This window comes from Sminthopsis crassicaudata, chromosome 5 (genome assembly GCF_048593235.1).
Source record: "Sminthopsis crassicaudata isolate SCR6 chromosome 5, ASM4859323v1, whole genome shotgun sequence".
Classification (NCBI taxonomy): domain Eukaryota; kingdom Metazoa; phylum Chordata; class Mammalia; order Dasyuromorphia; family Dasyuridae; genus Sminthopsis; species Sminthopsis crassicaudata.
Window position 1 is genome coordinate 266,438,486 of NC_133621.1, and position 72,089 is coordinate 266,510,574.

A 72,089-nucleotide genomic window follows, 5' to 3' on the forward strand; every position below is an offset into this window, starting at 1 on the left:
GTACAGGGTCTTATTTTTATTTGCCTTCTCTTATCTACACTACATCATTGTCTCAATTGAGAAGAATACTTTTTATTTGTTGGTATTTTTTATTCAATGGCTCATAGTATTAACCATGATGACATAGAGAAAGATAAAATGACACAATTAAAATTGTGGTTGTGCACAAAAGAAAACTGAGTATATGTTTTCAGAGAGCAGAGAAAGAAAAAAAACTTCTGGAATTAAATTTTATGGACAAATTGTGACTTTTCCACTATAACCCGGAATTAAAATATCAAAATTACCAGTAGAAATAACTAATTTGTCAAAGTACCAGAAAACTAATAAATTTAGGATTTTGGACAAAACTGGGGTTGTTCACAATTAAGATCTACAAAAGATTGCAAAAATAAAAAAGCAAGATGTAAGTTCCTAGTATGTTAAAGAGGACTTCTAGGCTCTTGGACCAGAGCTCTAGCACATTCATTCTTCATAAGACGACTATGGTTCACTTTGAAAATATAATTTATTGGAAAACTTATTTGCAAAATATTATCCATTAGTAAAATTCAAGGGGGAAAAAGTTCTTCACATTATTAGTCTAAATTTTGCACCAAAACAATAAAGATTTAAGATTTATGGTGACAGATCAGTCCCTCCAGTTCAAAAGAACTGAGAGATCACTAATTTTGCTATTACTACTACACTTGCCTAACAAATCATGAATTTTAACAATTCTTGATAACAGAAAATAAGGTGGAACAAATAAATGGTAGAGGATGAACATTTGAGGGAAAGCAAATACATTTTATACTAGCAAATCAGTATACTTAACTCTTCTTATTTGTATGTCTACTTATTTTAACCTTTTAGTAGTCTAACATTAATACATTTATGCATAAACTAAGATTTTGCTTTGTTTTTATTAGTTACTTTATAATCACATAATAAATATCTGTATTTTGATATCTTTCTTAAACATATTTATTGACAGTTCTATTACTAATAAGACATACTTTTCTATTGTACTTATAATAAATTCTGTTATAGATTTTATTTTTTTCTTCATTGATTTCTTCACAGATACCCTCTTTTTAAAAAGTGTATAAATTTGTATATATAGTTAACATGATAAAATATAATTCTAGATTTTTAATGAATAGAACTTAACTTTTTCCCCTTAAATGCTTGTCATAACTATTTCATGTATGTAGCTAGAGATCTACTATTTTACAAAATAATAAAACAGGGAAAAGTGAGGATCAATTTTCACCTGACTGCTGATAGGAATTTAAAATATTTTATTGGAAAATAATATTTCTAGGCAGTAGTAAGATGTATTTAAAATTAAACACTGCTTTTTATGCTATTGTGAATTCTCATTTCTTCTATATGGAAAGGATTACATAGTTAAAAATGTTTGATCACTCTTTCAAATAAGAAAGTTATCTGAGATTTGTGCTTTCATCACCAAGTAGGAATCACCAGAATATCCATACTATCTTTCTCACATGATAATGAATAAATTGATCTGGAAAAAATCTTATAAATGTGAGATGAATTTATGATTGTAAGTCTATATCATTAATTTTTAAATGGCCCAGCTAGCAGGATAAAGTTCCAGAAAATGCTCTCTCTTCTAGAGTTTAACTGCCTTAATCAGAAAGTTGTAAAGTTTTCCAAGGGTCAAATTGGAAGTAGGTGGGCAAGTATGAAATTATCTGCAGAAAATCTAGGAGGATATACATTACCTTTCAATCCTGTGCCTCTGTTTCCTGGTCCCCTTAATTCTTATGACTTTTTCATTTTCATTAGTTTGTGTTAAGGAAAAGCTTTATGACCATTGGAAAAATTTGAAAACATTTAAAATGCATTTCCAAAGCTTGGATAAGCAATTTGCAGAGTTCCCAAAAAATGTTGTTCTGCTGTTTGATCTTTCTTTCTTTCTATATTCCATCATAAATAATATGCCTTATTTATTTTCACCACATTTAAGAATAAGAAACATTAAATATTGCTAAATATCTTTAAAGTATTAAAGAATTTTCATATAGTTGGGCTAAATATATTTAGAATAATATAGAAATCAGAAAATTAAGAATGTAGCCTATCTAATTTTTTTTATAACGCAGATAATAACACAAACACTGTTTTTCCAGTTTCACGGTGGTAGACCTACAAGGTTAATTATTTAAATAATTTACCACAAATAAATCAGTTCCTATCCCTTTAAAATATAAAATGGAAATAGAAAAAAATAGAGAAAATAAGAATTTTTATGAATTTTAAGATTGTTGCTCATTTTTAAAATTATTTATTTGGATTGGTCAGTTCTACCTTTTTTGTTCAGAGAAGATGCTTTCAAAACAAATCCAGGAACAACAGTAGTTTTCTTTGAACAGCTGATTTGGGATGTACAGGGTTTATTACGTTCCATATGTTTTTCAATTTGTTTGACATAAGCATGTCTAAAATAGAAAATAAAATATAATAAGTCTATATCAATCAAGATAAAAATTATATGCAAGAAATTTTGTGTATCTAAATCTTTAGTAGATTATCACCAATTTTTTTTTTATTGTTTTGATGGTCTGTAGAAAAATACCTAATCATTCAATCTAGATGTAATACACTTATCTTCATAATCACAGTATTATACAATTGTAGTATTGGGTCATTAATTCTATTCTCTCTATTTTATCAATTAAATAACTGCATTCCACAAAGGTTACACTTGTCCAAGGTCACACAGAGGGTGAGAGGCATGATCTCTCCCGAGATCTCCTGACTCCAAATTGAGCATCCTTCCCCCTGTAAGCTGTCTCTCTGTGAATTCTAATATTAAACATTTAACATTTATGATTTTTAGTTAGCACTTATGTGAAGGCATCCAAGACATAATGTCCCTAAAACTAATTTCAGGTCTCTTACAATTGAGAGGGGTCAGCAAGAGATTAAAATGGAAACAGAAAAAGAACAAAAAATCTACTGTCTCTATAAATGTGCAATAATATTATTAATAAATCATATAATTTTTGTGATGATAATAAAATCAATATAAAACAATGAACAATCTTAAGAAAACTACAAAAATGGCAGATATTTTCATTATTACTTCTGAAAATTCTAATCTCAGATTATGTGACTACCTTGTATCCTTTCTCTTATTTATTTCCTACTGAATTTAGATAACCTAAATTTGCCATTTGATCAATTTCTTCTTAGTACCCTTAAGTATGAAACAGGTAGAGGTCTGTCTGCTAGAGGCTGCCCTTTTTCCTGGGGCTATGCTGAAGCATGGGGCAGTTCTCAAGAGCTGGAGTTCGCCAGGGTGTTTTCCAGACTATTATGATATGCAACTATGAAAGCCAGATCTACTCTCTATTTTATGGAGGAAAAATTATTAGAATTATGATAGCACTTACAGAGGATAATTATAGGTCCTAGCATAAGCCTCAGCTGTCCGTCCAAGTTGATCTTCCATAGTGTGATCAACATTATATTCAAGAAGAAGACTGACCATTTCTGTGAATTGCATACTGACAGCAATCATAAGGGTTGTTCTAGAATAACAAAGAAACATTTTTTCTTTAAAATTAAATATTGAATCATATTTTTCTGGATATGTTTCAACACAGCAAGACATCTCATATTCTTTAGAAGTAATACATATGTGGAACACAAACACAAGTAATGGACAGTCCACAGCAATGGACAATTGATTATTCAAGAAGCATTGAAAACCAAAAAGAAATGTAGAAAATAAGAGCTTTTCTTGTCTCCTCCTTTCAATTTTAGTAAGGATTGTAAAATTGAAGGGTATGTAAGAGAAAAAAAGAGTATGTCAATGTTTCTTGTATGAAACAGTTAAGGATTTTCAACTGGCTTACTGACCTTAAAAATAAAGGTCTTTTGAAAATTATTAGAAATAATCTTAGCAACCCCATTCAATTCCTACTCTAATGCTCTATTACACTGTAGAAGTGACCATTGGTTGCCTAAAGCAAAACCAGAACAAGCTATTTTATGTCTTAACAAACTTTTGAAAGTCTCCAAACATGAACTTTCTTGCTTAAATACTTACTTTCTTGTTTAAATACAAAATACTGTGAGTTAAGAAAAAGTAATCATCAAAAAGCAAGCTAGCACTAGTTGATTTGAAGAAGCAACATTAACTCACAGAGGCAGTTTAGGACTCAGATTGGTTAGGAGCTGCATAAGTAGAAGGAATACCCATATCGATGAAAAAACAAATCTTCTGAAGGACTGAGCTTATTGTATGCTGGATGATGCGTGGGCTTTTTGTCTCAGGTAGTATGGAAGCAATATCAGTAATATCATTAGTGATAAGTTATAAACAACTTGATTTTTTTTTTAATTTTTTTTATTATATATATATATATATATATTTTATAATATTATCCCTTGTATTCATTTTTCCAAATTACCCCCCCTCCCTTATTCCCTCCCCCCGACGACAGGCAATACCATACATTTTACATGTGTTACAATATAGTCTAAGTACAATACATGTGTGTGAATATCATTTTCTTGTTGCACAATAAACATTAGAATCCGAAGGTACATGCAACCTGGGCAGACAGATATTAGTGCTAACAATTTACATTCCCCTCCCAGTGTTTCTTCTCTGGGTGTATCTACCTCTGTCCATCATTGATCAACTGGAAGTGAGTTGGATCTTCTTTATGTTGAAGATTTCCACTTCCATCAGAATACATCCTCATACAGTATCGTTGTTGAAGTATACAGTGATCTTCTGGTTCTGCTCATTTCACTCAGCATCAGTTGATTTAAGTCTCTCCAACCCTCTCTGTATTCCTCCTGCTGGTCATTTCTTACAGAGCAATAATATTCCATAACTTTCATATACCACAATTTACCCAACCATTCTCCAACTGATGGACATCCATTCATCTTCCAGTTTCTAGCTACAACAAAAAGAGCTGCCACAAACATTTTGGCACATATATGTCTCTTTCCGCTCTTTAGTATTTCTTTGGGATATAATCCCAGTAGTAGCGCTGCTGGGTCAAAGGGTATGCACAGTTTGATAACTTTTTGGGCATAATTCCAGATTGCTCTCCAGAATGGCTGGATTCTTTCACAACTCCACCAGCAATGTATTAGTGTCCCAATTTCCCCACATCCCCTCCAACATTTGTCATTATTTGTTCCTGTCATCTTAGCCAATCTGACAGGTGTGTAGTGGTATCTCAGAGTGGTCTTAATTTGCTTTTCTCTGATCAGTAGTGATTTGGAACACTCTTTCATGTGAGTGGATATAGTTTCAATTTCTTCCTCTGAGAATTGTCTGTTCATATCCTTTGACCATTTATCAATTGGAGAATGGTTTGGTTTCTTATAAATTATGGTCAGTTCTCTATATATTTTGGAAATGAGACCTTTGTCAGAACCTTTGTTTTTAAAAATATTTTCCCAATTTGTTACTTCCCTTCTAATCTTGTTTGCATTAGTATTATTTGTACAGAAACTTTTTAGTTTGATGTAATCAAAATCTTCTATTTTGTGATCAATAATGATCTCTAGTTCTCCTCTGGTCATAAATTCCTTCCTCCTCCACAAGTCTGAGAGGTAGATTATCCTCTGTTCCTCTAATCTATTTATTATCTCCCTCTTTATGCCTAAATCATGGACCCATTTTGATCTTATCTTGGTATATGGTGTTAAGTGTGGATCCATATCTAATTTCTGCCATACTAATTTCCAGTTTTCCCAACAGTTTTTTCCGAATAATGAATTTTTATCCCTAATGTTGGAATCTTTGGGTTTGTCAAAGATTAGATTGCTATAGATGTACCCTTTTTTGTCCTTTGTATCTAATCTGTTCCACTGATCTACCGGTCTATTTCTTAGCCAATACCAAATGGTTTTGGTGACTGCTGCTATATAATATAGCTTTAGATCAGGTACACTTAGACCCCCTTCCTCTGAGTTTTTTTTCATTAGTTCCCTTGCAATTCTTGACCTTTTATTCTTCCATATGAATTTTGTTGTTATTTTTTCTAGGTCATTAAAATAGTTTCTTGGGAGTCTGATTGGTATAGCACTAAATAAATAGATTAGTTTGGGGAGTATTGTCATCTTTATTATATTCGCTCGGCCTATCCAAGAGCACTGAATGTCTTTCCAATTATTTAAATCTGATTTTATTTTTGTGGCAAGTGTTTTGTAATTTTTCTCATATAATTCCTGACTTTTCTTTGGTAGATGGATTCCCAAATATTTTATACTATCAACATTTGTTTGGAATGGAATTTCTCTTTGTATCTCTTGCTGTTGCATTTTGTTAGTGATATATAAAAATGCCGAGGATTTATGTGGATTTATTTTGTATCCTGCCACTTTGCTGAAATTTTGAATTATTTCTAGTAGCTTTTTAGCAGAGTCTTTGGGGTTCTCTAACTATACCATCATGTCATCTGCAAAAAGTGATAGTTTAATTTCCTCATTTCCTACTCTAATTCCTTGAATCTCTTTCTCGGCTCTTATTGCCGAGGCTAGCGTTTCTAGTACTATATTGAATAGTAATGGTGATAGTGGGCAACCTTGTTTCACTCCTGATCTTACTGGGAAAGGTTGCAGTTTATTTCTATTGCATATTATGCTTACTGACGGTCTTAAATATATACTCCTGATTATTCTAAGGAATAATCCATTTATTCCTATACTCTCAAGAGTTTTTAGTAGGAATGGATGTTGGATTTTGTCAAATGCTTTTTCTGCATCTATTGAGATGATCATATGGTTCTTATTAATTTGATTATTAATATGGTCAATTATATTAATAGTTTTCCTAATATTAAACCAGCCCTGCATTCCTGGAATAAATCCTACTTGATCATAGTGTATTATCTTGGAGATGATTTTCTGAAGTCTTTTTGCTAATATCTTATTTAAGATTTTAGCATCAATATTCATTAAGGAGATTGGTCTATAATTTTCTTTCTCAGTTTTCGATCTACCAGGTTTAGGTATCAGTACCATGTCTGTGTCATAAAAGGAATTTGGTAGGATTCCTTCATCCCCTATTTTTTCAAATAATTTATATAACATTGGGGCTAATTGTTCTTTAAATGTTTGGTAGAATTCACATGTGAATCCATCTGGCCTTGGGGATTTTTTCCTGGGGAGTTGATTAATAGCTTGTTCTATTTCTTTTTCTGAAATGGGACTATTTAAGCAATTTATCTCCTCCTCTGTTAATCTAAGGAGCCTATATTTTTGGAGGAAGTCATCCATTTCGCTTAAGTTATCAAATTTATTGGCATAAAGTTGGGCAAAGTAACTCATTATTTCTCTAATTTCCTCTTCATTGGTGGAAAGATCCCCCTTTTCATTTGTAAGACTATCAATTTGATTTTCCTCTTTCTTTTTTTTGATCAAATTTACCAAAGGTTTATCTATTTTATTGGCTTTTTCATAAAACCAACTCTTGGTTTTATTTATTAATTCAATAGTTTTTTTACTTTCAATTTTATTGATTTCTCCTTTTAATTTTTGCATTTCGAGTTTAATTTTTGGTTGGGGGTTTATAATTTGGTCTTTTTCTAGCCTTTTAAGTTGTAAGCCCAATTCGTTAATCTTCTCTTTCTCAATTTTCTTCAAATAAGCCTCTAAAGATATAAAATTTCCCCTTATTACCGCTTTAGCTGCATCCCAAAGATTTTGATATGATGTCTCATCATTATCATTATCTTGGGTGAAATTGTTAATTGTTTCTATAATTTGCTCTTTCACCCAGTCATTCTTTAAGATGAGATTATTCAGTTTCCAATTACTTTTTGGTCTATTTACCCCTAACTTTTTACTGAATGTAGCTTTTATTGCATTGTGATCTGAGAAGAAGGCATTTATTATTTCTGCCTTCCTACATTTAATTTTGAGATCTTTATGTCCTAGTATATGGTCAATTTTTGTATAGGATCCATGAACTGCTGAGAAGAAAGTATATTCCTTCCTATTGCCATTCAGTTTTCTCCAAAGGTCTATCATACCTAGTTTTTCTAATGTTCTATTTACTTTTTTAATTTCTTTCTTGTTTGTTTTGTGGTTTGATTTGTCTAAATCTGAGAGTGCAAGGTTGAGATCTCCCACTATTATAGTTTTACTGTCTATTTCTTCTTGCAGTTCTCTTAACTTTTCCTTTAGAAAGTTAGATGCTATACCACTTGGTGCATATATGTTTAGTATTGATATGGCTTCATTATTTATGCTACCTTTCAGCAGGATATAGTTTCCTTCCTTATCTTTTTTAACGAGATCTACTTCTGCTTTTGCTTGATCTGAGATAAGGATAGCTACCCCTGCTTTTTTGGCTTTACCTGAAGCATAATAGGCTCTGTTCCAACCTTTTACCTTTACTCTGTATGTATCTCCCTGCTTTAAGTGTGTTTCCTGTAGGCAACATATTGTAGGGTTCTGCTTTTTGATCCAATCTCCTATCCGTCTCCGTTTGATGGGATCGTTCATCCCATTTACATTTACAGTTAAAATTACTAATTCTGTATTTCCTGCCATCATATTATCCCCAGATTATGCTTTTTTCCCTTGACCCCCCTGATCCCCCTCCCCGATATTTAATTTACAGACCCCCCTTGTGACGCGCAACCCTCCCTCTTTTTTTTTTTTTTTTTTTAGGATCCCTCCCCCCTCCCTCCAAGTCCCTTCACTTATTCCCCTTTTCCTTTTCCCTTTTCCTCTCCCCCCTTTTAATGAGGTGAGAGAAAATTCTCTGAAAAACAAATATGTTAATTATTTACTCTTTGAGCCTCTTCTGATGAGAGTAAGATTCACACAATGATTCTCCCCCTCACTAAGTTCCCTCAGATATGGTGTATTTTCTATGTCTCTTCCTGGGATGTAGTTTCCCTCTTTTTATCACTCCTTCCCCTTTTTCTGAACCGACCTCCTTCCCTTTACTACACCCCCCTTTTTTTCTTTTATATCAGTAAAATCAAATTATCCTTGAGTATTTTTTATATACCCACAACAGAGTTACAGTTCTCAAGGGTTCTGTGTACCTTTTTCTGTTTCTCTTCAGTCTTGTGGATGTAGATCAAATTTTTTGTTTAAGTCTGGTTTTTTTCTTAGAAACATATAGAATTCCTCTGTTTCATTGAATGACCATCTTCTTCCGTGGAAAAAGATGCTAAACTTAGCTGGGTAGTTCATTCTTGGTTGCAGTCCTTGATCTTTTGCCTTTCGGAATATCAGGTTCCAGGCCCTTCTATCTTTTAATGTGGAGGCAGCCAGATCTTGGGTGACCCTTATTGTGGCACCTTGGTATTTAAATTGTTTTTTTCTAGCTGCTTGCAGGATTTTCTCCTTTGTGTGGTAATTCTGCAGCTTAGCCACAATATTCCGTGGTGTTCTTTTTTTAGGGTCTATTTCAGAAGGAGTTCGATGAATTCTTTCCACATCTACTTTCCCTTCTGTTTCTATTATCTCTGGACAGTTCTCTTTGATAATTTCCTGTAAAATAGAATCTAGGCTCTTTTTTTGGTCATAGTTTTCTGGAAGTCCAATAATCCGCAGATTATCTCTCCAAATCTATTTTCCAGGTCTATAGATTTTCCCAGTAAGTATTTGACGTTGTTCTCCAGCTTCTCATTTTTTTTGTTTTGTTTGACTGATTCTTGGGTTCTCTGTGAATCATTCATTTTTATTTGTTCCATCCTGACTTTTAAGGAGTTATTTTCTTCTTTCACAGTTTTTAGTTCTTTTTGTAAATGCCCAATTTCGTTTTTAAATGAATTATTTTGCTCTATTGAATTTTTTTCCATTTCCCTAATTTTTTTTTTTTGAGAATTTTCTTTTTCCAATTCAGAAATTCTATTTTCTTGAGACTTTTTTATCTTTTCCAATTCAGAAATCCTACTTTCCTGTGTTTTTTTAACCTTTTCTAATTCACTAATTTTGTTTCCCTGCATCTCCTGTGAATTCTTTATTTTTTCCAACTCCAATTTCAGGACGTTGTTATTCTCTATCATAACTTCCCTTTCCTTGCCCCATTTTTCTTCGATCTCCCTCAATTTCTTAAGAGCTTCTTCTAGGAGAGAGTTATGTGATGGGGGGCAGGAATCGTTCCCCTTTAGGTTGTTATCTTCTGAATCTTTGCTGTTAACTTCCTCGGGGTTGGGTACCCGCTCTTTCTCTGTATAGAAGGAATCTATAGTTTTTCTAGCTTTTTTGCTCATACTTAAAAAATGTTTTGGGGTCTGTCTCTGGGGTAGGAAATTATTTACTTCTTTACCAGCTTCCTCCCAGACGGGATGGATGCAGCGGCTCCTGAGCCTGAGCTAAGAGAGAGCTCTGGGAGAGAGTTCCCCACCCCCTCCCTGGGAGTGCCTCAGAGATGATTAGCACTGCTGTGCTTCAAGGGCGTAGAATAGTGAAGACTGCAGGAAGCCCAGGCTATGTGTCCGGGTGGGGAGTGGATGTCTGCAGCAGGTGACGTGAGAAGCCCCTGCGCTCAAACTGGAAGTGTCTGCCAGAAACTGCGGTCCCTAGTTCAAAGGTTCCGCTTCTCTGGGACTTCCTGGAGCTGAGTTCCACTCCCTCCAGCTAAGCTAGGCCGTGTGTGTTGCCTTGGGCCGTATCCACCCACTTGTCAGTCTCTTAACTATTCTCAGGAGGTAGCTGAGGCCACACCCCCTGGTGCCGAGTCTGCCGAGTCACCCCCAGGGTGGGGGGGGGGGGGAAATCTAATCTGAGTTTTAAAATATTTTGGCTTTTTCTTCTGAACTGCTAAATAATTAGCAGAGAAGAGCTAACAGCCTGTGCCAGATTCCTTTACCTCAGTGGCTTCTCTGATCCCAGAGCCCCTCCCAGCGCAATAGGCGCAGTGTGCCCCTACCCCACCGTCTGTGCTGGTCTTTCTTATTCCTCCCCTGAGAACTGACCTTTCCTGTTGAAACTCCAGATTCTCTTCAGCTGGTAAGTCGTGCTTCCAGTCCTTGTGGTATCTATCAGTCCTGAGCTAATTTTGAGACTTAATTTATCTAATTGGTTGTGAGGGAGTGAGGACGTTCACTGAGTAGTGTGTTTCTTCTCCGCCATCTTCTAAACAACTTGATTCTGTTGAAAATTCATTTGGTGTAAGGAGAATCCTCACTGGAGAAATCAGATTGTTTTTAAGATATTTTGAAGTATTAACAGGCTCTTTCTAGCAGGAAGAAATGTTTAATCTCTTTAAACCTTTTTTCTCTGATCCTAACTCTCCAATATTAGATTTAAGAGACAACCAAAATGAACTATATAGTATGTTTTGATGGGAATTAGGAAATTATGAGACATATTGAAATTGATGGAATCATAAACTCTGTTATCAGTAGTAAATGTTGCCATATCTAAAAAAGGTTAGGGTTTCTTTCTTTTTTTTTTTTTTTTTTTTCATAAATTAACATTCAGTCCAGGCAATCAAGATAGTGAAGTAAACAATCACTTTAACTCTCCCACATTCACTGTCACACAACATAATACAATACAACTCCTATAATAGTAGAAACATCAATCTGTAAGACCAAGAATACTGGGAAGATTGGCAGGAAAAGTCTCACTTGAATAAAAGGGAAGTGCAGTCCAGAACAGGAAGCATCCCAGCAAACCAGCAGCTAGCCCCACTTTAGCAAACTAGCAGTAGATGTTGAGTACCAGCTCAGAGGTCCAACCAGCTCAGAGATTCCCCATAAATTTTGGCATAGTCAGGGGAACAGGCACATTCCAGCTCTGAGAACTGCCACATGCTTCAGCATAGCCCCAGGAAAATTGGCAACCTCCAGAAGCAAGATCTCCATGTGCTTCAGTGTAGCCCTGGGCAAGCAGGTAGACTCCAAACCTATAAAACCTATAGGTACCTAAGCAAACAGGCAGCCACCAGTGGTCTCTGGGCACTATAAATTAATGCGCATCCTCTGACCTAACAATACCACTACTAGCTATGAATGCAAAGAGAGATGTTTTTTTTTTTCTTTTCTTTTCTTTTCTTTTTTTTAAATAAAAGGACATATAAGTACAAAATTATTTGTAAGACTTCTCTTGTCAGGAGAAAAAATGGAAATCAAGGAGAAGCCTGCCAATTGGGGAATGGATGAATAAAATATGGTATGTGATTGTCATGGAATATTATTCTTTGTAAAATATTGGGCTCAAGAAAAAAAAAACTGGAAAGCCCCCCATGAATTCAAGCAAAGTGATCTGAAGTGTATACAAATTAATAGCAATATTTTGAGATGACCTATTTTAAATGACTTTTCTATTCTCAGCAGTATTTCTCTTTTTCTCCCTCTTCCTCTCCATCTCTCTGCCTCACTCCCTCCCTGCTTGCTCTCTTCTTCCCTCCATCTCTCTCTGCCTTTCTCTCTCACATTCCCTCTGTCCCTCCCTATTTTTCTCTTACTTTTTATCCATCCTTCCCTGTCTTTTTTCTCTTTTTAATTTTATTTTTCTTGAAGGTTTTTTTTCTTTTTTATGATGGAAGATCTATGTTTTCTTTCTCAACATGACTTTTATGAAAATGCATTGCATAACTTCACATGTGATTTCTTAAAGGGAGCTGTGAGTAGACACCAAGGAGAGAATCTGTAACTCAAAACTTTTTTTAAAAAACATGTAAAAATGTTTGAAATGTAATTGGTGAATAATTATAAATAACTGAAATTTTTGAAAAAGATGTTATAGGAACTTATCATTAGGATAATACAAAATGGCCAAGTGGTATCTATATCAGAAATACAAAGCTGACTCAATATCAGAAAGAAACTATCAGGATAATTGACTATAAAACAATAAAACTCACAGAAATTATATGATTATCTCAATAGACACAGAAAAAATCATTTGACAAAATACAACACCCATTCCTATTAAAAACAAAAACAACAATGAGAACATAGAAATAAATTGAGTTTTCCTTACCATCTAGCATTATATACAATAGGAATAAGATAGAAGCATTCCCAATAAGATTAGAGGTGAAATGAGGTTGCCCCTTTTCACCACTGTTATTCAATATTGTACTAGAACTGTTAGCTTTAGCAATAAGAGAAAAACAATAAATTGAAGGAATAAAGTAGGTGATGAGAAAACAAAACTAGCCCTCTTTGCAAATGATATACTAGTAAGAATAAACAACTTTAGCAAAATTGTAGGACATAAAATAAATCCACATAAAAGAGAATGGTATTGATGAGATAACAAACCAAAATTTCTGAGATGCAGACAAAATAGTATTTAGGGTAAAATTTGCTTCCCTAAATTCTTAGATGAGTGAAATACAAAAAGAACAGATCAATGAATCGTGCACGAAACTAAAAAAACAAATACAAAACATATCAAAACAAAGCAAAACAAAAAAAAACTAAGAAAATGAATTTAAAATCCACAACTGAGTACCAAATTAAAAATCCTCACAATCAAATGTGAATTTCAAAATATTTAAAGAAAACAAAAACATATAATGGTATATACGAATATAGACTAATAAATAAATCTAATAATTGCTTTAATAAAAAAATTAATGATACAAGTCATTAGTTAATTTGATTAAAAAAACTAAATGTCCACTATCAAAAAACAAGAAAAGTAAAATTATCACCAATAAAGAAATTAAAACAATCATTAGGAAATATTTTGCCCAGTTCTCTGCCAGTAAATCTTACCATAAGAGAAAAATCAATGAATATTTAGGAAAATATACATTACTCAGATTAATAAATCAGGAAATTGGATGCCTGATTAAATAACTGCATCTTAGAAGAAGAAACTTAATAAGCCATTATTGAACCCCTTAACTGCCAGATGGATTCACTCTGGAATTCTAATAAACATTCAAAGAAAACTTAATTCTAATACTATATAAATTATTTGGGAAAATAAGCAAAGAAAGAGTTCGACTATTCCTTTTATGGCACAAGTATGGTACTATACCTAAATCAGGAAGGCCTAGACAGAGAAAGAAAATTATAGACTATTTTCTCAAAGGAATAAAGATGCAAAAAGTTCAACTCAAATAAGAACAAGAAGATTGCAGCAATGTATGACAAGGATTATACATAATGATCAGGTTGACTTTATACCAGGAATCCGAGGTTGGCTCAATATTAGGGAAAATATCAATAGAATTGTCTATATCAAAAACAAAAGCAACAGAAATCATGAGATTATCTCAAAAGATGCTTTAAAAAGTTTGATAAAAGACAGCACCTATTCCTATTAAAAGCATTAGAGAGAATAAAAACAGCTGATATTCTTTAAAATGATAATCACCATCTATCTAAAAACATCAACAAACAATATCTGTAATGACCATAATCTCAAAGACTTCCCAATAAAATCAGAGGTGAAGCCAGGATGTCCATTGTCACTAATTTTTGATATAGTACTAAAAATGTTAGCTACAACACTAAAAGAAGGAAAATAGAAGAAATTAGAACAGGCAATAAGGAAACAAAATGATCACTCTTTGCAGATTATGCATAATTGTATACTTAGACAAAATAATTAACAACTTTGATAAGAGTTACAGAAAAACTCACGTAAATCATTTGCATTTCTTTATATGCTCAACAAAACCCAGAAGCAATAGGCAGAAAGAAATTTTCCATCCCAAATAACTATAAACAATATAAAATTTGGGGAGTCTACTGCCAAAACAAACCCAGGAACTTTCTGAATACAATTACAAAATATTTTTCACACACACAACCACACAAATTTATATTGGCAGGTTTTACCAATGAGCAATTAATATTATTGCTCATGGGTAGGACCAGCCAATGTAATTAAAAATTATCATTTTGCCTACATTAATTTATTTATTCAGTGCCATAGAAACCAACTGTTAAAAAATCATTTCATGAAGCTAGGAAAAACAAACAAAACAAAAAGAAAATTCATCTGCTAGAACAAAACATTAAGAGTGTCAAGGGCATAAATGAAAAGAAAATATCAAAGAAGGTAGCCAGTAATATGTAGGATGCTCTGTACAAAATCCAAATAGAATAGATTGTATATGATGGAAAAGAGTTCCAAATGCTTCTATTTGGGACATTTTACTAAATGTGTCAAGCCTTTGAACATGAAAAAGGTCTATATTTAGTATAAAGTGATTGATCAAATAGTATATATTGAAAAAGTCAATGAGAAGAATTTTCCAGATTCCCTGTAGTTTGCTGAATAGTCCCAATTAGTTGGTTTTCCTATATCTTTGTAGATGTATTTATACATATCTATATATATATACATATATATATATATGTATATATATACACATACAAAACTTGTATAGACATTGAACAATAACAATGAACTGGTCTCAAAATTATTGGGAAAAGGAAATACAATAGGATCTCATTTGAGAAACTATACAGTACTTCTCTAATGATCACACTGCCATAAAAGCTTATTTTATAAACACCAATATTTTTCAGGAATGATATTTGGACACAGTAGATTTTTAAAAACTCAAGACACAAACACATGATCTTTTACAAATCAAAATTGTAGAGAATCCCCAAAATTCATGGACATATATGTGGTGAGTATAAGTAGGTGATTGCAAAGTAAGTGATGGCAAAGACAAAAATGAATACAAAAAGAGGTAGGCTAATCTTGTATTGAAAATGAAAGCTTGCACTGGTTCTCAAGTATTAAAAGAAGCAAGGGAATGAATCAGTGTGTTTTCTGGATCCTTTATGACAAAAGTCCTGTGGGATGGGATTGAATGGAAGGATTAATAACTGAATCAGTGGTAAGAGTATTCATAATGAAAGGTTAAGGGTCCATCAAAGTATTTTATCATATCATTCCTTCATTTGCGTCTATCAATGTGCATATTCTTAAGGGAAATTGAAACAAGGAACAGAAAATATATGCTACAATCCTTATGGGTGATATTAAGATTATTTCATAAAGAGAATCAACTGAATTGAAAAGTTCAAAACTTCTATGGGATAATCTTAACTAATTCAAAATCAATATAGAAAACTTCAAATAATAATCACCAAGAAACAATGCTTAATATGCCCATATATTTTTTCTCTTGCAGAGACATACATATTTTTTCTTTTCATAGATGATGTGTGCTTTTCTCACCCCTTTGCAATGATATTCAATTTCAATTATTGTTGTTCACTAAGTGTTCCATGATTTAAGTTGTTTTTTATCCCTCTAGAAATGTTGTTTTTGTATTTTAGAGCCTTTATTACCTTTTATAGCCATCTAAGGCATTAACATTTGCCCCGTTCTTTAGGAGAAATTCTGCCATATCAAACTTCCTTGCTCTAATTGCAAAAAAAAGTGGCGTAAGGCCTTCCTGCAAAGTCAGAAGAAATATTTTGTTATATTAAGTAAGCATTCTATATTTAATTTAATTCAAAACTTATGACATTATATGAATTTGCTAATGACATGATAAGAAATCATGGCACAATGGGGCAGTGGAGTGAGAAGACTAGAGCATAAATCTTACTTCTATTAATTCCTATGTGATCACAAAGCAAATTATTTTAGCTCTCTGGGCCAAAAGTTCTCTTATATATAAAATGATAAAATGATGAATATGTAATCAGAAGATAGAAATTCAGAATTACTAAGAGACCAGTTCACATTATTTCATGAATATCTTCCATTCTTGCCAGATCATTGTCCAACTTATTTCCAAACTTATTTCCTCAAAACTCTATTAAGGTAAAGCTATATCCTGGCTGGGTTTGAACTTGACTAGTTATTTTTATCCATTCCAAACAAACTCAACAATAATTATAACAACAGTAAATAAAACAAATTAAAAAAAATCTTGCCCTGAGTAAGTGAAACCTGGAAGAAAATCATTCACCTAGCATTTTCCCTCTCTTACCATCCTCTTAATATATATTCCTTATTTTTCCTCTCACAAGTGGCAAAAACAATTAAGCCTTTACTTAAAAAATCAGGAGTCATTCAGCAGTTCTAGAAAGAAAAATTCGTAGTCATTAGGATAAAGAAAACATGTATATAATTTTTTTCCTGTGAAAATTCTGTCTCTGTGTAGTTAAGATTTAGCAGGAACAAATTTCAAAAGGTTTTTCCAAAAATATTATGGCATTTCTTCATGACAAGTTCACATTGCAAAGTTCTAAATATAGAAAAGCATTGTAAATAATATCTGGTAGTACTACTGCATTCTAGGGAGCAGACCTAATATATCATGCAAAGAACAATCTGGAGAGATGAATGTGATAGAATAGTCAGCTAACTAGTAACAAAGCCCTGGATTCAGGGCCTTCAGCTGACACATATATACTGAGTGAGTGACCCTGCAGTATTCCAGGACTCTCCCTAACATTGGGTTTCTTAACTTTTTCTTTGTCATCGACTCCCTTTTTAGAATGTTTTTAAATGCCTAAGATACATAGAAAACAAGCAAAGCCAAACTTTTTCTTTGTCATCGACTCCCTTTTTAAAATGTTTTTAAATGCCTAAAATACATAGAAAACAAACAAAACCAATTACATTGAAATAAGCAAAAATGTAATGTAGTCTTTGTAAAGTTAATGAATCCCAGTGGAAGAATCCATTCTGTAAGATTAAAACATAGAGCAAGCCCTGAGCTAAATTAGTGGAGGGAATTTACTTCTTAGGAATTCCACTGTGAATGAAATCTCTTCCAGTGCCATGTGTACTCTCCCAGCCTTCCTCACCCCTCCATCCTACATTAGAAAGTTCTGAAAATGAACTTTGACTAGAGAATAACTTTAAATTATTTTCATTAAAAAGATGCTTTCATAAATAAATGAATTACAAAATATGTACATTGGACATTATGATTTTTAGCTGATAATCTATTATACAAGATTGTTAATTTCTACCTTGTTTTTTGCTTCAATATCAGCTTTATATTGAAGGAGTTTTGCTGCCATGTCTATGCTCTGACAAAAGGCAACATAGTGAAGAGCATTGTTGCTGCCATCCCCAAGATTAGGGTCTGCACCATGTTCAAGCAAAAGAGTTGCGCACTCATCCTCCTCACACTGTATTGCCTGTCAACATAATATATACAAAGAAATAATAATTTAATATAAAATTGAGTATATTCAAACATCATTAGTAATATTTAAATAAGTTATTTACTAACTTTTTTTTAAATCAAAGACAGAAATCCAAATCCATTTCAATGAACAGCATGGTTAACTAACGTGTACCTTCATAAAAGGTGTTCGACTGTCTCTGTCCAACAAATTCAGTTCACATTTTCTCTCTATTAAGAGAGACACAACATCTAGATGTCCATTAGCACAGGCCAGATGAAGACATGTTCTATAGAGATAAGAGAGCAATGTAATATACTACAGCAACCAATATTGTACCATTGTTAGGATAATTTTTAATTAATTTAATTAATAATGCATTTTCTTAAGTCTAAATTATAAATCATTTCTAAAATAAATGGCCACTAATGTCATCTAAATAAATATAAAATATGCATTAACTCTCATTGCTGCATATGATACACAAAATCACTAAAGCAGGAGAAATATATCTAGCAGATAGATGTAGATTTCACTACAGATTAGCATGGGGACTTTCCTCAGGTTCTGACCCGGGCTGCTTCACCTCTCCTCAGGTAAATTGCTGGCCCCTTGTACTTTGGGATTACCCATATGAATGTCAAACAGAGGAGAGACCCTACTGGCATGGCCCACTGCAACCCACAACTCATGAATTCAAGAGCTCTGCTAGCCTCAACCTCCCTGTAACTGGGATTATAGGTGGGCTTCACCCTGCCTGGTGGTTAAGTCTATATTTTTTTCCATTAAGATATCTATCCGCAACTACAAAATATTTAGTGAAGCAGCTGCCTCATCAAAATCCCTTATACATTTACATATTGGATCTTTATATTAGCACATATACACATGTGTGCATTCTCTACCAACACTCACTGAAATGCAGCATTGTACAGTTGAAGTGGCTCTAGGATGGCACAGGCTATTCCAGCAGGGTAAACATTTTGGTAGTTCTGCCATGGTGGGAAAGGTTTGTAGTAAGGGTCTGGTATGTCTGTTAACCATCAACCAACTTAACTAAGGTCATAAAGATATTATCAGGTTGGTCAAAGGAGGATGGATTTTTTATTGATGATATATTTCAAAGTACCTCTTTGTTGTTTAGTCATCTCAGTCCTGTTCAACTCTTGTCTCCTCATGTTGAGTTTTCTTGCTAAAGAACTGGAGTAGCTTGCCATTTCCCTCTCCAGCTCAACTGAGGCAAACAAGATTGAGAGTCTTGCCCAGAGCCACACAGCTAGTATCTGATACCAGACTTGAATTCCACAAAGATGAGTCTTCCTGACTCCAAGTCCAGCATTCTATTCATTGAAAACCTCCTGATGATAGCTGACCTTCTACACCAAGTTGTGTTATGAATTTATGGAGGAAATATCCATAACGAAATCATGTATTAATGAAGTAATGTTGATATAAATTTTCATATATATTTTAATTTTTTCTTATTTTTCAGAACTCCCCTTTTGTCTTTTCCTTTTGGCCTTCTTCCAAAGTATCTAAGGTAATCAGAAGGGAAGAGATTTCTTCCTCCCCCATCCTCCCAGCTGCAATGGTGACATGCTTGGATGTATCTTGATAAGAAGGAAAACTAGCATCTATTATGTATCTACTATGTTCCAGAGGCTGTGTTCAGCATCTTACAAATATTTTATCATTTCATCTTTGGGAAGTAGGTATTATCATCATCCTCATACTTGAGGACACTCAAGCAGCTGATAAATTTGCTCAGGGTCACATAACTAGAACATATATATGAATCCAGGTCTTGCTAGTAATTAGTATTTAGCAATAATACAAATTTGTTCTTAAATCAGTAATCAAACAAAACAGAAAAAACAACACATAAGACATTTGCATCTCTTAAAAAGTTAACTGCTAATGATTTTCAAGCTTATTTAGAAAAGGGGAGATGAAATGAAGCCTTTTATTATTGAGAATATGAAAGGAACTTTTTTAAAACCTGAGATTTGTTAATTCAGTTTACATTACAAATTTAATCTTTCTTAATCCAGATGGACTCCTTGTTTTACTCAGAAAAGGGCTAAGCAAAATTAAAGGAAGACAGGACAAAATGATATTCCAAAGAAGGAGTTGGCAGAAAAGGTGATGGAATTTTTAAAAGGTGTTTATATTTATGAAATTGCTTAAGTAGGAAACTGAGTAATGAGTAGTGAAAGAAAGGAAGCAAAGCAGCAAAAAAAATTCTCATAATAAGAGGAAAAGAGGGTGAAAAAGAAAGATGCTTGGTAAACCATCATGCTAACTGAGTGACACCCAGTTGGGAGGGCAATTTGGTTGTTGTGCATTTTAGGGTAGAATATAACCATAAAAGTAGAGGGGAGAAGGGAAGAATCCTTGACGGTTTTCAATTAACAAGAAGCTGATGGTTAGAAATTCAATGTTCTTCACTTTGAGTGTGTCTCCAAATTTCATCAAGCTTCAAAGTAGTAGATAATTAGTGACATTCTGTTTAAGCTCATTTGGCATGGGTTCTCTGATCACTACTGAATACATTTAAAAGTATCTCAACATTGAAAAGGCGACTAACATTTTCTTTGAATTGTCATACTGTGTGGCTATAGGATTTTCATTTTTCTTTAGTTTTAGGAAAAAACATTTTAAATCAAGAATTACTTATAATCAGAGCTCTATCTTAGCTCAGGCGCAGGAGCCGCTGCATCCATCCGGTCTGGGAGGAAGCTGGTAAAGAAGTAAATAAATAATTTCCTACCCCAGTGACAGACCCCAAAAGATTTTTTAAATATGAGCAAAAAAGCCAGAAAAAACTATAGATTCCTTCTATACAGAGAAAGAGCGGGTATCCAACCCCGAGGAAGTTAACAGCAGAGAGACAGCAGATAACAACCTAAAGGGGAGCGATTCCTGCCCCCCATCACATAACTCTCTCCTAGAAGAAACTCTTAAAAAATTAAGGGAGATTGAAGAAAAATGGGGAAAGGAAAGGGAAGCTATGATAGAGAATAACAACGTCCTGAAATTGGAGTTGGAAAAAATAAAGAATTCACAGGAGATGCAGGGAAACAAAATTAGTGAATTAGAAAAGGTTAAAAAAACACAGGAAAGTAGGATTTCTGAATTGGAAAAGATAAAAAAGTCTCAAGAAAATAGAATTTCTGAATTGGAAAAAGAAAATAATTCTCAAAAAAAAAAATTAGGGAAATGGAAAAAAATTCAATAGAGCAAAATAATTCATTTAAAAACGAAATTGGGCATTTACAAAAAGAACTAAAAACTGTGAAAGAAGAAAATAACTCCTTAAAAGTCAGGATGGAACAAATAGAAATGAATGATTCACAGAGAACCCAAGAATCAAGTCAAACAAAACAAAAAAAATGAGAAGCTGGAGAACAACGTCAAATACTTACTGGGAAAATCTATAGACCTGGAAAATAGATCTAGGAGAGATAATCTGCGGATCATTGGACTTCCAGAAAACTATGACCAAAAAACGAGCCTAGATTCTATTTTACAGGAAATTATCAAAGAGAACTGTCCAGAGATACTAGAAACAGAGGGGAAAGTAGATGTGGAAAGAATTCATCGAACTCCTTCTGAAATAGACCCTAAAAAAAGAACACCACGGAATATTGTGGCTAAGCTGCAGAATTACCACACAAAGGAGAAAATCCTGCAAGCAACTAGAAAAAAACAATTTAAATACCAAGGTGCCACAATAAGGGTCACCCAAGATCTGGCTGCCTCCACATTAAAAGATAGAAGGGCCTGGAACCTGATATTCCGTAAGGCAAAAGATCAAGGACTGCAACCAAGAATGAACTACCCAGCTAAGTTTAGCATCTTTTTCCATGGAAGAAGATGGTCATTCAATGAAACAGAGGAATTCTATATGTTTCTAAGAAAAAAAACAGACTTAAACAAAAAATTTGATCTACATCCACAAGACTGAAGAGAAACAGAAAAAGGTACACAGAACCCTTGAGAACTGTAACTCTGTTGTGGGTATATAAAAAGTACTCAAGGATAATTTGATTTTACTGATATAAAAGAAAAAAGGGGGGTGTAGTAAAGGGAAGGAGGTCGGTTCAGAAAAAGGGGAAGGAATGAAAAAAAGAGGGAAACTACATCCCAGGAAGAGGCATAGAAAATACACCATATCTGAGGGAACTTAGTGAGGGGGAGAATCATTGTGTGAATCTTACTCTCATCAGGAGAGGCTCAAAGAGTAAATAATTAACATATTTGTTTTTCAGAGAATTTTCTCTCACCTCATTAAAAGGGGGGAGAGGAAAAGGGAAAAGGAAAAGGAGAATAAGTGAAGGGACTTGGAGGGAGGGGGGAGGGATCCTAAAAAAAAAAAAAAAGAGGGAGGGTTGCGTGTTACAAGGGGGGTCTGTAAATTAAATATCGGGGAGGGGGATCAGGGGGGTCAAGGGAAAAAAGCATAATCTGGGGATAATACGATGGCAGGAAATACAGAATTAGTAATTTTAACTGTAAATGTAAATGGGATGAACGATCCCATCAAATGGAGACGGATAGCAGATTGGATCAAAAAGCAGAACCCTACAATATGTTGTCTACAGGAAACACACTTAAAGCAGGGAGATACATACAGAGTAAAGGTAAAAGGTTGGAACAGAGCCTATTATGCTTCAGGTAAAGCCAAAAAAGCAGGGGTAGCTATCCTTATCTCAGATCAAGCAAAAGCAGAAGTAGATCTATTTAAAAAAGATAAGGAAGGAAACTATATCCTGCTGAAAGGTAGCATAAATAATGAAGCCATATCAATACTAAACATATATGCACCAAGTGGTATAGCATCTAACTTTCTAAAGGAAAAGTTAAGAGAACTGCAAGAAGAAATAGACAGCAAAACTATAATAGTGGGAGATCTCAACCTTGCACTCTCAGATTTAGACAAATCAAACCACAAAACAAACAAGAAAGAAATTAAAAAAGTAAATAGAACATTAGAAAAACTAGGTATGATAGACCTTTGGAGAAAACTGAATGGCAATAGAAAGGAATATACTTTCTTCTCAGCAGTTCATGGATCCTATACAAAAATAGACCATATATTAGGACATAAAGATCTCAAAATTAAATGTAGGAAGGCAGAAATAATAAATGCATTCTTCTCAGATCACAATGCAATAAAAGCTACATTCAGTAAAAAGTTAGGGGTAAATAGACCAAAAAGTAATTGGAAACTGAATAATCTCATCTTAAAGAATGACTGGGTGAAAGAGCAAATTATAGAAACAATTAACAATCTCACCCAAGATAATGACAATGATGAGACATCATATCAAAATCTTTGGGATGCAGCTAAAGCAGTAATAAGGGGAAATTTTATATCTTTAGAGGCTTATTTGAAGAAAATAGAGAAAGAGAAGATTAACAAATTGGGCTTACAACTTAAAAGGCTTAAAAGGCTTCCATCATTTCAGGGAGCCAATACCTCTGTTGCTTTAACCTATGGGGCTGTTCTCACTTATCCATACCTACTGAGGCTTTGTAAATGTTAAGCCAGGTACATTGATGTATGTCTGTATGTGCACAAGCACCATGCCAATGCCTTTATTTCTTGGCTTTTAGGATATGGGAAAATATTTTTCAAAAAATCAAAATATACCCTTTTTCAATTTTGAAAGCTAATGAATGATTGATATTGAAAATGACATGAAAAAATAAATTTAAATCAGAACAAGGCTTCATTGTTTCTAAGAACACAATTACTTGCATTAAACAATATAAAATTCAATTTGGACAAGTGAATGATGTACTTTGAACCATCAAATTTCCAGACAGGATTCCACAGATTTTCATATTTAATAAAAAAAAATCCTTTGAAAAATACATGTGGAATTTAACTTTTCTCTATGTATGATTTTTGTGACTCATGGTTAAAGATTCTCTTGCATATATTGTTTCCTAAAATCAAGAGCACAGTATGGTGGACAGAAGACAATCCTGGAAGTTTGCAAGACCTACTAGGTCTTACATAGTACATACACTGGCTATGTAAAACCTGGACAAATCAGTTAACCTCTCATTGACCAACACAATTTTCTAAAATTTAAAGTTGCAATGCTCAAAGGAATTCTCTCATCAATAAAACTAAACAGTCTACGTCCCATGAGAAACTCTAACTTACACTTTTCATCGGACAGCTATATGAGGTATGCTGAGAGAATAATGAAGCTGATTCTATAAACTGCACATGAAAAAAGTCTTATTATATTAGTCATAACTTCAGACTTTTTTTGTCAATTGTCTTTGTATGGAAATCATGTTCAAAATCTTAACTTTATAATATAGATTAAAAAAACCTATTTTCAAAAAATTAGGATTGTTGGATTGTAGGGGAAATACTTATAGAAATTATTTTAAAAAAATAAATTGAAGAGATAAGCCTTTGAATATATGTCAGATATAAAATACTGTGAGCAAGTTTTAGGTTGAGTTGCATTTTTTATAACTATCAGCGTCTTCCTTCCACTCTGTGTATATAACAGATTGGCCTGTTGTGTCCAGTAGTTTGGTTAAGAGAATAATCATGGGGTGAGCAGACACTGCCCATCCTAGCACAAGACACTTCTACTTCCAGACTCCAGGTATTTTTACTAGATGCCTTCCCCGTCCCCTCCATTCCTGGACTACTCATTTCTTTTCTTTATCTCTTGCCCTATCCTGGCTAAAATGCTAACTTCTACAATAAGTTTTTCCCCCTTAAAACTGATGTCTTCCTCTGTTGATTATTCCTAGTTTATCCTTCATGGAGTATCACTTTTGTACTTAGTTGTTTTCATGTTATCTTCTTCATTGAAACGTGAGTGCTCTGACTGCAGGGCCTGTCTTTGACCATTCTTTGTATTCCAAGATCTTAGCAGAGTGTGGGTTGCTGAATAAAAAATTAAGATTTCATATTAGAATGATAAGCTCACTCAAATCCAACAGGCCTGAGCTTCTAAAATATGGGAATTTGACCGTTCCATGAACTTGACAATAGATATCAGGAACTAGCCATTCCTGGGAATGTTTATGCTTAGGGTGGGGTGGCTTCCTCCCTGAGCATATACAATTGATAAGGAAACATGTCAAGATATAGACAATATGGAATGAGTCAACATACAGGATTGTCACGTACTCTGCACATGTATACATGCCAAACTTCTTGGCTGAGAGTCTTCTTTGTCTAAAAAAATACACATAAAAAGCCAGCGTCCTATACCTCAGTTGAGCTTCACCTGTGGGAAGGATGCTTCCCCCAGGAAAATCTTTACATAATTCAAGTTGAGGCTGAAACGGGGCTCCCAGCCATTTGAGTTTTTGAGGTTCACTTGAATTGGTGATGTATTCTCTTCCTCTATCTGCTATAACTGTATGCTAATTATTATTTCTCTTTGTTTTTTTATGTAAATCTAAATTGTCTGTACCTTGTCTTATTTGATTAAAACTTTTTACTTTTACTTTTTAACTGAGCTTGAGAGCATCATTTATAGGAGCGAATCCGAACTTTTCTTTAAAATCATGGACTTCCGGCCAAGATGGCGGTGTGGAGGCAGACAGCTGCTTGAGCTCTGTGTTTTCTCTCAGAACTTACTTCATGACAAGCGTCAGAATTAATCCTTGACCAGAAAAGAAACCCACAAATAATCACCAACAGAAGACATCCTTGAAATTCGCCAGAAAAGGTCTGTGTTTGCTTGGGGGAGGGTCAAACAGACTGGGCGCAGACTGAGGGCAGGCAGCTGCTCAAACTGGAGGGGGGAGGGGTATGATCTCTGCCATTTCTGCAAAAAAGACTTTTACCCCAGTGTGGATATTCTGTCTTGGCACCAAGCCAGGAGCAGCAGGGAGGGTGTAAACACTAGAGGTGAAGATTAAAACCCCGGAAATCTAGCCTCTCAGAACCCGGCCACCCCCAACCCCAACCTGGAGTGACTCTGAGTTCTCAGAGCCTCAGAGCCCAGACGCAGCGCAGCCAGCGTTGTCCTGTTAGTGTCTCTCTGCTGCCCTACCCCCAGCCTGTAGAGGAAGCCCATTAACACCATCCAGCCCCATCCCCGGCAAAACAGACCAAGTGTTTCTCTTGTCAATTTGTTTTCCTCTATTCAACTCTTGCCAAAATGAACAAAAAATTCAAAAGGGCTCTAACCATTGACAGCTTCTGTATGGAGAGAGAGTAGACTTCAAATACTGAGGAGACTAAAAACAGACTGTCCCCAGAGGAATCCCCGAAGGGGGATATGATCTGCTCAATACAAAATAATCTCATAGAGGAAATCAAAAAGGCCTCACAAGAGAGCTAGAAGAGAAATTGGAAAGGGAAAGGGAAGCTTGGAAAGAGAGCCAGGAGAAGTCATCTAGAGTGGATAAAGAGATCAAATCATTGAGAAATAAAATTAGTGAATTAGAAAAGGCAAACAACTCCAAGGAAAACAGGATTAGTGAGCTGGATAAAGAAATCAGCTCTCTAAAAAATAAAATGGAAAAACATCTGGGCAGTTCTCTTTGATAATTTCCTCGAAAATAGTGTCCATGCTCTTTTTTTCCTCACATTTTTCAGGGAGTCCAATTATTCTCAAATTGTCACTCCTGGATCTGTTTTCCAAGTCTGTTGTCTTTCTAATAAGGTACTTGACATTCTTTTCAATTGTTTCATTTCTCTGGTTTTGCTTGACTCCCTCTTGGTTTCTCCTTGAGTCATTCATTTCTACTTGTTCCAGTCTAATTTTCAATGATGTATTTTCTTCACTCACTTTTTTATATCCTTTTCTAATTGTCCAATTGTGTTTTTAAGTGAGTTTTTTTCTTCTATGGAATTTTTTTCCATTTTTTCCATTTTATTTTTTAGAGAGCTGATTTCTTTATCCAGCTCACTAATCCTGTTTCCTTGGAGTTGTTTACCTTTTCTAATTCACTAATTTTGTTTCTCAATGATTTGATCTCTTTATCCACTCTAGATGACTTCTCCTGGCTCTCTTTCCAAGCTTCCCTTTCCCTTTCCAGTCTCCTCAGTATTTGAAGTCTGCTCTCTCTCCATACAGAAGCTGTCAATGGTTAGAGCCCTTTTGAATTTTTTGTTCATTTTGTCAAGAGTGGAATAGAGGAAAACAAATTGACAAGAGAAACAATTGGTCTATTTGGGGGGGGATGGGGCTGGATGGTGTTAATGGGCTTCCTCTACAGACTGGGGGTAGGGTAGCAGAGAGACACTAACAGGACAACGATGGCTGCGCTGCGTCTGGGCTCTGAGGCTCTGAGAACTCAGAGTCACTCCAGGTTGGGGTTGGGGGTGGCCGGGTTCTGAGAGGCTAGATTTCCGGGGTTTTAATCTTCACCTCTAGTGTTTACACCCTCCCTGCTGCTCCTGGCTTGGTGCCAAGACAGAATATCCACACTGGGGTAAAAGTCTTTTTGCAGAAATGGCAGAGATCATACCCCTCCCCCCTCCAGTCTGAGCTGCTTGAGCTGTCTGCCCCTCTCTGGCTGCCTGCCCTCAGTCTGCGCCCAGTCTGTTTGACCCTCCCCCGAGCAAACACAGACCTTTTCTGGCGACTTTCAAGGATGTCTTCTGTTGGTGATTATTTGTGGGTTTCTTTTCTGGTCAAGGATTAATTCTGAGGCTTGTCATGAAGTAAGTCCTGAGAGAAAACATGGAGCTCACTCAAGCAGCTGTCTGCCTCCATGCCACCATCTTGGCTGGAAGTCCAAAACCATTTGGTATTGGCTAAGAAATAGACTAGTTGATCAGTGGCATAGGTTAGGTTCACAAGGCAAGATAGCGAATAAAAATAGCAATCTAGTGTTTGACAAATGCAAAGATCCCAAATTTTGGGATAAGAATTCATTATTTGATAAAAACTGCTGGTAAAACTGGAAATTTGTATGGCAGAAACTAGGCATAGACCCACATTTAACACCACATACTAAGATAAGATCAAAATTGGTCCAAGATTTAGGCATAAAGAACGAAATCATAAATAAATTGGAGGAACATGGGATGGTTTACCTCTCAGACTTGTGGAGGAGGAAGGAGTTTGTGTCCAAGGGAGAACTAGAGACCATTATTGATCACAAAATAGAAAATTTTGATTATGCCAAATTAAAAAGTTTCTGCACAAACAAAACTAATGCAAACAAGATTAGAAGGGAAGTAACAAATTGGAAAAACATTTTTACAGTTAAAGGTCTCATCTCCAAAATATACAGAGAATTGACTTTAATTCATAAGAAATCAAGCCATTCTCCAATTGATAAATGGTCAAAGGATATGAACAGACAATTTTCAGATGATGAAATTAAAACTATTTCCACTCATATGAAAGAGTGTTCCAAATCACTATTGATCAGAGAAATGCAAATTAAGACAACGCTGAGGTATCATTACACACCTGTCAGATTGGCTAAGGTGACAAGAACAAATAACGATGAATGTTGGAGGGGCTGTGGGAAAACTGGGACACTGATGCATTGTTGGTGGAGTTGTGAAAGAATCCAACCATTCTGGAGAGCAATCTGGAATTATGCCCAAAAAGTTATCAAACTCTTTGACCCAGCAGTGCTACTACTGGGCTTATATCCCAAGGAAATACTAAAGAAGGGAAAGAGACCTGTATGTGCCAAAATGTTTGTGGCAGCCCTTTTCATATTGGCTAGAAACTGGATAATGAATGGATGCTCATAAATTGGAGAATGTTTGGGTAAATTATGGTATATGAATGTTAGGGAATATTATTGTTCTGTAAGAAATGACCAACAGGAGGAATACAGAGAGGCTTGGAGAGACTTAAATCAACTGATGCTGAGTGAAATGAGCATAACTAGGGGATCATTATACACTTCAACAATGATACTGTATGAGGATGTATTCTGATGGAAGTGGATATCTTCAACATAGGGAAGAGCTGATCCAATTCCAATTGATCAATGATGGACAGAATCAGCTACATCCAGAAAAGGAACACTGGGAAATGAGTGTAAACTGTGAGCATTGTTTTTTTTTTTTTGGTTTTGTTTTGTTTTGTTTTGTTTCTCTTCCCAGATTATTTTTACCTTGGGAATACAATCCTTCCTTTGCAACAACAACAACAAAATTCGATTCTACACATATATATTGTACCTAGGATATACTATAAGATATTTAATATGTATGGAAATGCCTGCCATCTAGGGGAGGGGGTGGAGGGAAGGAGGGGAAAAACTCAGAACAGAAGGGAGTACAAGGGATAATGTTGTAAAAAAAAAATTACCTATGCATATGTACTGTCAAAGAAAATGTTATAATTATAAAATTTAATAAAAAACAAAATTAAAAAAAAGATTACCAAAAAAAATCATAATACAGTTGCATAGTAAACATTTAGTATTTGTCCACTGACTGTTCCTCACACATAGCACTCCATCTTCTGACACTAAGTAATTACTTGCTGTCTCCATGACTGCAATGTTCCACACTTCCACCTCCTAATTTCAGCAAAAGTCTTGCCTTCTATCAGAAGCCTTTAGTCATCTCCTTTAAGCCTATTTTTCTTTTAATTTCAAACTTTAAACTTCAGCTTGTATGTATGTAGTTTATACATAGATATTTGCACTCATGTGTTAGCTTACAATCTCTCCTTTCCAAAGCATTATACTTCAATATATAGGTTATCACTCCCTCAAACATACTCACTTCACAGTTGCTCAACTTCCTCATTTCATATGATCTACTTCTTCATCCTATCTCAGCCAGATAGACCTCTGACCTCTGACAAATGCAGCACTGTCATGGTTTCAAATCCTCAGTTTCTTTTATCTGATCACAATCTACTGTCATTAGACAAACTTAAATTCTGTTTTTTTAACCAGACCATGATTTCTAATCCAAGACCATCACTCCTGCATTAGCTACACTCTTCTCCTTTCTGCATCTTGACTCCTTGGTGAACCATTCATAAAGACAATCCACCTTGCCTTCCCTTATGGTTGTTCAACTCTCCATTACCTTCCCTTATGGGTGTTCCAACTCTCCATTGCCTTCCCTAGAATTTATTGCTCATGTATCATATTGCCAATATTATCCTTCTAAGGCTCAGACTTTCTATGCACATGTCAATGAGACTGGAGAAAATCATGCAACTGTGCTTACTAGGGCCACTGCAAATTTATGTCACATGACCTCAATTGAGGTCTCACTGATCCAAGGCAATCCTTTCATATTATACTTCCCTAAACAATTCATTATGACACTTACACTTACAAAAAGCTCTTTCAAACATTTTATCCCTTCTCAAACCTCCCATAGTACACACTTTGCTGCACCTTTTTAGCTAAAAATCTTGGCTCATATTTACTAGGAAAAAGAACAAGCCATTTCCTGAAATCTCCCTCTTTTGTCCTCCTTCTCACCTAATTCATCTATAAATGCTTCCTATGAATATTTTTCCTTCACCTATCTCACATGAAGAGGTAGCCCTTTCCTTGACAATGAAAAAGTTTCTACGTATACAAGAGCTAGCATTCTATTTTACCTATCATTCGTTTTCTCTCTTATCAATCTTTCACTACATCCTGGCTATTTACCTGCTTCCTACAAACATGCCTATGTCTTCTCCTCCAATACCCAAAGAAACTTTACTTCATCAATTCATCCTCACTATCATCCCACATCTCTCCAGTCTTTTGTGGCTAAATGGCTTGAGAGGTCTTGACAAGAGGTGTCTCCATTTCCTCTCCTGTAATTTTTTTTTTAACATTCATGTTCTTCTAAATTTTTCACAGATGTTAATGGATCCTTAATTACCAAATCTAATGAGTCTTTTCTCAATTCTCTTTTTGCCTATCTGAAGCCTTCCAAAGTGCAGCCTTTTGTTGATATTCCTGTCTCTCTCTCTCTCTCTCTCTCTCTCTCTCTCTCTCTCTCTCTCTCTCTCTCTCTTTTTAAACACTATTCTCTCTCCTGGTTCTCTTTCCAAATATCAATTCCTCTGCTTCTGAGGCTGCCTTTTTGATTAAATCCCTTACCTGACTGACCTTTTAGAATGTAGGGGCAATCCCTGATCCCCCATTTCCTTTGTATATGCTGCTGTGAGCCTTGTGACTGATACATAGATCTTAATAAAAGCAGTTTTCTCCCTTGAAATTTTTACTCTTCACATATTGTGTCCATCTTGGGGCATTTAAATGGCACAACGAAGAAGACTTCTGAGTTTGGAGTCAGGAAGACATCTTCCTGAGTTCAAATCTGATGTCAACTATTTAAAGTTGTGTGATCCTGGGCAGGTTGTTTAACCTTGTTTGCCCTCCATTTCCTCATCTATCAAAATGAGCTAAAGAGGGAAATGGCAAACCATTCCAGTAACTTTGCCAAGAAAATCCCTCACATATCCTTATGGATAGTCAGACACAGTTGCTTTAGACAGGTCAACATTTCAGCAGGAAAGATTTGTATTTGCTCCCACGTTGTTACTGATTAAGAATATGCCAGTTGGATCCTGTCTACAAGCCAAAGGAAGGAGTTTCCAGTTCACTAAAAAGGGACAGGAAGAAGGAAGGAGATGACACCAGCTTTTGGGACTTGCTAGCCAATCTTTAGGAAGCAAAACCTGACCCTGACCCTGTCCCAGGTGCTGAGGGGGGTTTGATTTCCCGGGAATTAATGAGGGTGGGGGACACGGACTCAAGTCCAGGGATTGGGGAGGAGGAATATCCTGGGCTCCTCGGGTGGAGCCTTGTCTCCTCCTCCTCCCCCCAACTTTTGCTCTTACCGCTTCTCTCTATCTGCTTCGTTTACACTGTTTTTTCCGAACATCAGCAGATGTTGCACTTTGGCCACATCCCCCTAACAATGCAGCTTTGTGGATCTTCCGGAGGTCCTTGTTCTGGATAACGTATCCTGGGATGTAGTTGGATGTTTGGACCCCAAAGAAATTCGGCAACTTGAGCGGGGGACAAGGTGGAAACAGCTTTTTCTTGCCAAAATCAAAAATTTTCTTCATCCTGGAAGCAGACTTCAGGGCCGGGAGGGGAGAACCCACCGGGGAGTTCTCTCCCGGCCCCTCAGCATGCTCCGAGGGGGGAATTAAAGGGGAAATTGAAGGGGGAATTAAAATGAGGATTAAAGGAGGAATTAAAGGGGAACTAAAAGGGGGGAATGTCAATTACCCGAGGCCAGGGGTTGAGACCTGAGGCCGCAGCAGTTAGAACCGATTCAGCTGACTGCTACACTGGCAACGGCGAGAGGGGAACTGAACTGCACGTGCCTTTGTCGGCTCCTGGCTCACGGGGATGCGATAGTCAAGTCACGCACTGGTGAGTGCTCGGGTGCTGGGTCCCTTAACTCTCAGCTCGAGGAATCCAGAGCTCGAGGCGCTCGAGGGTGGGTGAGCTCCTGGTCTCCCATTCGAATCTCGGCACCTGCTCTGTTGCTTACTTTTGTATTAGGCAAAGCTCGTCCTCTCTGAACGTCGGTTTCTTCTGTAAAATCAGATTCTACTCGATAATCTCCCAAGTCTCTTGCAAGCCTTTAACAATTCTGTGAAGCTAAAGGCGGAGCCAGCCTGAAAAGGACCCTAGAGGCCCGGATGGACAAATGTAGCCTCTTCTGATTCTTCCTTCCTGGTTACTGCCTGAAAGTGTGTCGGGAAGGATTTGTAGAAGAGGGACAGCTGGCCTCAACCAGGCAGCCCTGGGTTCAAGTCCATCCTCTACATAATTAGCCTTATTGCTGCTATTATTAATGGAGGTGGGGAGGGGTCAGAGAGGGATTTCAGCAGTTCAATAGAAAAAGATATATCACTTTTACTTGAAAGATGTAAACATACTCAGAGACTTCAGAGGGTATATAGAAGGTAATAGACCCATTCAACTCTGGGCTGATGAGATTCTGTCCAGAAAATGGCGTTTTTAACGATGTTACATTCTAGGAGGGACACTGATGAATTCAGAGACAAGAGATACGCATAAGAGAGAGAAGACTAAGGGAAGGTATGACTATTTTCAAATATCCTACAGGGATTCTCTGTGTTACTTTATATCATAGTGTTGCATGCTTCCATTAGGAGAGATCATCAAAGTCTGTTTTTAAGTCACATATAAGGTGGAGTAGAAGGTAGCATTTTGTTGCTACATTCTAGTGATTTGGGGTCAACCTCCAATCCATAAGGAAATTTCTGCAAAGGGAAACAATTCCGGTTATTATCTAACTAGTCTTGGCCTTTCCCCCCCCCCCCCCCCCCTTCTGCTTTTCCCTGCTGCTTCTCTTGTTCCATTCATGGTATGAAACGTATCCTCTGCACCACCAGCTCACCTTGCGTTGTTCAGCTCCAGATTCATTGAACCTGAGAATACAGAAATAATCCATAACCACCCTAATGACCCTCCCTTCTCCACTACCACCCCCACTGTTGTTGCTGCTGTTGTTGCTGCTGGTTTTGGTTCTTCTTAGCCTTTCTTGTCTTCCCCCTTCCTCCCTCTTCATCTCTGTTCCTTTGTCTCCTTCTCCTTTCCTTTACCTTTCTTTTTCGTTTTCCTCTTATTTTTCTTTCTCTTTCTCTCTGTTTGTTTCTTTTCTTTTTTTGTCTTCTTCCAGTCCCCCCTTTCCCTTCCCCTAATTCCCCTTTCCCTCCCCTCCATTGCTTTTCCCTCTCCTCCTTTTCAACAAATCAAAATGTCAATTCATCTTGTAGGTCTTTGGTCTCAGTAGAGATTATTTGTGATTCAGTTTGTAAAACCAAGTGGTCAACATGTTGGTTATACTTGTGACATGTCTTGTCAATATCTATTTAAGGGATACATTCTCTTCATTGTTTGTGCCTTACCTGATGATATCCTGCAGAACTTCAATGTTGTCTCTAAATTGCATAGGCTGTTCTATAACATTTTCTAACATTTAGCACCATGATATATTTTGAATAAGTTTGAACAATGATTTGGCTAGTTCAAAGCCACATTGAACAAGTAACAGACTTCGTCATCATATATGATTCATATAGCACTTTATATAATTTATCTCTATTTTTGTTGCAAATTTCCACCAAATAGTTGTACTTAAAACAGTTTAAGTATTGTTATCATTCCTGGGTAGGGACATAGCTGATAAATGAAAAGGACTAGATTTGAAGCTAGTTCTTCGGATGACAAATTTAATAAAATCATTCTTTTGAACTTTCTCCTTGGTTTTCCTACTTATGGCACACATTTGTGTTGTGTGCCCTTCTCTCCAGCTGTTTCTGAGAAGATATAGATTATGTCTACATCTGACTGAGTCTATATATGTTAAGTCTTCCCATTATTTCTCCAGACAGAGCTGAATTTGGTTCCAATTAATGTAAATAATACAATTAATGTGATGTAAAAACAAATAATGTAAATGTAAATCTTCTGAATTGGTCACATACATCAGTGGGATTTGCACTATGGGGTTGAATTGGGCTAATACCAATGGCCATATTTTACATAACTATAACTTCAAATAGAGTGATTTTTTGTGGGCTAACTTTAGAGCAGACATTGTTTGTACTAATCAAGCCTTATCTGTATATCCACAATACTGACTGAAGAACTAGTAGGGAGGTTCAATCCCCTGTCACCCCTAAACAAATGTTGTTTTTTCCCTTATGGTTTCCCAATATAAGGTCTCTTCAAAAAGATTCATGGGAAAATAGGGTAAGGAAATTGTGGAAGATTTATCTTTTCCAAAGTCACTAAATCATTGAACTATATACCTCAAGATGATGACCTTGTAAATTTCAGAAGGTCATGAGGCCTGGAAGGCCATTAAATCTGTGGCTGTAGTGTTTACTGAAGTGGTTAGTGGTGGTGGTAGCTGCAGGCTAGAACAAAAGGAAGAGTTGACATTTGAGAAAGAGGAGTCACTAGAAAAAGATCTGTCTTGGAAACACACACAAACACACACACGTATACACACACACACTATTTGATTGAACCTTGTTCATGAAGAAATAAGAAATCAAGCCAATCTTCAATTGATAAATGGTCAAAGGATATGAACAGACAATTCTCCGATAAAGAAATTGAAACTATTTCTAGTATATGAAAAGATGCTCCAAATCATTATTAATCAGAGAAATGCAAATTAAGATAACTCTGAGATACCACTACACACCTGTCAGATTGGCTAGAATGACAGGGAAAGGTAACATTGGAGGGAATGTGGGAAAACAGGAACACTGATACATTGTTGGTGGAACTGTGAATATTCTGGAGAGCCATTCTGGAGAGCAATTTGGAACTACGCTCAAAAAGTTATCAAACTGTGCATACCCTCTGACTCAGCAGTGTTGCTACTGGGTTTGTATCCCAAAGAGATCTTAAAGAAGGGAAAGGGACTTGTATGTGCAAGAATGTTTGTGGCAGCCCTCTTTGTGGTGGCCAGAAACTGGAAACTACATGGATGCCCATCAATTGGAGATTGGCTGAATAAACTATGGTATATGAATATTATGGAATATTATCATTCTGTAAGAAATGACCAACAGGATGATTTCAGAAAGGCCTGGAGTGACTTACATGAACTGATGCTGAGTGAGATGAGCAGGACCAGGAGATCGGTGTATACTTCTACAACAATACCATATGATGATCAATTCTGATGGATGAGGCCATTTTCAACAATGAGATGAACCAAATCAGTTCCAATAGAGCAGTAATGAACTGAACCAGCTACACCCAGCAAAAGAACTCTAGGAGATGATTATTAACCATTAAATAGAATTTCCAGTTTCTCTAATTTTGTCTACCTGCATTTTGTATTTCCTTCACAGGCTAAGTGTACACTATTTCAAAGTCCAACTCTTTTTGTACAGCAAAACAACTGTTTGGTCATGTATACATATATTGTATTTAATTTATACTCTAGCATATTTGACATGTATTGGTCAACCTGCCATCTGGGGGATAGGGGAAAAAATTGGAACAAGGGGTTTGGCAATTGTAAATGTTGTAAAATTACCCATGCATATATCTGGTAAATAAAAATTATTTTTTAAAAAAGGCTTTTCTCTCTGTTTGGTGCTGGCTCAATGTTTGATGTCAAGATAATCATAGGCAAAGATTAGAGTGTGGGGTGAGACAAGCCAGACTCACTTGGCAGCATGGACAAGAAGGTAGAAAGGTGGAGATTCTGGACGCCAGAATGGAGAAGAGCTCTTTGGTGAAACTCCTGGTAGTTTGCCTGCTTCTCTCCATAAAGACCAAGGACTTTTACTTATCCTGACTCTGGCTGATCCTGAGGCTTCCAGGGAGCTAGCCTGGACTTTACATTTTGGCCCCCCACATGGACTAAGGACCCTAATTTCACTGAAGAAGTCACAGTGACCAGGAAATAGAATGAGTATTTTAATAGACAAATAGAGAACTTACTTTGTTAAGAGCTAAATGAGTAACTCTCATTTTCTAGTTGAAATGGGGCAGATATTAGGAAAACATTCCCCCCCACCCCCAATCCCACCCCAAGGGAGATCTACAGGAAGCATACTCAGACTGATAAAAAGGCAAAGTTTGATTGTAACTTGGGAGCAGATTGATGGACTGGTGGATACATTAGAATGCATGTCCCCTTGGTTCTTCAAGGAAGAAGAAATAAAGCAGATAATTAGAAACTAGTAGATCAACTATGTGAATATTGCAATGATATAGGTGCTTATTCGACTTCTAAGGAAACATTCTATATGTACAATACAGTTTGCCTTGAAGAATCCCATAAGTTCTAGAAAAAAGAAGTTTTAAAAACAGCCAGATGAGGAAGTGTGAAGAAAAAGAGGAAGAGAAACAATTAATGGAAATATCGCCAGAGGGCATGAGGATTTAAGTGAACTTGAAGGGCTTAGTGATTCTCACTCTTATAGCCCAGTTTCAACTCTGCCTACACCCCAGCTGGCTCTTGACCCTCCCCCATCAACTTCATCTCCCTGGGTGAAGGGAGGAGGAGTGCAAGGGGCAGTGATATCACCAGCACCTCCCCCCGCCAGCAATCACCTTTTCCTATGATTCAATTATACTACTTAAAGCCAAAAAAGAAAGGGCTGATTTGAGAACAGAAATGTATCCTGTGATGGAACAGCTTGACTATTCAGGTCAAGATAAAAGATACACTCCTTTTGATCTAGAAATAATCAAAGACCTGAAAAAGGCTTGTACTCTTTATCTAATAAGATGTTATTAGATAATTTAGCTTATAAAATTGTAACCCCTAGTGACTGGAAATCTGTAGCAAGGACATGCTTAGAACCTGGACAAAACTTGTTGTGGCTGTCTGAATATAGTGAATTCTGTAGGATACAAGCCCAATGAAATAAGCAAACTGGAGTTAATATACCAGTCACCTGTGACCAACTAATAGGTGTAGGTTCTTATGCAGACACTTCAGCACAGATTAATTACCATATAGCAACATATGAGCAAATTGCTTCTGCTGCTATCAAAGCATGGGCTTTTCTCCCAGGTAAACAGGACAGAGGAGAGTCTTTCACAAAAATAGCATAAGACCAATGAACCCTTTGCTGATTTGAGGTTTCTAAAAGAATTATGCTAGGACTACACAAGGATGCTCCTTCAGAGGAGATCATAAGATATTGTGCCACAATGGGCACAAATACCTTTTATACCCAGTTTATGATTCAGACTTCGCAAGATCCAAACATGGAAAGACAGGGTCCCTTTTGGCAGAGACTCATCAATTCTTTCAATTTGGTAAAGTAGGGCATCTGAAAGCTCAATGTTGGCTTAGATACAGAGTGAGAAAACAGGGTAGGAGAACAAGACCCAAAACCCCATGTCCAAAATGCAACAGAGGCTTCCATTGGTCATCAGAATGTAGACTGATTCAGGGAAACAGGATGAGGGGCCCAAAACAAAAAGTGCTTGAGACACAATGGCAGGCAATGCTACATCCAGAGAGTCTTTAGAACTTCAGTACTCAGACATGACCAATCAGCCAGGAAGCAACCTGATGGGAGAAAAGGATTATAATTGGTGTGAATAGAGTTGTATGCAGCTGAGAATACTGAGATACCCCCTGAAGAGGTGAAATCTGTTCCTCTCCTTGCTTCCAGGCACAGTAGGCTTGACCATCTCACCACCTGAGAGTACTTACAAAACACTGTTCATCCATACACTGATGTAAGAAAATAGGGAATGTGTAGATAATATCCCAGTCACTAATGCAGGTAGATAATTTTTACTTATATATAGTTGAAAAAAATCCCCATCAATCTGAGGGGAAGAGAAATTTTACAACAATTAGGATTACAAATGGTACTTCTGTTTTTCAGAAAGGCTGCTATTGAAGGCCTGCTAACACTTTCACCTGATCCTATCTAAGGGAAAACTGATACTCCAGTGTAGATAGAACAGTGGTCCTTAGCTAGCGATAAAATTCAGGCTTTATTAGATATATCACAGGAGCAACTTGACCAAGGACACTTACAACCTTCTCTAAATCCTTGGAATTCCCCTGTATTTGTTGTAAGAAAGAAATCTGGAAAATGGAGGATGTTGACTGATTTTAAAAAAAGTAAACAAACAGATGGAAACTATGGGAACTCTTCATCCTGGGCTTCTATCTCCTACTCAATTGCCTAGAGAATGGTCTCTTTGGATTATCGATATTAAGGATTGTTTCTATTCTATCCCTCTAGATAAGGAGAATAGGAAAAAAATTGCCTTTTCAATGCCCAGTGTGAATTTAGCTGAGCCTTATAAAAGATATGAATGGACAGTTTTGCCACAGGGAATGAAAAACAGCTCTACTATGTATCAAATGTATGTTGCTGCTGCTCTTACTCTAGTAAGAAAAGCATTCCCAAAAGTAATGTTATTATATTACATGGATGATATATTGGGATGTGCACCTGAGGAACAAATGTTAGAAGCATGTCTACAAAAAACCATAGAAACACTAAGGAACCACAAATTGCATATAGCTCCAGAAAAAAATTCAAAGACATTCTCCTTTTTAATATTTAGGATATGAAGTATACCCTAAGATGATTACAGTACAAAAACTTTTGTTAAAGTACAGAGAAGCTAAACACTTTAAATGACTTTCAGAAATTGATAGAAGATACCCAATGGATGCGTTCAGTGTTAGGCTTGACTACCTATCAATTGCAACCATTGTATGACATTTGAAAGGGAGACAGTACTTTAAACTTTAAACCAGCTTACAAAAGAAGCTCAAAAGGCTTTGAGAGAAGTTGAACTGGCTTTATTCAATGTGGTTGAAACAATCACTCAAAAACCCTTGGAAATATCAGCTTTTGCTACAAAGGAAGCACCCACAACAGTCTTTCATCAAGGACAGTATGATAGAGTGGGTGAATCTCCCAGCACAACCAGAAAAAAAGCCTTACTCCTTACCCAGTGCTTGTGGCTAGAATTTTATTAAAGGCCATTAAGCAAGAAATACAATTATCTGGGGTGAGACCTGACAAGATATAAATCTTTTATACTAATGCACAAATTAATTATGCTGTGAAACTATCCCAGAGTGGCAAATTTTATTGGTCACAGCTCCAAATTTTACACACGGGTCTCCATTAATGATAACCAGACTATTACATAATTGGCGATGGATTCTTGTAGAATAGGTTTCTAAAGTTCCTCTTGAAGGACCAGATGCATCCAAATATTATATTTGTACTATATACTCTCATGACAGCTATAGTCAGAATTCCTTTTCAGTCCACTTAGCAGAATGAATTGTGTGCAATCATTCTACCTTTTACTTATTATCAAGGAGATAGAAATATATTATCTGATTCAGCCTATTCAATACATGTGGAAAAAAGAATTGCCACAGCCCAAATAAAATTTGTAGCTTCCAATATATATCAGCTCTTTAAGGAACTTCAAGAGCAAGTGAGAAAGCATCCAAGTAAGATTTATATCTTACATGTCCACTCTCATCCTGGACTTCCGGGTCCTATTTTTGATGGTAATTCAAAGGCAGATTTCCTTCTATGTTGGCCAATACACCTTTATTTCAGGAAGCCCACTAATCTCATTCTAAATATCATCAGGCTGCTCGAGCTTTACATTTACAATTTGGAATAACAAGAGAGAAAACTAGGAGCACAGTAAAAGCCTGTACAGTTTGCTTTCCTTTCCAAACTCCTATGCTCTCTCCAGGGAAGAACCCTCGTGGTTTGAGACTCAGTGAAATTTTTCAAATGGATGTGTCCCATAATAAATCTTTTGGTTGTCTGTTTTTTATCCATGTTGTGGTAGACACTTTTTCAGGATTCACTTTTGCAGTACCAACAACAAAAGAGATAGCCTGTGTGGTCACTGAATTCCTTATACAAGCATTTGCAATCATGGGTATATCACAAGTAATAAATACAGATAACAGATAACCTGCATGTACTTCTAAACATTTTGCACACTTTTGTGCACAGTATCAGATTTTACACACCACTGGCATACCCTTTAATCCTAAGGGATAGGTGATAGTAAAGAGGAAAAATAAGACATTCCTCCAAAAACAAAATAAAAGGGGAGCCACAGATAATCCCAGAGAACTTCTAAATTTAGCTCTTTATACAATTAACTTCTTGATTATTAACAAAGATATTCTGATTCCAGCAGACAGGTTTTATAACCACTAGAAGGTCAGTGTCCAGTGCGAGCAGCTCACCAGGAGAGAGCCATAAAGTGGTGAATCAGATAGATTAACTGCTTGGGGGAGAGGGTTTGCTTGTATCTCTACAGATGGAAATGGAATTAGATGGCTGCCAACGAGCTATATTTGCCTTGTCCACTGGAGAGAGATGGAGTAGACCCTTGAAACAAAGGAGAAGTCCCAGGAAACATTGGGTGGTACCATCGCTGCCTATGCCCAACACTGAAAGAGCATGGCAGTTATGGCACTTGACTCATGGACATCAAAAATTATTAATGAGACTGATGCAGGACTTCCAAACCTTCAGGAATCGTTGGAATCCCTGAGACATGATAAAATTTTTATAGAACTTGAAAACCCTCAGGAATCATTGGATTCTCTGAGACATGATAAGATGGTTGAAAGACTTCAGAATCTGCAGGCATCATTGGATTCCCTGACACATGAAGTAACGGACAATAGATTGGTTTTGGACTATCTCTTGGTTGCTGAAGGAGGCATATGTGTGATTGTTGTTTACATTCTCTCCTTCTAGGACTTCTCTAAATCTTTTACAATACCATGTTAATTCATATTATTTGTTATATCACTACTTGCATGTATAATTAGTGTTTGTTACACCACATTGAGCCTGCACTGGCTGTGGGCAGAGTCATCACTAATAGCCTGTGCATTATTGCTATGTTGTTGTGTAATACCTCCCATACTGATTGGTTTGTGCATACCTGTTTCTAGTAAGACCCTTCATCCCAGAAACCCGCTAACAATATCTAACTTGACTCTCCACTTCCCTTTGGTGTTTTTCATCTCTCTTCCTGAGAAGTTGGGGAGGGTGTGAGGACCTGTGTTCTAAAACAAAAGAAAGTGGGAAATGTAAAGGGCTGAAACTATGAAAAGGTGTACTTAAATCTGACAATGGAGCATGTAAGGCTAATTACCTATTCAATATAAGACAATGACTCTATTAGCATATGTTTGGATAAATGGCCCTTCTCACAGTTAATGCTGGCTCAATGTTTGATGTTAAGATAATCATAGGCAAGGATTTGAGGGTGGGATGAGACAGGCCAGAATCATTTTGGGGCAGGAAGAGGAGGAGAAAGTCTTGGAAATAAAATCTGTTATAAAAAACTAAAACCAAAAGAAATGAAGGGATGAAAAAGTCTGAAGAGACTTGTATCCATTGGTGCAAGATAAAAAGAATAAAACCAGGAAAGCAATTTATACAACAGCAAAAGTTTTTAATCTTCATTTTATTTTGTTTTTCTGTTAACAGGCATTAATTTTCTCTCTTAGAAAGAAAATTCTGCTGATTGTTAAATTGTCTTGACCTGTGAAAAAGCAGCACTGAAAAAACTGAATATTATCTTCCTAAAATAGCTCCCAGCACTTCCCCCCTTTTGAAAGAAAAACAAAACTAGTGTATTAAATATGCATAGCCACACCAAACCAATTCCCACATTGTCTCTACCCATAAATGTATCTTTTTTTAGTTGTGATAAAAATTTGCAATCAAGAAAAACTGAGGTCCATGATTTTAAGTTTAGCATGTTCAATTTGTTATCAAAGCTAACATTGCCAATAAAGTATGACCAATGGCATATCAGTAGCCAAAGAATAATCTAACATTCAAAGCAGTTGCTTATATAATTAATTATCTAAGATGCAGTGATATATATATATATATATATATATATATATATATATATATATATATATATGAAACTAAAACTGTGATTATTTTAAAGCAGGGTTGCATGGTAGACTTCCATTTTATTAAATCATGCTGACTTCCCAAATCCCAGTGTCTCAAGAATTTATAGCAATGGGGAAAACTGAGTTGCATACTATCCTTTGGAAAGTTTCATGCCAGATACCTCTTGACAACAGAGACATCCAGTGCTAGACAAAATATCTCCTGACCAGATTGATTGACCTTCCACTTGTTTTCCTTATATCCCTTCTTCCCAGATTGTAACTCTTCATATTTAGGATTCCAAATGCATACAAACTCTAGAATAGAAGTATGAATTTAGTGATTAAATAAATCTCTTAACTGTCATTGTTTAATCTAAATCCCACATTTTTTTCTACCTTTTTAATTTACCACTTATTTGTAAGAAAAAATCTTGCTTAGTTTGTCAATTGCACTCTGGAATCAAGGTTGGTCATTGCATTGGTCATATTTTTAAGTGTGAAAAATTACTTATTCTTTAAATCTGTTGTTATTGTGTAAATTGATTCCCAGTACAGCTTTCTTCACTCTACATAAGCTGATATTACTCTTGCCAAGTTTCTCTGAAAGCATCTTTCATCACTTCCTAGAGGAGACTAGCATTCTGCTTAATTTATAAACCATTGTTTGTTCAGCTCTTTGCCAACTGATGATTTCCTTGGCCCCCTGTCCTCTACAAAGTGTTTCTAAGTATTTTTATATTCAAGAGTCCTCTTACTCATTCTTTGATCTCTGGGTGAAAGGTATTCAGGATTTAAATACTTTGGAGTATATGTCTGAAATTGCTCTCTAGAATGGCTAGACCATCTCACAACTCAATCAATAATACATGAATATAGCTATTTCCACATTTTCCCTTACAGCATTTTTTTCCTTTTTATGTTTCCCCATCTACTGATAAGGAGCTACAACCTGAGACATATTCCAATTTGCATTTCTCTAATTACTAATGACTTAGGACTTTTTCTGAAACTTACATCCTTTATTATATATATATTTTTTCTTTTTAAAGCAATTATATGACACTTTAATGCTTATGAAGCATTTTTATATTTTTAAGATTATGCATATACATTCATTTTAAAGAAATTTCTATATGCATCATGTTGGGAGAGAAAAATCAGGACAAAAGGGAAAAATCATGAGAAAAAAAACAACAAACAGAAGACAGAAACAAGGTATAACTAGTATGTGCTGATCCACATTTATTCTCTATATTTTTCTCTCTAGATGTGGATGTCATTTTCCATCCCTATTTTATTGAGATTGCTTTGGATCACTGAACTGCTGAGAAGAAACAAGTCTATCATGCTTGATCATCACACAATCTTATTGTTAGTATGTACAGTGATATTCTGGTTTTCTTTGCTTCACTCAACATCAAATATGTAAATCAGGCTGTGCAGCACTTTCTATAGAACAATACAATCACTTTTATATACCAAAAGTTGTTCAGCCATTCTCCAAATGAGAGGCATCTACTCTTTCTTCCAATTCTATGTCATCACAAAAAGAGCTACTACAAACGTGTTTAAACACCTGGGTCATTTTCATCCATGATTTCTTTGTGGGACATAAAAACAGTAATGTCCCTGCTCAGTTAAAGGGTATGAACAATTTGATAGTCCTTTGGATGTGGTTCCAAATTGCTCTACAGAATGGTGATATTAGATCACAATTCTACCAGCAATGCTTTAGTGTATTTATTTTCCTACATCCCTCCAATAGTTATCATATTTTCCTGTCATCTTAGTCACTCAGATAGGAATAAGATGGTACCTCAGGGTGGTTTTACTTTGCATTTATCCAATCAAGAAATACTTAGAACATTTTCCTATAAATCTATATTTAGATTTAATTTTTTCATATGCCAATTCTCCTTTGAGCACTGATCAACAGGGGCATTCTTATAATTTGAGTCAATTCTCTATATATTTTAGAAATGAAGCCTTAACCAGAAACACTGGATGTAAAAAAATGTTTTCCAACTTCCTGCTTTCTTTCTAGTCTTGGCTGAACTGGTTCTATTAAAAAAGATTTTTAATTTTATGTAATCAAAAAGTATTCATTTTGCATTTCAAAATGTTCTTTTAGCCTTGTTTGGTCATGAAATTTCACTTCTCCAAAGATATGAACAGTAAATTGCCCCTTTCTCTCCTGATTTGCTTATACTTATCATCCTTTATACATAACTCACTTATCCATTGTGACCAAAAAAGGGTCAGGGTGTGAGATGTAGGTCTATGCCAACTTCTTACCCCAGTAGCTAGAGTTTTTGAATTTACTCAAACAGTACTTTCCTGTACTTTTGTGTACCCAACCTGTTCTACTGATTTACTACTCTATTTCTTAGGCAGTATCAGATAGTTTTAATGGTTGCTGCTTTATAATAGAGTTTTAGGTCTGGTACTGGTAGACCATCATCCTTTGCATGTTTTCCCATTAATTCCCTTAATATTCTTGAATTTTCTGTTTCCAGATCAATTTTGTTATTTGTTCATGCATCATAAAATAATTTTAGGGCAGTCTGATTTTATGGCCATGAATAAATAGATTAATTTAGGTAAAACTGTCATTTTTATTATATTAGCTTGGCCAACCAAAGAACAACTGGCATTTTCCCAATGATATAAATCTTTTTTTTGCATGAAAAATGTTTGATAATGGTGTTCTTATAGTTCCTGGATTTGTTTTGGCGGGTAGACACCCAAGAATTTAATTTTGTCTAAAGTTACATTAAAAGAAATTTCTCTTACTATCTCTTGCCACTGGGCATTTTGGCCCACATATAGAAATGCTGGTGATTTATTTGGAATTAGTTTATATCCTTCAACTTTGCTAAAGTTGTTCCTTGTTTCAAGTCATTTTTTTGTTGATTATCTTATAATGTTTTCTTTCCTTACTCCTTGCTCTAATTCCTAATATTTCTGATTTCTTATTGCTAGAGCCTATATTCCTAGTATAAAATTGAGGAATGGTCATAATAAATGGCATCTTTGTTTCACCACTCATCTAACTGGAAATGCATCCAGCTTCTCTCCATTACAAATAATGCTTGCTGGTGGTTTTAGAAAAATGCTGCTTGGATGGCGGAGAAGAAACACACGACTCTGTGAACGTCCTCACTCCCTCACAACCAATTAGATAAATTAAGCCTTAGAATAAGCCCAATACTGATAGATACCACAAGGACTGGAAGCACGACTTACCAGCTGAAGAGAATCTGGAGTTTCAACAGACAAGGTCAGTTCCCAGGGGAGGAAGAAGAGAGGCCAGCACAGACGGCTGGGTGCTCGCATACTGCGCCCATTGCGCTGGGAAGGGCTCTGGGATCAGAGAAGCCACTGAGGTAAAGGAATCTGGCACAGGCTGTTAGCTCTTCTCTGCTAATTATTTAGCAGTTCGGAAGAGAAAGCCAAAATATTTTAAAACTCAGATTAGATTTTCCCCGGACCCTGGAGGTGACTCAGCAGATCTCGGCACCAGGGGGTGTGGCCTCAGCTACCTCCTGAAAATAGTTAAGAGATTGACAAGTGGGTGGATACGGCCCAAGGCAACACACACTGCCTAGCTTAGATGGAGGGAGTGGAACTCAGCTCCAGGAAGTCCCAGAGAAGCGCAACCTTTGAACTAGGGACCGCGGTTTCTGGCAGACACTTCCAGTTTGAGCACAGGGGCTTTTCACGTCACCTGCTGCAGACATCCACTCCCCACCCGGACACATAGGCTGGGCTGTGTGCTGCCTTTACTGTTCAGTCTCAACCTCAGGGAAGCCGCTAAAACACAGCGCCCTCGGGGCACAGCAGTGCTAGTCACCTCTGAGGCACTTCCAGGGAGGGGGTGGGGAACTCTCTCCCAGAGCTCTATCTTAGCTCAGGCCCAGGAGCCGCTGCATCCATCTGGTCTGGGAGGAAGCTGGTAAAGAAGTAAATAAATAATTTCCTACCCCAGGGACAGACCCCAAAAGATTTTTTTTAAATATGAGCAAGAAGCCCAGAAAAACCATAGATTCCTTCTACACAGAGAAAGAGCGGGTATCCAACCCCGAGGAAGTTAACAGCAGAGAGACAGCAGATAACAACCTAAAGGGGAACGATTCCTGCCCCCCATCACATAACTCTCTCCTAGAAGAAACTCTTAAAAAATTGAGGGAGATTGAAGAAAAATGGGGAAAGGAAAGGGAAGCTATGATAGAGAATAACAACGTCCTGAAATTGGAGTTGGAAAAAATAAAGAATTCACAGGAGATGCAGGGAAACAAAATTTATGAATTAGAAAAGGTTAAAAAAAACACAGGAAAGTAGGATTTCTGAATTGGAGAAGATAAAAAAGTCCCAAGAAAATAGAATTTCTGAATTGGAAAAAGAAAATAATTCTCAAAAAAAAAATTAGGGAAATGGAAAAAAATTCAATAGAGCAAAATAATTCATTTAAAAACGAAATTGGGCATTTACAAAAAGAACTAAAAACTGTGAAAGAAGAAAATAACTCCTTAAAAGTCAGGATGGAACAAATAGAAATGAATGATTCACAGAGAACCCAAGAATCAGTCAAACAAAACAAAAAAAATGAGAAGCTGGAGAACAACGTCAAATACTTATTGGGAAAATCTATAGACCTGGAAAATAGATCTAGGAGAGATAATCTGCGGATCATTGGACTTCCAGAAAACTATGACCAAAAAAAGAGCCTAGATTCTATTTTACAGGAAATTATCACAGAGAACTGTCCAGAGATACTAGAAACAGAGGAGAAAGTAGATGTGGAAAGAATTCATCGAACTCCTTCTGAAATAGACCCTAAAAAAAGAACACCACGGAATATTGTGGCTAAGCTGCAGAATTACCACACAAAGGAGAAAATCCTGCAAGCAGCTAGAAAAAAACAATTTAAATACCAAGGTGCCACAATAAGGGTCACCCAAGATCTGGCTGCCTCCACATTAAAAGATAGAAGGGCCTGGAACCTGATATTCCGTAAGGCAAAAGATCAAGGACTGCAACCAAGAATGAACTACCCAGCTAAGTTTAGCATCTTTTTCCATGGAAGAAGATGGTCATTCAATGAAACAGGAATTCTATATGTTTCTAAGAAAAAAACCAGACTTAAACAAAAAATTTGATCTACATCCACAAGACTGAGGAGAAACAGAAAAAGGTACACAGAACCCTTGAGAACTGTAACTCTGTTGTGGGTATATAAAAAGTACTCAAGGATAATTTGATTTTACTGATATAAAAGAAAAAAAGGGGGGTGTAGTAAAGGGAAGGAGGTCGGTTCAGAAAAAGGGGAAGGAATGAAAAAAAGAGGGAAACTACATCCCAGGAAGAGGCATAGAAAATACACCATATCTGAGGGAACTTAGTGAGGGGGAGAATCATTGTGTGAATCTTACTCTCATCAGGAGAGGCTCAAAGAGTAAATAATTAACATATGTTTTTCAGAGAATTTTCTCTCACCTCATTAAAAGGGGGGAGAGGAAAAGGGAAAAGGAAAAGGAGAATAAGTGAAGGGACTTGGAGGGAGGGGGGAGGGATACTAAAAAAAAAAAGAGGGAGGGTTGCGCATCACAAGGGGGGTCTGTAAATTAAATATCGGGGAGGGGGATCAGGGGGGTCAAGGGTAAAAGCATAATCTGGGGATAATATGATAGCAAGAAATACAGAATTAGTAATTTTAACTGTAAATGTAAATGGGATGAACGATCCCAACAAACGGAGACGGATAGCAGATTGGATCAAAAAGCAGAACCCTACAATATGTTGTCTACAGGAAACACACTTAAAGCAGGGAGATGCATACAGAGTAAAGGTAAAAGGTTGGAACAGAGCCTATTATGCTTCAGGTAAAGCCAAAAAAGCAGGGGTAGCTATCCTTATCTCAGATCAAGCAAAAGCAGAAGTAGATCTAGTTAAAAAAGATAAGGAAGGAAACTATATCCTGCTGAAAGGTAGCATAAATAATGAAGCCATAGCAATACTAAACATATATGCACCAAGTGGTATAGCATCTAACTTTCTAAAGGAAAAGTTAAGAGAACTGCAAGAAGAAATAGACAGTAAAACTATAATAGTGGGAGATCTCAACCTTGCACTCTCAGATTTAGACAAATCAAACCACAAAACAAACAAGAAAGAAATTAAAAAAGTAAATAGAACATTAGAAAAACTAGGTATGATAGACCTTTGGAGAAAACTGAATGGCAATAGAAAGGAATATACTTTCTTCTCAGCAGTTCATGGATCCTATACAAAAATAGACCATATATTAGGACATAAAGATCTCAAAATTAAATGTAGGAAGGCAGAAATAATAAATGCCTTCTTCTCAGATCACAATGCAATAAAAACTACATTCAGTAAAAAGTTAGGGGTAAATAGACCAAAAAGTAATTGGAAACTGAATAATCTCATCTTAAAGAATGACTGGTTGAAAGAGCAAATTATAGAAACAATTAACAATTTCACCCAAGATAATGACAATGATGAGAAATCATACCAAAATATTTGGGATGCAGCTAGAGCAGTAATAAGGGGAAATTTTATATCTTTAGAGGCTTATTTGAAGAAAATAGAGAAAGAGAAGATTAACGAATTGGGCTTACAACTTAAAAGGCTAGAAAAAGACCAAATTATAAACCCCCAACCAAAAATTAAACTTGAAATACAAAAATTAAAAGGAGAAATCAATAATATTGAAAGTAAAAAACTATTGAATTAATAAATAAAACCAAGAGTTGGTTTTATGAAAAAACCAATAAAATAGATAAACCTTTGGTAAATTTGATCAGAAAAAAGAAAGAGGAAAATCAAATTGTTAGTCTTACAAATGAAAAGGGCGATCTTTCCACCCAATGAAGAGGAAATTAGAGAAATAAGGAGTTACTTTGCTCAACTTTATGCCAATAAATTTGATAACTTAAGTGAAATGGATGACTTCCTCCAAAAATATAGGCTCCCTAGATTAACAGGGGAGGAGATAAATTGCTTAAATAGTCCCATTTCAGAAAAAGAAATAGAACAAGCTATTAATCAACTCCCCAGGAAAAAATCCCCAGGACCAGATGGATTCACATGTGAATTCTACCAAACATTTAAAGAACAATTAGCCCCAATGTAATATAAATTATTTGAAAAAATAGGGAATGAAGGAATCCTACCAAACTCCTTTTATGACACAGACATGGTACTGATACCTAAACCAGGTAGATTGAAAACTGAGAAAGAAAATCATAGACCAATTTCCTTAATGAATATTGATGCTAAAATCTTAAATAAGATATTAGCAAAAAGACTTCAGAAAATCATCTCCAGAATAATACACTATGATCAAGTAGGATTTATTCCAGGAATGCAGGGCTGGTTTAATATTAGGAAAACTATCAATATAATTGACCATATTAATAATCAAATTAATAAGAACCATATGATCATCTCAATAGATGCAGAAAAAGCATTTGACAAAATCCAACATCCATTCCTACTAAAAACTCTTGAGAGTATAGGAATAAATGGACTATTCCTTAGAATAATCAGGAGCATATATTTAAGACCTTCAGTAAGCATACTATGCAATAGAAATAAACTGCAACCTTTCCCAGTAAGATCAGGAGTGAAACAAGGCTGCTGCCCACTATTACCATTACTATTCAATATAGTACTAGAAACGCTAGCCTCAGCAATAAGAGCCGACAAAGAGATTCAAGGAATTAGAGTAGGAAATCAGGAAATTAAACTATCACTTTTTGCAGATGACATGATGGTATACTTAGAGAACCCCAAAGACTCTGCTAAAAAGCTATTAGAAATAATTCAGAATTTTACCAAAGTGGCAGGATACAAAATAAATCCACATAAATCCTCAGCATTCTTATATATCACCAACAAAATGCAACAGCAAGAGATACAAAGAGAAATTCCATTCCCAACAAATGTTGAGAGTATAAAGTATTTGGGAATCCATCTACCAAAGAAAAGTCAGGAATTATATGAGAAAAATTACAAAACACTTGCCACAAAAATAAAGTCAGATTTAAGTAATTGGAAAGACATTCAGTGCTCTTGGAAAGGCCGAGGGAATATAATAAAGATGACAATACTCCCCAAACTAATCTATTTATTTAGTGCTATATCAATCAGACTCCCAAGAAACTATTTCAATGACCTAGAAAAAATAACAACAAAATTCATATGGAAGAATAAAAGGTCGAGAATTGCAAGGGAACTAATGAAAAAAAAACTCAGAGGAAGGTGGTCTAAGTGTACCTGATCTAAAGCTATATTATATAGCAGCAGTCACAAAAACCATTTGGTATTGGCTAAGAAATAGACCGGTAGATCAGTGGAACAGATTAGATACAAAGGACAAAAAAGGGTACATCTATAGCAATCTAATCTTTGACAAACCCAAAGATACCAACATTAGGGATAAAAATTCATTATTTGGAAAACTGTTGGGAAAACTGGAAATTAATATGGCAGAAATTAGATATGGATCCACACTTAACACCATATACCAAGATAAGATCAAAATGGGTCCATGATTTAGGCATAAAGAGTGAGATAATAAATAGATTAGAGGAACAGAGGATAGTCTACTTCTCAGACTTGTGGAGGAGGAAGGAATTTATGACCAGAGGAGAACTAGAGATCATTAATGATCACAAAATAGAAGATTTTGATTACATCAAAGTAAAAAGTTTCTGTACAAACAATACTAATGCAAACAAGATTAGAAGGGAAGTAACAAATTGGGAAAATATTTTTAAAAGCAAAGGTTCTGGCAAAGGTCTCATTTCCAAAATATATAGAGAACTGACCCTAATTTATAAGAAACCGAACCATTCTCCAATTGATAAATGGTCAAAGGATATGAACAGACAATTCTCAGATGAAGAAATTGAAACTATATCCACTCATATGAAAGAGTGTTCCAAATCACTATTGATCAGAGAAATGCAAATTAAGACAACTCTGAGATACCACTACACACCTGTCATATTGGCTAAGATGACAGGAACAAATAATGATGAATGTTGGAGGGGATGTGGGGAAACTGGAACACTAATACATTGCTGGTGGAGATGTGAAAGAATCCAGCCATTCTGGAGAGCAATTTGGAACTATGCTCAAAAAGTTGTCAAACTGTGCATACCCTGTGACCCAGCATTGCTGTTATTGGGATTATATCCCAAAGAAATACTAAAGAGCGGAAAGAGACCTGTATGTCCCAAAATGTTTGTGGCAGCACTTCTTGTTGTAGCTAGAAACTGGAAGATGAATGGATGTCCATCAGTTGGAGAATGGTTGGGTAAATTATGGTATATGAAGGTTATGGAATATTATTGCTCTGTAAGAAATGACCAGCAGGAGGAATACAGAGAGGCTTGGAGAGACTTACATCAACTGATGCTGAGTGAAATGAGCAGAACCAGAAGATCACTGTACACTTCAACAACAATACTGTATGAGGATGTATTCTGATGGAAGTGGAAATCTTCAACATAAAGAAAAACCAACTCACTTCCAGTTGATCAATGATGTACAGAGGTAGCTACACCCAGAGAAGGAACACTGGGAATTGAATGTAAATTGTTAGCACTAATATCTCTGCCCAGGTTACATGTACCTTCGGAATCTAATGCTTATTGTGCAACAAGAAAATGGTATTTACACACATGTATTGTATCTAGGTTATATTGTAACACATGTAAAATGTATGGGATTGCCTGTCATCGGGGGGAGGGAGTATAGGGAGGGGGGGATAATTTGGAAAAATGAATACAAGGGATAATATTATAAAAATATATAATAAAAAATTAAAAAGAAAAAAAGAAAAAAAAAGAAAATTAACTTTAAAATTTCCAAAACAGAGAACAATACAACTTGTCTTGAAGCCCATTCATCCTTTGGCTCTTAGTAGATAAAGCATAGGATAATACCTTTACAAAATCAAAGCAAGAGACTCATTGTGTTAAACATCTCCAGACTAAAACCATTCTCTATCTAGACTTGATAACTCAGCTCATGTCAACTATTAATTGCAGCCGTCACTAAATTTTACTTTTGTAATGAATGAAATTAATTTGTTTCTTGTCCCATTAAAAGCCAATTAAGTCAGTGACAGATTTTTATGGACATACCTAAAACCAAAATTGAAATCTACAAAGCAGAATTTATGAAAATATTCTAAATCTGGTTTTAACTATATTAGTCTTATGCTTAGGAATTCATCAGTTATTTATGTAAATTGTACTTTGTATAATTTGAAGCATAATAATTAAGTATTTTTAACAAAAGGATTGTTCTTTCATTATTATGATTTTCAACTAATATGCAACATTTTCAGGAATACTTAGTAGTGTTGTTGATAATTATAAAGATAGCACAAGTACATAGGGTTGGACAGTAAAGAAGAGCTGAGTTTAAATCCAAACAAAAATATTCTCTAAATGTGTGACTCTGGACAAATCATCAAAACTTTCTCAGTATCAGTTATTTGATCTGTAAAATGGGGATAATAATGAATAGCTTCCTCACCAGGATGTTGTGAGGTTTAAATGACATTTATGCAAAATACTTTCAAACCTACATAAATATAAGGGTATTCTCAGCAAGATCTTACTTGAGAGTGTTGCTGAGTTTAAAGCTGGTTTCCCCAGTTTTGGTACTATTTTTCCTAGGAGAAAATGAGCTTCCTTAACTTCTTCTGGCTTAGCAGTTGCCCAGTCAGTCAGCTGTCCTCTCCATCTACTCAGGATATTATTATTTACCTTAGCAAGGTGATATTATCTACCTTAGTGAGGCATGGCTTAGCTGAGGCTCCAAGTGCCAAGAACTTGGGCCAATGACAGGCTTTCACTTGCCATTGTGATTTTTACAAGTTTCCACCCTTGGAAGGGATGGAAGATTGACTTTTCAATAGCCAATCTAAGCTAACCAATATAATAGCCCCCTCCCCCCAACTCCAGGGACAATTCTATACTTGACTATAGCCTTTGGTTTCCTGGTTGGAAAAAAAACAAAGAAAAAATAGCTTTTAAAAACAATCCTAATATGGACCAAGGAGCTTTTTCACCAGACAGAAAAGAAAGTGCTAAATAATAAAGAATTATAGAATAATTAGGCAGGAATCCAGGAATTTATCACTATTAGCTACTTTAGGAAGGTAATATTCAGTTTTTGCAGTGTTGTTCTTCAACAGGCCAAGACAATTTAACAATCAGCAGACTTTTCTTTCTGATTTTTAATGTTTGTCTTTCTTTCTCTTCCCAAGTTTTCTTTTTCAATTTCTGAATGGGATGACCCGAGTGAAGACCTCTAATAAGAAAGGGGTCTCAATTTATGCCCTAATTATGACTTGAGACTTTGCAGTAACAAGTTGAGCTACAGCTAAAAACTGCAGGTGTTTGCTTATCTTCAATGAATTTACATTCTCTTACTGTTGCCTCCGACCCTCTCTTTTTCATTAGCATTAAGAGTGTGTCACTGGCTAGTCTTCTTTATTTCTGGAGTAGATGTTTTAGGCTCTGGGTAGGTTTCCACATTAGTATGCAAGTCTGGGCTCCCCCAGACTTTTCCAATGGGAGAAAAGGTCAGAAGGGGTGCAGGCTTCTGCATTAGGATCCATATACTACTGCATTTGCAGCTTGTTCTTGGCAGGACTTGCCTTTTCTCATGAGATTAAATAAATCCTTGTAGTTTTTGACCTTGAAAGGCTCTGATTTTCGTCTGGGTAAGAGTCACTGTCCCATATAGTTTCCATCTCTCCTCTTCTCTCCATGAAAACTATTCCCTTGGTACCAGCTCACAACTGCTGCTGTACTTGCAATCACCTTGGCATAAGCATTTGTTTTTATTTTGTTCACAGATAATTGTGCACTCAATATAGTCTGTGAAGCTGAAATGCAGCCAAGTGTGGATCAATTCTCTGCTGGGTCTGATAACTTCTGGCCTAACAATTAACAAGAAGAAAACATAGTTGCTCCATCAGCCAGCATCACACCATCCATATGGAGAAACATCGTTCCAGCAAATGGAGAAGCTTTGAATGCTATGGATAAAATCTCTTATCTTGCCATTATGAGGTTGACACACTCTTTGCCAGAGCTAGCTCAGTGTTTGGGAAAGCTTGGGAGATGAGCTGTGATGATGAGTACTGAATAGCAAACTGAAGGGCTACAGAGCTGTTACACTTGCCTCGTTGCTCTATGTCTGTGAAACTTGGACAATATGCCAGCACCATGCCAGGAAATGGAATCACTTGCATGTGAATTGTCTTAGGAACATGCTGAAGCTCCCATTAAGTAGGACAAAATATCAGACACTGATATTTACTTTCTCAAAGTAAACTACCAAACACCCAAACTTCTGCAGAGAGTGTAGCTCTGTGGAGCCAAGATCACATTATTTTGAATGCCTTACAGACACTTGCCAAAAAGACTATTTTATGGAAAACTCATACAGAGTAAGCACTCACAAGGTGGTCAGAAAAAGCAAAACAGAGAAACACTCAAGATTTCTCCTAAAAACTTTAGATTTAATTGCATGACAAAGGAGATATTTGCATAGCATCATCCAGCACTGTGTGCTCTATGAGCAAAATAGGATTGAATTAGCTCAAAAGAAGCAGAAGATGAACACAGTTAGAGAAACCACCCCAAATGTTCATAAGGACTATTTGGGTCTAACCCTTTGTCACAGGATTCCATGGTCATATTGGTCTGATGAGCTACAGTTGAACATGCTAACTTGACATGAAGACAGTAATGTCATTTTGGTCCTCTTTGAAAACGAAGTACAATACCCATTATCTCTATCACTTTAAAATATTCTCAAGGTCAGTGCTAGAGAAAACCAATACCAAAGAAAGTCAAAGGAAATCTAGAGGACCAACCAGAAATCTAGCCAATGGAGCCTGTGCTTGACTCTATATGGTAAGCCTCCCATCAAATTCACAAGAATTCTCTATGGAGCATCCCTCCAATAATTATCATCATCATCATCATCATCATCATCATCATCATCATCATCACCATCATCATCATCATGATTAACATTTACATAGTGCTTATTACATGTCAGGTCTTGTGCTAAGCACTTTGTGAATGATATCTGATTTGATCCTCATAGCAATGCTTGGGATGTGGTTGCTATTATTCTTCCCATTTTACAGATAAGGAAACTGAGGCAAGCAGAAGGTAAATGTCTTGTCCTGGATCATATATGTAGTAAGTATTGGAGCTTGCTCTCACTCCCTCTTGCACTCAATGCACTGAGTCCTATAAATACAAAGGGCTTCAAAAGTATGCTGAAGTTCTCACATCAAGTGCAATGTTTAGCTACATGCCTCTTGGCAAAAGCCACAAAGTACCTCAACCTCCATTAACTTTTGTTTTTCACCTACCTTCATTCTTTACCCAAGGTTGAATTTTGGGAGAAGCCTGACATTCAAACAGCAGAAAAAAGCAATGAAATTGGAAACGGTTAGAAAATTCATTGTTTCCTCCCGGCCAACCCTTCTCCTCACTGCCACCCTGCTTCAGAGGTAAAATGGCTATTTGCATCAGTTTTGTTTTGGGAATCTAGGTCTTCTCTAATGGAAAGAAATTAAAAATGCTATCCCATGACTTAGGTAATAGGAACAATGTATTTTCTTTCCATATAGAAAACAATGATGAGCATAGGGGAATTAAAGTGTGCATTTAAAGAACACTTTGAATACGACTTGTAATTCCATTTGTAACCAAGTTGTAAGTGTTAGGATTACTAAGTGAGAACTCAGGTTTTCTGGACAATTACAAGGTGAGAACTCAGGTTGACTTGATAGAGGGGGCAAAGCTCATTGGCTGGGGTGGTTCTTCCCAGAAGCCCTTGCATTATTCCACGCCCATTCTCTGGGAGGATAAAAAGAGACAGCCTGGGCGCAGAGAGCAGATCGGCCTGGAGAAGGATAAGAGCTGGAGGAGATTCAGAGCCAGGATTCAAGAAAGAAGACTCTGAATTGCATCAGGCTTGACGGAGCTCTCTGCAGGAAGGGAAGTCACTTCTTTGGACAAGAGTTAACAGCAACTGCCTGGAGACAACGGTTCGTTACAGGAAGAAGAATCTGTCTGAGAGATTTGAGTAGACACAGCAGATCTCTTCCCAGAGAGCGATCCAGCAGCTTCTGGAGACGACAGCTCGCAACAATTGGCGTCCACACGTGGGGCAAGGACTTTTGCTTATCCTGACAAGAGGAGCTAGACCAGACCTTCGCAATTTGGCGCCTGAACAGGGACAGACACAGTCCTGATTCCAGTGGAAAAGCTTCCAATCTAGATCTCAGTCTCTCTGACCCAGAACCGTGAGTAACGAGGAAACTTTGTGCAGTAGAGACTACCGAGATACTCCCTGGAGAAGTGAAATCTGTTCCTGTTGAGCCTATGGATCCTTTGCCTCCAGGCACAGTAGGCTTGACCATTTCACCTTCTGAGAGTGCCTACAAAACAGTGTCCATCCATACACTGATGTGGGAGACTGGAGAACGTGTATCTAATATCCCAGTCACTAACACAGGCAGACAACGTGTGATTTATCAACCAGGAGAAGTAGTAGCATCAGGCTTATTGTTACGGACCCCTAATAAGCAACCTAGTGATAGTCGCCTAGATTTTGACTCCAATGAACAAAATCCAGGAATATATTGGACAGCAGCTGTGACAGCTGACCGACCTATGCTTACTATTTATATAAACGGAATACCATTTGAAGGATTGGTAGACACGGGTGCAGATCGTACAGTTATTAGAGGTGCCAATTGGCCCGGTCACTGGCCAAAGATTAAAGCAGACACCTATATGTCTGGGGTGGGAGGATCAATAGCAGCAGAAGTTAGTGCTAGGCCTTTGAGATGGGTATTTGAAGGAGAAACAGGAGCTTTTACTCCTTTTGTGGTTGAAAAAATCCCCATCAATCTGTGGGGAAGAGACATTTTACAGCAGATAGGATTACAAATAAGCACTTCGGCTTTTTAGGCAGGGCTGCTGTTGAAGGCCTACCTGCACTTTCACCAGTTCCTATTCAGTGGAAGACTGATTCACCAGTGTGGGTAGAACAGTGGCCCTTAAGAAGTGATAAAATTCAGGCCTTATTAGACATAGTGCAAGAACAACTTGACCAAGGACACTTGCGGCCTTCTCTAAGTCCTTGGAATTCCCCAGTATTTGTGGTGAAAAAGAAATCTGGAAAATGGAGGATGATAACTGATCTAAGAAGAGTAAATGAACAGATGGAAACTATGGGAACTCTTCAGCCTGGACTTCCATCTCCTACTCAGTTGCCAAGAGAATGGCCTCTATGGGTTATAGACATTAAGGATTGTTTCTATTCTATTCCTCTAGATAAGGAGGATATGAAAAGATTTGCTTTTTCAGTGCCTAGTGTTAATTTGGCTGAGCCTTATAAAAGATATGAATGGACAGTTTTGCCACAGGGAATGAAAAACAGCCCTACTATGTGCCAAATGTATGTTGCAGCTGCTCTTGCTCCAGTAAGAAAAGCCTTTCCAAAAGTAATATTGTTACATTATATGGATGATATTTTGGGATGTGCACCTGAGGAACAAATGTTAGAGGCATGTCTACAAAGGACCATGGAAACATTAAAGTACTACAAACTGCATATAGCTACAGAAAAAATTCAAAGACATGCTCCTTTTCAATATTTAGGATATGAAGTATATCCTAAGGTGCTTACAGTACAAAAACTCTCCTTAAGAACAGAGAAGCTAAACACCTTAAATGACTTCCAGAAATTGATAGGAGATATCCAATGGATGCGTCCCGTGCTAGGCTTGACTACCTGTCAATTGCAACCACTATATGATATTTTAAGGGGAGACAGTGCTTTAAATTCACCACGCCAGCTTACAAAAGAAGCACAAAAGGCTTTGAGAGAAGTTGAACTGGCTTTATCCAATGTGGTTGAAAGAGTCACTCAAAAACCCTTGGAAATATCAGTTTTTGCTACAAAAGAGGCACCCACAGCAGTCCTTCATCAAGGAGACAGAGTGATTGAGTGGGTGAACCTCCCAGCACAACCAGAACAAAGCCTTACACCTTACCCAGTGCTTGTGGCTAGGATTTTATTAAAGGCTATTAAGAGAGTAACACAATTATCTGGGATAAGTCCTGAAAAAATATACACATTCTATACTAACGCACAGATTAATGTATGCTGTGAGAACATCCCAGAATGGCAAATTTTATTGGCTACCGCTCCAAATTTTGCACATGGATCTCCATTAAAGATTACCCGGCTACTACATAATTGGCGATGGATTTTTGAAGAAAAGGTTTCTAAGGTTCCTCTTAAAGGACCAACAATCTTTACAGATGCCTCCAAAGAAAATATTTGTGCCATATACTCTCATGATTTAACCATAAAGAGAGTAATCAGGACTCCTTTTCAATCCACTCAACAGAATGAATTATTTGCTATCATGCTAGCTCTCACTTATTACCCAGGAGACGTAAATATAATTACTGATTCAGCCTATTCAGTAGGTGTAGTACAAAGAATTGCCACAGCCCAAATAAAATTTGCAGCCTCCAATATTTATCAGCTCTTTAAGGAACTTCAAGAGCAAGTGAGAAAACATCCAGGCAAGATTTATATCTTGCATGTCCACTCACATAGTGGACTTCCAGGTCCCATTTTTGATGGAAATTCAAAGGCAGATAGCCTTCTAACCATGTTAGCTAGTAGTCCTTTATTTCAGGAAGCACAAGAATCTCATTCTAAATATCATCAGGCTGCTCGAGCTTTACGTTTACAATTTGGAATCACAAGAGAGGAAGCTAGGAGCATAGTAAAAAGCTGTACAGCTTGTCTTCCTTTCCATGCTCCTACACTCCCTCCAGGGAAGAATCCTCGTGGTTTGAGACCCAATGAAATCTGGCAAATGGATGTGACCCATTATAAATCTTTTGGTCGTCTATCTTTTATCCATGTAGTGGTAGACACCTTTTCAGGATTCACATTTGCAATGCCAGCAGCAAAAGAGACAGCCCGAGTGGTCACTGAATTCCTTATACAAGCTTTTGCAATTATGGGTGTGCCACAAGCAATAAAAACAGACAATGGACCTGCATATACGTCCAAACATTTTACACACTTTTGTGCACAGTATAAGATTTTACATACCACGGGCATACCCTTTAATCCTCAAGGGCAGGCAATAGTAGAGAGAAGAAACAGAGATATTAAGACACTCCTCCAAAAACAAAAGAAAGGGGGAGCCACAGGTAGCCCTAGGGAACTTCTAAATTTAGTTCTCTATACCATTAATTTTCTAATTTTTGACAAAGATGCGCTGGCTCCAGCAGACAGGTTTTATAACCCACCAGAAGGGCAGTGTCCAGTGAGAGCATCTCCACTGTCCTTAGATAATCGCCAGGTGATGTGGAGAGATCCAGAAAGTGGTGAATGGAAGGGACCAGATAGGTTAACTGCCTGGGGGAGAGGGTTTGCTTGTATTTCTTCAGCAGGAGAAGGAATCAGATGGGTGCCAACGAGTCATATTCGCCTTGTCCACCAGAGAGAGACAGAAAAAGAGAAAGATCTCAAAATAAAGGAGAAGATCTAAGAAACATCTGACACTGAAAGAGCATGGATAATAAAAAGACTGTTAAAGAACTTTAAAACCAGCAGGAATCATTGGACTTCCTCACACAAGATGAGACTAATGGACAATGGACTTATGGACATTTATAAATTTTCAATTTATGATTATGTTATATACTTCTAGCATGTGTTACGTTACTATGTTACTATGTACTTATGTAATTTATGTAATTATCTGTAATACTTCCCATATTGATGGATTTATGTTTCAAGGTCATTTATGTAATTATGTGTAATACCTTCCATATTGATGGATTTATGTTTCAAGGTCATGACTGTCCTATGTTCTAAATCAAAAGAAAGGGGGAGATGTTAGGATTACTAAGTGAGAACTCAGGTTTTCTGGACAATTACAAGGTGAGAACTCAGGTTGACTTGATAGAGGGGGCAAAGCTCATTGGCTGGGGTGGTTCTTCCCAGAAGCCCTTGCATTATTCCACGCCCATTCTCTGGGAGGATAAAAAGAGACAGCCTGGGCGCAGAGAGCAGATCGGCCTGGAGAAGGATAAGAGCTGGAGGAGATTCAGAGCCAGGATTCAAGAAAGAAGACTCTGAATTGCATCAGGCTTGACAGGGCTCTCTGCAGGAAGGGAAGTCACTTCTTTGGACAAGAGTTAACAGCAACTGCCTGGAGACAACGGTTCGTTACAGGAAGAAGAATCTGTTGGAGAGATTTGAGTAGACACAGCAGATCTCTTCCCAGAGAGCGATCCAGCAGCTTCTGGAGACGACAGCTCGCTACATGTAAGTGCAGTTATTTTCCAGGTGGCTTCATGCAAGTCTTCATCCATAATTCAGTTTGAAAATTATTCAAATTAACAAGGATCAATCAAATATTGTGTGTGTGTGTGTGTGTGTGTTTCTTTTTCCAGTGGCTCCTCTTTCTCAAATGTCAATTCTTCCTTTTGTTCTAGCCTGCTGCTACCACTACAATTGACCATCAGTAAACACAGCAGCCACAGATTTAGTGGCCTTCTAGGGCCTCATGACCTTCTGAAATGTACAAGATGATCTGGGCTCATCCATCTTAAGGTTTTGACTCAGTGACCTAGTGACTTTGGAAAAGATAAATTTTCCACAGTTTCCTCACTCTACTTTCCCATGAATCTTTTTGAAGAGGCCTCACGTTCAGAAACCATATGGAAAAAAGAACATTTGTTTAGAGGGACAGGGTATTGAACCTCTCTATTGGTTCTTCAGCTAGTACTGTGGATATAGAGATAACTCTTAATTAGTTCAAATAATGACTTCTCTAAAATTGGCCCACATAATCACACTATTTGAAGTTAAACTTATTGGTATTGGTATTAATCCAATCCAATCACTTAGTGCAAATTCAACTGATGTATGTGACCAATTCACAAGATTCAGTATTTGCATTAATTGGAACCAAACTTAGCTCTGTCTGGAGAAACAATGGGAAGACTTTACATATATAGACTCAATCAAATGAAGGCATAATCTACATAATCTTTCATAATCTTCTCAGAAACAGCTGGAGAGAAGGGCACACAATGCAAATGTGTGCCATAAGTAGGAAATTCAAGGAGAAACTTCAAAAGAATGGCTTTGTTAAATCTGTCATAAATAGAACTGGGTTCAAATCTTGTCCTTTTCATTTATCAACTGTGTCCCTAGCCAGGAATGATAACAGTACTTAAACTATTTTAAGTACAACTATTTCTTATAAATGTTCATCAAAAATAGAGAGAAATAAAGTGCTGTATGAATCATAAAATATTAGGTATGTGGGAGTTATTAGGATTACCAATAAGTGTAAGAGGAATTATTGTCCCATTTTCATCTAGTTTATGTTCATCTGTATTTATAAAAAATTCAAGAAAATGCTTTTCACCTTCCACAAATTTCATATTAGATTACAGCCAAGTATCTGTAAGTCATTAAATGTTAATGATTTGCCTCTTTGAGTATTAACAAATTAGATTTACTTGTTTATTCTTCATATACATTGGTCTTTTCCCCAATAAGAAGTATATATATATTTTCAAATAATTTTTAATCCATGAGCAATTTTCTGTTTATAAACCATACGCACTAAAATACATATAGGATGATGGAGTCTGTTACTTGCTCAATGGGGCTTTGAACTAGCCAAACCATTGTCCAGATCTTTTCAAAACATATCAGTGCTAAATGTTAGAAAATATTATAGAACATCATATGCAATTTAGAGACATTATTGAAGTTCTACAGGATATCATCAAGTAAGGCATAAAATATGGAGAGAATCTATCCCTTGAATAGATATTGATGAGACATGTCACAAGTATAACCAACATGTTGACCACTGGATTTACAAATTGGATCACAAATAATTCTTATCAAGACCAAAAAGACTTACAAGATGAACTGACATTTTGATTTGTTGGAAAGGAGGAGAGGGAAAAGCAATGCAGGGGAGGAAAAGAAGGATTAGGGGAAGGGAAAGGGGGACTAGAAGAAGTAGAAGAAAGAACAAAGGAAAGGAAGGAAGGAAGGAAGGAAGGAAGGAAGGAAGGAAGGAAGGAAGGAAGGAAGGAAGGAAGGAAGGAAGGAAGGAAGGAAGATAGGAAGGAAGGAAGATAGGAAGGAAGGAAGATAGGAAGGAAGGAAGATAGGAAGGAAGGAAGGAAGGAAGGAAGGAAGGAAGGAAGGAAGGAAGGAAGGAAGGAAGGAAGGAAGGAAGGAAGGAAGGAAGGAAGGAAGGAAGGAAGGAAGGAAGGAAGGAAGAAGGTGAAATGGGCAAAAGACTGGCCCTCTCATCCCTGGGTAAAGGGGCCTCGAGGTTATAGGAAAATGTTGCTTAAACTAAATTAAGGGAAGTGCTATGTTCAGACTAGGGCCCATCCCCCGGTTCATGAGACCCTAGACTTTCCGAGAAGTAGGTGTCTGTAACAAGTCACAACATTGCAAAACATGCTGACATTCTCGTCCACTCTCGTTTACATTGGGGAAGTGTAATGTAAACGAGAAACTGTGTAACCCCAAGGCTGTACCTGGATGTGGCAAACGGGCTTAAAAGTGTACCTCACTAAAGGTTCGGGGCTGATCTCTACTAGCCTGTCTAGTGGGGCCAGTCACCGGCCGGCTAATAAATGATGCTTTAAATTGAATAATCTGGTCAGAGCTGTCTATCTCATGTCTGTCCATTTCAGAGGAAGAAAAAGGAAAACAAAAAAGTAAGGGGTAGGGGAAATAAGAAGGGGACAAAGGAATGGAGATAAGGAAGGAGGAAGGGGGAAGACAAGAAAGGCCAAGAAGAACCACAACCAGCAGCAGCAGCAGCAGCAGCAGCAGCAGCAGCAGCAGCAGCAGCAGCAGCAGCAGCAGCAGCAGCAGCAGCAGCAGCAGCAATAACAACAGCATCGGGGTTGATAGTGGGGTAGTGAGGGTCAGTAGGGTGGCTATGCATTATTTCTGTATTCTCAGGTTCAGTGAATCTGGAGCTGAACAATTCAAGGTGAGCTGGTGGTGCAGAGGATACATTTCACATCTTGAATGGAACATGAGAGGCGGCAGGGAAAAGCAGGAGGGGTAAAGGGCAAGACTAGTAGTTAGATAATAACCTGCATTATTTCCCTTTGCAGAAATGTTCTTATCGATTGGGGGTTGAACCAAGTCAGTAGAAAGTAGCAACAAAATGCTGTTATTTTCTACTCCACATTATATGTGACTTAAAAACAAAGCTGACTTTAATAATCTTTCCTAACAGAAGTGTGCCACATTATGATATAAACTAATACAGAGAATCAAAGAATTCCTGTAGGATATTTTAAAATAGTCATACCTTCCCTTAGTCTTCTGTATCCCTCTCTCTTGTCTTTGGATTCATCAGTGCCCCTTCTAGAATGTAACATTTTGAAAAACACAATATTCTGGACAGGATCTCAGCCCAGAGTTGAATGGGTCTATTACCCTCTAGATGCCCTCTAAAGTCTCTGGGTATGTTTACATCTTTCAAGTAAAAGTGGTACATCTTTTTCTATTGAACTGCTGAAATCCCTCTCCTCCCTTCTGACCCCCCCCCCATTAATTATAGCAGCATTAAGGAAAATTATGTAGAGAATGGGCTTGAACCCAGAGCTGCCTGGTTGAGACCAGGGGTCCATCGTCCCGTACAAATCCTTCCCCGACACACTAGAAGGCAGTAGAATGGAAGGAAGGTGGAAGGGGAGGGAGAAGGGAAGGAAGAATCAGAAGAGACACCTAGACTGCATTTGTCCATCCGGGCCTCTAGGGTCCTTTTCAGGCTGGCTCCGCCTTTAGCTTCACAGAATTGTTAAAGGCTTGCAAGAGACTTGGCAGATTACCGAGTAGAATCTGATTTTACAGAAGAAACCGACGCTCAGAGAGGACGAGTTTTGCCTAATACAAAAGTAAGCAACAGAGCAGGTGCCGAGATTCGAATGGGAGACCAGGAGCTCACCCACCCTCGAGCGCCTCGAGCTCTGGATTCCTCGAGCTGAGAGTTAAGGGACCCAGCACCCGAGCACTCACCAGTGCGTGACTTGACTATGGCATCCCCGTGAGCGAGGAGCCGACAAAGGCACGGGCTGTTCAGGTCCCCTCTTGTGGTTGCCAGGGTTGCTCTCTAGAGGCAAATCGGTTCTAACTGCTGCGGCCTCAGTGGTCTCTAAACTTCTGTCCTCGGGTTATTTCTCCCTTTTCTTTCCCCTTTAATTCCCATTTTAATTCCCCCTTCAAATTCCCCTTTAATCCCCCCTCGGAGCAGGCTGAGGGGCCGGGAGAGAACTCCCCCGTGGGTTCTCCCTCCCCGCCCTGAAGCCTGCTTCCAGCATGAAGATGATGTCTGATTTCGGCCAGAAAGAGCAATTCCCACCTGGCCCCTCCATCAAGCTGCCGATTTTCTTTGGGGTCCAAACGTCCAGCTACGTCCCAGGATACGTGATCCAGAGCAAGGACCTTCGGAAGATCCACAAAGCTGCCTTGTTAGGGGATGTGGCCACAGTGCAGCATCTGTTGCTGTTGGGAAAAAAACAATGAAAATGATCCGGATAGAGAGAAACGGTAAGAGCAAAGGTTGGGGGAGGGGAGAGGAGAAGATCCCACCCGAGGAACCTAAGATATGCCCCCCATCCCTCCACTTGAGTCCGTGCCACCACCCCCCAATTAACCCCCTGGAAATCAAACCTCCTCAGCACTTTGCTTCTCTAGAGATTGGATAGCAAGTCCCAGAAGCTGGGCCACCTCCTCCCTCCGGCCTGTCCATGTTTAATGAATTGGAAACTCCTTCCTTTGCCTTTAGCCAGGGTCCAACTGGCATATTTTTAATCATAGTAACATGGGAAAAAATACTAATCTTTTCTGCTGAAATGTTGACAGGTCCAAAACGACTGTGACTGTCCATAAGGATATGTGAGGGATTTTCTTGGCAAAGCTACTGGAATGGTTTGCCATTTCCTTCTTGCAGCTCATTTTGACAGATGAGGACATTGAGGCAATCAGGGTTAAATAACCTGCCCAGGATCACGCAACTGTAAGTATTTGACATCAGATTTGAACTCAGGAAGATGTCTTCCTGACTCCAAACCCAGAACTCTTATTCATTGTGCCACTTACATGCCCCAAGATGGATGCAATATGTGAAGAGTAAAAATTTCAAGGCAGAAAACTGCTGCTTTTATTAAGATCTATTCTGTATATCAGGCACAAGGCTCACAGCAACAGATACAAAGGAATGGGGGAGCATGGATTGCCCCTCCATTCTAGGAGGTCAGTCAGGTAAGGGAGCTAATCAAAAAGGCAGCCTCTGAAGCAGAGGAAAGGATGTTTGGGAACCAGGAGACAGAGTAGTATTAAAAAACTAGAGAGGAGGGAATATCACAAAACCTAGGGAGAAGGGAATATCAAGGAGAAAAAGGCTACAGTTTGAAAGGCTTCAGAGAGGCAAAAAGAGAATTGAGAAAAGACGATTAGATTTGGCAATTAAGAGATCCATTAACATGTGAAGAATTTAGAAGAAAGCGTGAGTGTTAAAAGAAAATGAGAGGAGAGGAAATGGAGACACCTCTCTCATGGCATTTAGCTACAAAAGACAGGAGAGATGTGGAATGATAGTAGGGATGGATAGATCAAAGGCAATTTCTTTGAGGATTGGGGGAGAAGACAAGGGCATGTTTGTAGGCAAGCAGGGAAATAGGATATAGTGAAAGAGTGAGATAAGTGAGAAGAGGAATAATTCATTGGCAAGGAAAGGGCTACCTCTTCAAATGAGATAGGTGAAGGAAAAATATTCATAGGAGGCATTTCCAGATGAATTAGGTGAGGAGGGCAAAAGGGGGAGATTTCGGGGAATGACCTGTTTTGTTTTGTTTTTCCCCAGTAAATATAAGCCAAGATTTTTAGCTGAAAAGATGCAGCAGAGTGTGTGTGTACTATGAAAGGTTTGAGATGAAAAGGTTTGGAAGAGCTATTGTGGTAAATGGCATAATGAATTATTTAGGGAAGTATAATATGAAAGGATTGTCTTGGAGAACCCAATTGAGCTCATGGGACAAATTTTCAGTGGCCCTAGTAAGCACAGGTGCATGATTTTTTTTCCAGCCTTATTTGACATCTTCATAGAAAGATCGAGGCCTAGAAGAACATTGTTGGCAATATAATACATGAGCAATAGATTTAAAGGAAGACAAGGGAGAGTTGAACAGCCACATTGAATGGTTCACCAAGGAGTCAAGATAAAGAAAGGAGAAGAGTATAGCTAATGCAGGGGTGATGGCCTTGGATTAGAAATCATGGTCTGGCTGAAAAACAGAATTCAAGTTTGCAAAGCAAAGGAAGACATGGACTGACAATAGATTGTGATCAGATCAAAGAAACAGGATTTGAAAGGACAGCAGTGCTGCATTTGTGGGTGGTCAAAGGTCTGTCTTTATCTGGCTGAGATAAGATGAAGTAGATCATATGAAATGTGGAAGTTGAGCAACTATGAAGTGAGTATGTTTGAGGGAGTGATAACCTGTATGCTGAAGAAATATAATGGCTTTAAGTTATGACTAATGTAAGGAGACTTTTTTCATGTGTAGTTTATAGAAACAGCTTTATTACTCTCTCAGCATACCTCATATAGCTTTCCAATGAAAAGTGTATGTTAGAGTGTCTCATGGGATGAGGACTGTTTAAGTAGTTTTACTGATAAAAGGGAATTCCCTTGACAGTATCTTTTCTGCAACTTTGAATTTAGAAAATTGTATTGGTCAGTGAGAGGTTAACTGATCTGCACAGGTCCTATATAGGAAGTGTATGTAAAATATAACACCTAGTAGGTCTTGCAAACTTCCAGGATAGTTTTCTGTCCACCATACTGTGCTACCACTCTTGATTTTATGAAACAATGTATGCAAGAGAATCTTTAACCACGAATCACAAAAATCATACATAGGGAAATTAAATTTCTTATGTATTTTTCAAAGGACTTTGTTGTTTATTAAATACTGAAAATTTGTGGAGTCCTTTCTAGAAACTTGATGGTTCAAAGTACATTATTCACTTGTCCAAATTGTATTTTATATTGCTTCTTAATTGGTGAAAATATGCAAGTAATTAAATGCATTCTTAGAAACAATAAAGTCTTGTCCTGATTTAAACTTATTTTTTCATGTCATTTCCAATATCACTTATTCATTAGCTTGAAAAATTAAAAATGACAGGCTATATTTTGATTTTTTTTTCTTAATATTTTCCCTTATCCTAAAAGCCAAGTATCCTAAAGGTACTGGCATGGTACTTGTGCATGCACAGCCGTACATCAGTGTGCCTGGCTTAACATTTACAAAGCCACAAGTAAGTGTGGATAAGTGAGAATATCCCCATAGGCTAAAGCAACAGAGGTATTGGCTCCCTGAAATGACTGACTTAATAATTGGCTGACTATCCTTACTTATTTTCTTCTAATGGATATACTGATTTGTAGTTGAATTACTTTCAGAATATATTAATAGATAGATAAAATAATTATCATGCATACTTTTTTGATGTGGTTATTAAATTTTATTTAAATACAGTAATGTTCATGGAAATTATTATAAGTAACTCTTGGCTTAATATGTTTTTTTTTTCCTAAAACTAAAGAAAAATGAACATCCTTTAGCCACACAGTATAACAATTCAAAGAAAATGTTAATCCCTTTTTCAAGGTTGAGATACTTTTAAATTTGTTCAATAGTGGTCAGAGAACCACTGCCAAATGAGCCTAAACAGAATGTCACTATTTAATTATCCACCAGTTTGAAGTTTTTACTATACTTAATCTGGAGACATCCTCAAAATGATGAACATTGAATTTCTAACCATCAGCTGCTTATGAATTCATTGAAAACTGACTCAGAGTCTTCCCTTTTCCCCTGTATTTCATGGTTATATTCTCCCCTGAAAATGCACAGCAACCAAATTGCCCTCCCATCACGGTGCCACTCAGCATGACTGTTTACCAAGCATCTTTCTTTTTCACCCTCTTTTCCTCTATTATGAGAATTTTTTTGCTGCTTTACTTCCTTTCTTTCACTACTCATTACTTAGTTTCCTACTTAAGCAATTTCACAAATATAAACACCTTTTTATAATTCCATTATCCTTTCTGCCAACTCCTTCCCTGGAATATCATTTTATCTTGTCTTCCTTTAATTTTGCTTATCCCTTTTCTGAGTAAAACAAGGAGTACATCTGGATTAAGAAAGTTAAAATTTGTAGTGTAAACTGAATTAATAATTTTTTTTAAAAATTTCAATTTTTTTAAAAGTTCCCTTCATATTCTCAATAATAAAAGGCTTCATCTCTCCCTTTTCTAAATAAGCTTGAAAATCATTAGCAGTTAACTTTTTAAGAGATGCAAATGTCTTATGTGTTATTTTTTCTGTTTTGTTTGATTACTGATTTAAGAACTAGTTCGTACTATTGCTAAATACTAATTACTAGAAAGACCTGGATTTATATATACTTTCTAGTTATGTGACCCTGAGCAAATTTGTTTATCAGCTTCTTCAGTGTCCTCAAGCATGAGGATGATAATAATACCTACTTCCCAAAGATCAAATGATAAAATATTTGAAAAATGCTGAACATAGTCTCTGGAACATAGTAGACACATAATAGATGTTAGTTTTCCTTCTTATCAAGATACATCCAAGCATGTCACCATTGCAGCTGGGAGGATGGGGGAGGAAGAAATCTCTTCCCTTCTGATTACCTTAGACGCTCTGAGAGAAGGCCAGAAGGAAAAGGCAAAAAGGGAGTTCTGAAAAACAAGAAAAAATTAAAATATATCTATATGAAAATTTATATGAACATTCATTACTTCAGTAATGCATGATTTTGTTGTTATGGATATTTCCTCCACCAACACATAACACAACCTCTTTACAACTTGGTGTAGAAGGTCAGCTATGAGCAGGAGGTTTTCAATGAATAGAATGCTGGGCTTGGAGTCAGGAAGACTTATCTTTGTGGAGCTCAAGTCTGGTATCAGATACTAGCTGTGTGGCTCTGGGCAAGACTCTCAATCTCGTTTGCCTCAGTTTCCTCATATGTAAAATGAGCTGGGAGAAGGAAATGGCAAACTATTCCAGTATCTTTAGCAAGAAAACTCAACATGAGGAGACATAAAGTCAAACAGGACTGAGATGACTAAACAACAAAGATGTACTTTGAAATATATCATCCATAAAACTCCATCCTCCTTTGACCAATCTTTATGACCTGAGTTAGGTTGGTCTGCAGACAACAGACAAACCAGGCCCTTACTACAAACCCTTCCCACCATGGCAGAACTGCCAAAATGTTTACCCTGCTGGAATAGCCTGTGGCAACCTAGAGCCATTTCAACTGTACAATGGTGCATTTCAGTAAGTATTGGTAGAGAATGCACACATGTGTGCATGTGCTAGTATAAAGATCCAATGTGTAAATATGTAAGGGATTTTGATGAGGCAGCTGCTTCACTAAATATTTTGTAGTTGCGGATGGATATCTTAATGGAAAAAAATATAGACTTAACCACCAGGCATGGTGAAGTCCACCTATAATCCCAGTTACAGGGAGGCTGAGGCTAGCAGATCTCTTGAACTCATGAGGTGAAGCAGCCCAGGTCAGAACCTGAGCAAAGTTCCCCTGCTATTCTGTAGTGAAATCTACATCTATTTGCTAGATATATTTTTCCTGCTCTAGCGATTTTTTGTCCAGCTATGAGAGTTAATGCATATTTTGTATTTATTTGGGTGACATTAGTGGCCATTTACTTTAGAAATGATTTACAATTTAGGCATAAGAATAATACATTATTAATTTAATTAAGTTAACAATGGCACAATATTGATTGCTGTAGTATATTATCAAACAATCACATTGCTCTCTCATTTCTATAGAACATCTCTTCATCTGGCCTGTGCTAATGGACATCCAGATGTTGTGTCTCTCTTAGTAGAGAGAAAATGTGAACTGGATTTGTTGGACAGAGACAGTCAAACACCTTTAATGAAGGTATGCATTAGTTAACCATGCTGTTCATTGAAAAGGAATTAGATTTCTGCCTTTAAGAAAATCAAAAATTAGTAACTTATTTAAATATCACTAATAATTTTTGAATATACTCAACTTTACATTATGTTATTATTTCTTTGGATATATTATACTGACAGGCAATACAGTGTGAGCAGGAGGAGTGTGCTACTATCTTGCTTGAACATGGTGCAAATCCTAATCTTAGGGATGGCAGTAACAATGCTCTTCACTATGTTGCCTTTTTTTCAGGGCATAGACATGGCAGCAAAACTGCTTCAATATAAAGCTGATATTGAAGCAAAAAACAAGGTAGAAACTAACAATCTTGTATAATAAAGTCGATTATCAGCTAAAAAAATCATAGTGTCCAATGTACATATTTTTTAATTGGAAGCATTTCTTTAGTGAAAATAATTTAAAATTATCCTGTAATCAAAGTTCATTAGTCTTTGAAATTTTCTAATGTAGGATGGAGGGGTGAGGAAGTCAGGGAGAGTACACATGACACTGGAAGAGATTTCATTCACAGTGGAATTCCTAAGAAGGAAATTCCCTCTATTGATTTAGCTCAGGGCTTGCTCTATGTTTTAATCTTAGAGTGTGGATTCAACTGAGATTCATTAACTTAAAAAAAAAAAAAAACTACATTATGTTTATGCTTATTTCAATGTAATTGGTTTTGTTTGTTTTCTATGTATTTTAGGTATTTAAAAATATTATTCTGAAAAGGAGTGCATGACAAACAAAATGTTAAGAAATCCAATGTTAGGGAGAGTCCTGGAGTGCTGCTGGGTCACCCAGTCAGCATGTGTGTGTCAGCTGAAGGCCCTGAATCTAGGTCTCACTGACTTTGTTACTAGTTAGCTGACTATTCTATCACATCCATCTCTCCAGAATCTTCTCTGCTTGATATATTAGGTCTGCTCCCCAGAATGATAAACTAGTATTAGCAGATATTATCTACAATGCTCTTTTCTATATAGAACTTAGCAATGTCAATTTGTCATGAAGAAATGTCATGATTTTTTAGGAAAAACCTTTTGAAATTTGTTCCTACTGAGTCTTAACTACACAGAGACAGAATTTTCACAGGAAAAAATTAAATATATGTTTTCTTTATCCTAATGACTAAAAATTTCTTTTTCTAGTCTGAATGATTCCTGATTTTTTTCAGTAAAGTCTTAATTCTTAGTCATTGCCACTTGGGAGAGAAAAAAACAAAGAATATATTAGGAAGGTTGGTAAAAGAGGGAAAGTGCTAGGTAAATCATTTTTTTCCAAGTTTAACTTGCTCAGGGCAATATTTTTTTAAAGTGTTTTATTTGCTGCTGCTGTTGGTGGTGTTGCTGTTGAGTTTGTTTGCATCTGAGGAGAATGGGTAAAAATAGTCAACTTCAAAGCCAGCCAGGATATAGCCTTTATCTTAATAGAGTTTTGAGGAAATAAGTTTGTCTGCATCTGGACAATAATATGGCAAGAAAGGAAATATACTCATC

General features: G+C 36.8%; 1 protein-coding gene and 1 long non-coding RNA gene across 2 annotated transcripts in view; one reads left to right on the forward strand and one right to left on the reverse strand.

The window, feature by feature from the left end:
* Nucleotides 1-2,296: 2,296 nt before the first annotated feature.
* Nucleotides 2,297-32,463, reverse strand: LOC141543029 (uncharacterized). Its single transcript, XM_074267830.1, is given in 7 exon segments — nt 2,297-2,450; nt 3,408-3,545; nt 16,230-16,336; nt 17,871-18,041; nt 18,204-18,318; nt 31,805-31,878; nt 31,880-32,463. Coding segments are annotated over 7 exon segments (915 nt in total). The 5' UTR covers nt 32,036-32,463.
* A 32,184-nt stretch (nt 32,464-64,647) lies between these two features.
* Nucleotides 64,648-72,089, forward strand: part of LOC141544584 (uncharacterized) — an 8,101-nt gene continuing 659 nt past the window's right edge. Inside the window, exons 1-3 of the long non-coding RNA XR_012482663.1 lie at nt 64,648-65,106; nt 65,422-65,575; nt 70,458-70,572. This is a non-coding gene — a long non-coding RNA (uncharacterized LOC141544584). The remainder of the gene's footprint in view (nt 65,107-65,421; nt 65,576-70,457; nt 70,573-72,089) is intronic.